Genomic DNA, 72,089 nt, shown 5'->3' on the forward strand with positions numbered 1-72,089 from the left:
AACTGTCATGAAAATATTTTATATAGGGTTTATTTTAGATTTTTTTAAGATTATTTATTCAAGTACCCGGTAAGATTTTTTTTTTAATTTTTAATATATTCAATGTTTAACCTACTGTTGTCAACTTAAATTGGGCACTGTATCCAATGCCCGGACCACGTTTAACTTATTCCAAATTTGCCTTTGATAATTGGCGAAGTACCCAGTGACCTGGAACTGTGCACAATGCTCGATTTCTTACTTTTCACTTAACACAAATACGTAAATAATTGCGGCGTTTTTTTCTTATATATTCAAACAATTGCATGTTATACCTTATATTACACTCAATACATTTTAAGTTTAAGACTTACCTTATGTAATCTAATTATTTACTTTACCTCTTTTTATTATTGACACCTGTAAACTAAATAAATCACGTGCAAAATTAATTATATAACTTATTTATTGAACATGATAATTAATTATTAATTAACTACTTGGATATTATTTAAATTTTAAGTTTAAAAATATTTTCTTAGAGCTTCACTTAAAACCCAAACCCTTAACGTTTAAATATTTTATGCTAAATTGTTATCATAAAATAATAAATTCATTGTAAATGTTCATAATAATTATATATCTGCAGACGTACGTGCAACATTATTATTAATTTTTTCTAGATAGGCTTTTTTTTATAAAGAGTTAGGTGTGTCCAATCGTTCATTTTCTCTAAATCACTAAATAAAAGTTCAAATATCTAAAATTTACATTTAGTTCAATTAAAAATATTTACTTTAATTAAAAATATTATTTAGTAGATACCTACTGTAATTATTTCAAAAATAATATTCATAGTCTCATGGATAATTGATATTCATTTGTTTTGGAATATTAGACCGGCAAAATTACAAACTATTAATATTACACACGAATATACGATTCATTATAATAACCATCATGTTCAATATTTAAACATTAAAAATGAAAAAATATATATTGTAACGTTTTGTCACCTTTCAAACACTGGCTTACAACTATCAAATAAGATGCGGGGAAATTCTTGTAAGGTCACAACGATTAATTTAGAACCCGTTTATCAATCACTATTCAACATTATCATTTCACAGGTGTAGTGTATGTTATCACATCAACGATTGTTGTAAGAAGTATAGAAAAATAATATGGACCCGTCTGTCCGCTAGTGGTGGGAAAACGTACTTGGGCAAACATACCGAACACCACCGTCCGTGCTTTGTCTCGTGTCCTATATAACACTAAGAATACCAAAATTTATTAACTTAACAAATTTTAACTTTTGTAGTACTGTTGTAGTCAGTAAGTTTAATATATTATACGCGTTCGTACGTCGGATATTCCCAAGGACTGTAGAATAATAAATATCTATACTTAATATATAAAACGATAGCGTTTGGTTGTATGTTCGGGATAAACTCCGAAACTATTCAATCTTCGTGCAGTTTTATTTAAATTTTTTAAAGAGGACATCACACTGAAGGTTTTAGGCATAAATTTAGTCCAATAATGTAAATAAATAATTAGTTATTATTAACTAAAAAAAACATAAAAATTGTATACCTAAATGTATTATTATGACGGTCTGCGGGTTTCCAGCTACCTGAAACCTGACCTTTTTCTTCTGTATGTGTTTTATCAGCCAGTAGATATGAATAATTGTTCCGAGACTTAAAATACTTTCTGTACCATGTTACGATTTCAACAATTTTATTATCTTAGGTTTAGTAAGCAAAAACCATTCGATGGGAAAAGTTTTCTGATATATATGTTTCCCTTATACTAAAATGTAAGTATGGAATTAGTTATTTAATTATCAAGTTATATAAGTTATATAAGTTTCATGGGCGGAGCTGAGACGGGTATGCTAGTATAATATAATATTATTATATCATTTGGGAGCTATTTTCGATCGATTGATTGGCAACGTAAATGTAACATCACGACAACACCAATGTTTTTACGTCGTTGTTTGTTTATTTAGCAAAGTATTTTAATTTCGAAAAATTACCGACGATTTTTAATTAATTAAAATAATATGGAATGACGTAGATGATTATGTGATTACTGATTATTTTTGGTTTTATCTTTTCATTTAAAATAAATTGTACAAACCTCAAATGTAATATAAAATTCACATTTACGGAGATCTATCAATTCACCATATTATAATATTATTTTTAAATCAACCACACATCACATATAATTCGTTTTTTGCTTTGGGACACCAGTGGGCAGAGTTTTTATACTATTAATGTCTTGTATTGTATTATATAAGTATTAAATATTAATACTAATAATGTATATCGTGAGTGAAGTATTTAACTAAACAACATGTTTGTAGACGTCTACGCTTATATACCCGATTCTTATAATAATAAAATTATGAAAATAAGTAAAAATGGTTTTGCGGACAAATAAACTTTATAAATGTTTTTGATAAAACTTATTTCTCAGAAATAAACTTAATTTTTATTTTACAATAATAATGTTAATACGGTCAACAGTAATATTAAACAAATTATATTTATCCATACACAAACGTATATACTAATGATAGCATATAACAGAACACTTATTTTATTAATTAAAAACACAGAAAACGTTTAATTTTGTACACAATATTGTGGATTTGTACGATAATGAAATTCACTGCCAGCGACAAGTCGATCTAACAAATTAATAGTAAAGAATTTTGAGGACGTTCGGCGGTATCCAGTCAAAGATTCAGTTCAATTGATCGTACCGGCAGAGAGCTCGGCCATTGACATTAACCTAATATTCAACGGGTTTTTGACGAACAGTATCCATGAAAGATTTGCCTAGTACATGAATCATCACCGCAAACTTCGAAGAGTGGTAAGTAATCTAGATTTTTTGTTTATACTACGGCCATACAAGGGACAGTGGGACCATATGTTTATATAAAAAAACCACCTAAGTACGGTAAAAACCACTTTTTTGAAAAATAATGGTTAGCAAGTTTTCGTGGTGAAGGATTTATTTTTCGACTCTGAAACTTTACACGCATCGTCGGACGGGTCGCTAAAACGGTTTACGCTCAAAAAAACACGAAATATTCGAGAGATTTTTTTATATTACGGCCGCCCACAGCCCCTGTTCATTTTTTGACGTTTTTCACCTAAAAATCTAAATTTACGTATTTTTAAGACGGAAGCGTACACGCGATGACTCTAAAAACGTGGAAACCTGTACAAGGGTCCGTCGGACCTTCCTCTCATATTACAACGTCTAATTGAATTTTTTATACTATCTGCACTTGAAGTTGACACTTGTCGTAGTATACCGTTAATCGAGAACATTATGCACCTGCTCGGTACAAATGGCGCCACTGCAATAAGTAAGTTTATTATACCATTTTAAGTTAACCACGCACTTTATTCGGCCACCTAAAGACTTTAGCAACATGGTGGTGAAAGCGCGGTTTAGTTGCCGCCCGACTAAAGTACGAAATATTACAGTGATAGTAGCATGTTACGAAGGCTGCTAAAATTGCTCACAGGTCAGCGTTGCGGTGGTCAACGGCATTACTACCAATCAAATTACCGATCGGTGAGGCCACAACCACAGTCAGAATGTATATAATAATATAATATATTATATATATTATTTGGATATCGTTCAGTACCGTCGTGCCACCGCAAAAACATGTTATCCATTATTCGTGTGTTTCCGTAATCCCATATTTCACATGATATTTGATTTATTTCTATTTTTTACTTTTACAATATCTCTAGGTGAGACATCTCAGTCCTAAACGATTCAGTACGTTTTTAATATTTTTATCATTGTTGTCCAGCCTTTTCGCCGGTTGTTCGATCGCCGCAAGCAACTTCTCAACAGTTTGTCGTTACATTTGTGCGCGCAATGCAACGTTTCGTCACCATCAAGCAGTCGGTCGCATTACTCCGTAACGATTAATTGTCGAGTTGTCTTAAATCAGTGACGATTGCCATAACTGCTGTAATGGTGTCATCGAGGCAGCATAAAATTTTGGTGAATCACTTATACCAAGTCCACGTAACACCGTTAAGTACCACTAGCTGCTTATAGTGTATATACGTACGGTTTCGATACACCGCCATCCTACAGTATTACGTGACGTCAAGTGAGTTGCAATGTTTTTTTTGTAACTATTAATAGTTGTGTAATGCTTATATGCAAATCAAATGGATACTGTTACCAGCCAATTACCCACTAACAATTTGATTGTGATTGCTGCTGACCAATGTCTTCTACCGTGGTTCTGTATGGTATATAACTTAATAATTTATTTATTTTGCGGAGACAGACACGATGACACGTATATGCACATGGGCACACGGTTCAACACACACTACAGATGTTTGATATTTCAATATTTGCTTCAGGTGGTTTTTTGGTATCGCTAGAGATTACGACAGTATGATAAGCTATAAAGCCTTGTTTAGGTAATAAATTAAAAAATAAAATACCAAATTTACAATATAAAACAGTACGATAATACTAAATCATAGGGAAATAAATAACTACATAAGTATATAGTAAAGCGGCGGAAAGTAAAATATATAATAATATCTAAATTCGGTTTGTGTTTGTGGTAGGCGACGGTGTGTGTGTGTGTGTGTGCTATACCGGTAATCGGTGACGTACACATACAATATACGTATAGTCAGTTATTATCAGTGTATGTGGTGACTGAGATATAGCACCGGCCGGCATCATCCTAAGTGTAAATTATGGTATTTTTTGATAACGGCATAAACAGCGTGTAATTATACAAAGCCGCAATATGTCACTGTCGACGATACAGTAGTTGACGAATCAACGACGTACGTAAAAAATGTGGTTCTCAGTAGAAGACGTCGCATAGGAAGACTGTAGCGATGTGGGAGGGAAGGTAAGAAAAAGAGAAGGCACTATGGAGTTTGGCGATAATTCATCAACGCACGTTCTCCGGCACCCCATCGTGTAACGAGTTTACGGGTGTCGCACGCTCGATGATGGACGCGTTGAATCCCTCTGCACGGTGGACAGCCCAACGACACCCGCCTTTAGGCCGGATGCACACGGAAAGAGCAAAACTGTTCCGAGCTGATCCAAGCAGTTCGGAACAGTTTGGAGGCAATTAGAATATTTAATAAAATGAGTGACGTATGCCACTACAATCGCGCGGGTCGGTGGCGATGGTGACACGGTGGTCAGCGGTACTGTAGTGTATAGCGATGCTGCCTCGATGACACCATTACAGCAGTTATGGCAATCGTTACTGATATACGACAGCCCGACAATTAATCGTTACCGTACAATGCGATCGATTGCTCATGATGGTCATGAAACGTCATAAACAACGGTATAGTAAGAGCGAGACTGTATAGCGCATACATAGGTAACGACAACTGTCGTTTTTTGGCGCTTTTCAACCAAAAAAACTATATTTAGGTGTTTTTAACATGAAATTGTACTTGCGATGCCTCTGAAAACAATGTAGTTTGCAAATGGGACTGTTAGACTTTCTTTCTATATCAAAAAATTGTCGAATATCAAAATATTAAACACCTAAGTACGCTCAAAGAAATATATCTTTTCAAGTGTATTTTTGCAAGTAGTAATATTCTCGATGGTTCTAACTACTAATTTTTGAACCTGGACTATAATCTACCTTCTTTTAAATATCTCTTGTAATATGATTTGAACATTTTATAAGTTTTTATAAGTCTTTAATGTTTAATAATGGATATAATATTCTCATAAATTAAAAATTCAGTAATTCATTGTGTAAACATAATTTTCATTTTATTTATATTTTAATAACAAATCAAGATATATGTTAATGATCTAACAAGTAATAAGAAAGATAATACTTGCCGAACATGAAAAAACTTGCTGTAAGAGCTATTAATTATGTAATACATATTATTATGAAAAAACGGTGTAAATGGTTGAAACAAAAAATTATTTTCAGAAAAAAATTTGCCATATTGACTAACAGTTGGTATAATAATACATTTTATAAATGAAATAAAATTGAAAATTTGAAGAAGGATAATAAGAATAATAACAAAAAAAGGAAAAAAGCATTGACAGGACGACACGAAATTAGGCGGCAGGTGGGATACGAGATGGCTATTCGGTGCAAAAAAGCAATTTGACAGCTTCGGCCGGGGAGTGATGGTTGACGGCGAGCGGCTAGTGCGCAATGTTATGCGCGAGTCAGACGGCGGTACAGAAGACGAGTCTTCGACCATCGACGAAGACCAAAACGACACAGGGCGAGTGATGATAAATCGGCGACCACCGGAAGGACGCGACCCGGCCGGCTTCAGTTCGCCTAGCGACGAAAAGGAGAGGTATGCTCTCACATCGCTACTTGCGTGTACCGTAGTCGGCCGTGTCTGTCATCCGTATTACCCCCACCCACCACTTTACCTGATTTTGTCGCCGTCGTCCCAACGAAGTCTTCGGTGGTATTGGAGGGGTAATGACTGTGGACACCGTCTCAACACACGCAGCAGCAAAAACGTAATGCGGAGCGTTTAATCCACTTAAACCTAACCTAACCTAACGTGCTCGGGTAGTATATTATGAGTACTGCCCGGGAATAGTGCATTAACATTTAATATCTTTAACTTAGAATCAAAATCCTAGAAATCCTTAGAAATCCTGTATCTCTGTAAAATCTAGATAGTACAAAATTATTATAAATATTCTCAAATTTTCCAAATAAAAAAAAAAAAATTAATTACCCATTACGAATATCGGTAAGTTCATTAACATTTTTTGGAAATTTAACTCAAAGGTTAAATATTTCGGGTAGGTTAAATGCAGCCATAACCTCGCTTAGGCAATGGAATACTGTTGGTTTTGATAGAGCCATAAATCGTCTATTACCAATAGGAGACTGGTATGAGCCCGCAGCCAAAATATTCAAAGTTACAAAAATCTAAATAATAAATAAATCGTAATCAATAACAATATATAATAATAAAAAATTAACTGAAATCCGGAAATTTATTACTATTTATACTATTTATGTGAGAACTAATTTATTTTTATTTTTAGTCATTGTTTCCGTAAACTATTTAATTGATATATTATCAATGTTTATTCATTCATTATTATACATATATTATTAAATATTTAATAAAATTATAAGAAATTGTGTTATGACATAATATTATATATATAACTGCACTGCTTATTGAACCCGATTGTAGTTCGATCTAGATAACCTTTAATAACCAAAGTCCAATCAGGCCCGGCTCAAGTGTTTAAACACACCTATCAAACTTAGATTTTGCCACACCTTACATGTAAATAATTCATAAAACCTATAATACAAAAAATACTTGAGTGCAAATCGACCTTATATTGATAATACAAAATTACTAACCTAAACCGTTAAGTATATTATCATATTATTGTAAATTGTTATTGTCATTTAGTTTTGAATAATTTTCATAATTGATTAATCATTATCAATACATTGTATCACGACTAGGTATTATTATTTTGATTTTACTGTCGGAGTTGATTATCTATCCCGCCATTCTCAATACTTTTTTTACTTTGATATACTGTTTATAATATTTTTTATACTCCATATTCTCCTTCCATTCCGTTTTTCATAAAATCTATATGAATTACAGTCCACTATCACCGCACAGCTAGTGCTAGTACTGTTCCAAGACGACCAGCAGTAACCACTAGCCACAATCGATCGGCCGTGAGCAGACAATATTACCTGGTAATATAAACAATTATGCCATCTACCCACCACGGCTTGCCCCTTACACAAATCTGTTGTATCAATATTTATAGATACAATTAAAATAAATTAAATATATTGTTAATATTATTATTACTTTATTTTGGGTTTAATTAAATGTGTACGAATAATAAGTATAATAAGTTTAAAAATGTTAAGACATGTACTCGCATCTGGTACCAAACTCGACTTAGAAAAAATGTCTGAACCATCACTGATTTCAACCACGATGTGACCTATAATTCAGTTAAACGGTGGATCTTTTTCAGTTGAACGTGGACGACGACGGAACGCGACGCAGCTGATACGATGAGAACTGTGAAGATGCTTCCTCGGCAGTGGTCGCGGGTACAGTTGTCGCAGTGTTTCAACTCGTTGAGCTCGAGATGATTTTGTTCGTAATATTTGCGACGATTTCCGTTGAAGCTCATATTGTATATATGTCAATGTCGTCCATCCACGTGATCACTGCCGTCTGTCCTCGATCGACATAGTCGTCACTCATCGGTAAGCACTCCAGCCCATCGCTGTCATTAAATGTCGTCCCTGTCCAATAGGGGGACCGTATGCCTAGACTAGACAACGACAATATTTCGTGTGTTATAGTACATAATAACTGTAGAAAATAATAATACGTTTAATCAAACGATTATAAAAATATTTTATATGTATAGCGTCTATTTTAGGTTTTATTATGATTATTTAAGTACCTTGTAAGATTTTTTATTTAATTTTTAATATAATCAATATTTAACCTACAGTGCTACGATGCTCAAATCAAATTGGTCACTGTATACAATCGGTCGAAGTGCACAACGCCCGACTTTTTGCTTTTTCCGTAAAATAAATACGTAAATAATTGCGGCCCTAGGAAACAGAATATTGATTTTTCTGACCATTTTACATATTCCTGTCCAATCAGTCTCATTGAACTGCTGCGACAGTACTACGCTTTTTAATACCTATATCTAGTTGTATATTTTTTTCATTGGTTTCAAATTGTTTTCGGGTATATTCTTACAAGTAGTGTTCTCCTCGGTAGTTTGAGCTACTAACTATTGAACCTATTTCGCAGCCAATTCTTTTTAAATATCTCTTGCAAATAGCTCAAAATAATTTTTCTTTGTTGACCAACTACACAGTCGCAATCTCCGGTGTTTCCATAATGACGTCTTCTGGTTAGTTCATGACAATTTTTAAGACTTCTACAATTGTAATATCTTCGAACAACGTGTGATGTACGTCGGATCTACTACGGCTTTTGTTCTGCGTGCATAGTGACATCATGCTTTGAATAATGTTCATAACACTTACCAATTGAGTAGATCAACATAGATGATGCTAAAACCGTAATTAATTAAGTCGAATTTTATAAGACAGGTACATTAATATTAATATTAATATGTGGCTTAATGTGGAGAAAAAGTAGTTGATAATATTAAACGTCTAGGACTGTTGAAATGAAAATAAACTCGAAAGAAATTTCTTCCGTCATAGGCACCGAGAATTTCGAACATTTTCCATGCGACAGTTATTGCGATGTTTATAATAATAGCCAGCATATACCTACGATTATCATCGTAATCGGCCAGTATAGGTATAATATTTGTAAAGGACGACTTTGATTTGTACTGTAATTTTAAGTGTTTTATTTTTAATTATAATATTTCACTTCTTTCAATTGAACTATACGTACATTGAAACATTTTAAATCGCATAAGTAGGTACCTAAATTATATAATTGACATAAATACACCTACCTACTAACTAAGCATACACCAGAGCTCACTAATCTTACTCAGGGACCTCTTCAACTTTTTTGAGTTACTATATCATAATTCTCGTAAATCACACAGGTAAGTAATAGCACAATACCAAGTATTTCGATTACTCGCAAGTACACGGTATATTATTTTTGTGACAATGTAACATTTATATGATTATATAACACGTAATATTAAAAAAATAAGCAGATTGTTGATTCAATTTACAATATTATAATATGTTATAACTTAATAAACAGTCGAACAACTGTCAACCAACTACAGTGTGCTTGTGCAAGTCTCGTGATCCTGAATTTTTGTGAATGCCACCGGCAGGTTATTGATCGTTTTCGACACGTCGTACTGATTCTTCATTCGGAGACAACAACGGGTCGAGACGCACACACATGTCATCAGCAATCATGATACACCGGCAATAATTCGTTGGTGGTGACGGTCCGTCGGGTCGAGGCGACGGTCTATAATAATAAGAACCGATCCAAATCTCTCCTGCACATGGTGTACTTCGGTGAATTGACGATCGCTGCGAAAATTGCCCGTCACTAGGCGACTAACGCGGTGGGCTCGCACACCACGACGCTGTATTACGTGACCAACACGACGGCAAGTGATGGCCGTTGACGATCACCGAACCTCACGCGTCCGTTTCGAACCTAACCTTTGATCGTGCACCGCATTGAATCCGGGCAACCGATCTTGTTCGACACCGTCGTCGGTGTGCTTCTACTTTGTAATGCTGAAATCACAAACCATATTTATTTTAATATCGAATTACATATTAAATTTTTTTTGTCTTTTCGACAATAAGTATAGTGATAAGACAAACATTATAAATTAAATACTTTTGATGATTGTATTGATATTATGATTTAATTAAATCTAAGTAACGAGGCTAGGTACTTATGACTAATATATTAACGATTTAAAAATCATATAAATTGTATTCGCCGTCATCTCTAAGTTTTAGAAAATTTGTATAGAATGTCGTACCATGTTTATACTTTATTCTGAATATTAATTCTAATAATAATGTTTTATTATGCGATCGTTCTTTCGATATTATACAACACTAAGTTTATAAAATATATCCTCATGACTTATGTATTTTGGTAGTATCCGGAGTCGAGACATTGCTTAACTTGCTATTACATTGAGTCGTTTGTTTTACCATTCTTTACTTACGGTACTCTCCGAGTGCTTTATCTTATTAAATACATATACAACAAATTATGACTAACGAAAATTAGATATAACTGAAACTACGAATTATTTATGGCATAACATAGTGTACGCGGACGGGACAAGGTTAAAAAGAATATTTAGTATATGGCATAGTCACCTCGAAATATAATATTCTCTAAAGTCTTGGCCGGTCGGAGGTGGAAGAATATTGCGAACGTTTTTTTTTTTTTTTTACTGTGCGTAACGATTGTAACAGACGGCAAACAGATGCGGTGTGTGATGTTATTGTGCGCGATGACAGTGGTGATTAACATGCGATTAAAGTGCTGCGGATTCGGTTATCACCGGCGACATAACTCGGACATCGATATCCGATGACAGAAAATACGAGGCAGCAAGTACAGCATCGCACAGGTTCTGGTAATAGATTATAATTATTGCCTCGTCAGTTATGTTAACGGTTAAATATATGTCTTTAATATATGTCTATAATATAATGTCTGCATCCGGTCGCCGTCGATGTCCACGCATCAACATCGTAACCGGATATTCTTAATCGGCACAGCTGAAAGTTATATTCCAACCAAATCACTCGAACGCGCATCTAATATTAATCTTTTACCGCTGTCCGCTGTCTGACTCGCCAGTACTACTGTCCGCTGTCCATTTCACCATTGCCGTTATCCTCACTGTCACGATATGTTATATAATTGGTTGCTTTCGGTGATTAACAATCTGCATATGTACATAAATTATTATTATTTTCGTTAGTGTTGCGTGTACTGGTTATAATATTGCATTTTAATATAATATCTATATACAGTATAATCCGCTTAATTGGGACATATTTGGCATATTAACCGAATAACTAACAAACCGATACATGTCCGGACTAGGCCAATCTTTCCCTTTTATGTGGTGTCCCAAATAAGTGGATACTATAGTATATATACATAGATAATTTGAATACGACAACGAGTCTGTATTTAATGTAACTGTTTTGATAATGCATGTATTATGTAACTACCTCAAAATATAATATTAAAATCAAGTAACCGAGATAACGTGTTTTCATTTGTCTGTGTTTAGTCGACCAACTATTTTTTTACGTATTTTAATAAGTGGCAATGTTTGTGTGTAAGAAATCAATTTAAAATAATAAGTATTAATATATATAATAATTAACATATTATATCATTAGAATTATATTAAAATCACAAGCCTGTAATATTAGTAATTAAAGTCTCATATACTTAAATAATAGAATTAATGACATTTAATTTATTCTTTGACTTTATTTATGTGCAGTGTTAATTTGTATTAATTTTAATAATATTAAAGCTCGTCAATTTTTTTCTGAATCACTTCATGTTAGGTATAAGGTTAAATTAGTAACGGCACAGAAAACTTTTCTAAACCGAGTTTGGTATTAGCCCGTAAGGGTCATATATATGTAATAAATGATACGTAGGTGTGAAAAAGCACAAATTGAATTCGCGTTTATACCGTTTACGGTATTCTTTTGTTTCTTAGCTCCGTTAAAATATATCTGCAGTGTCTATATCCCTTGAACTAAAGTTATGCCTAAATTTAAATTCGGAGCTGAGTGATGATTTCATAGGCACACTTGGCTATACCCTTGCCACGCCACTGGCTATATACCTATTAATTAATTTGTAGTACTTTGGTGTTTAGTAATTAGTATTATTTCTAATATTTTTATGTTGGCTATGGACATAACATAAAACGAAAAATATTTATTAATTTTTATGTTATAATTTATAATAAATGCTTATAAAATAATACGCTAACTAAATAATGTTTGTTATTTGTTATCTTTAAATAAATATTATGAACTTATAAACTGCATAACTATTAAACTGATTATTTCTTATTATTATTAATAATAAACAATATATCAGTTTTAATTATAATTATTATTGTACTTAATTTAATTGAGTTTTAAAACCGTTCTGTAAAATGTTTACAAATATTAAAAACCGTAATTTTAGAACCGTCCATTGAATGCTTTTCACAAAAAGTTTTAAATTATTTTGTAAAATCTTAAGTTTATTATTAAACAAATATTTCGATGAACTCATTTTTAAATGAAAAAAAAAGATTTATTTTTGTTCCTAATACTTATAAGTTATAACACTTAATCAATATTTGAACTTAGCATTGTATGTAAAAGCAAAAATTATCTACTCATATAAAATATGTTGCATTGAAAAACTATTTATAAAATACCTTTAATTCTGAAATAGGTAATTCATTATACAATGATAACTATATAAAAATTAATACATAATCAGTCAAATACAATAATTAAATTTTCATCACTTATTACAAAAATATGTGGTAAACTGTATATCTTTCTCATGTAATCATATAAGGTATGAATTAATTGAATTAGTTAATTAATTAAGTATTGTAGTTCAATACGTTTTTATATTTACATAAGTTTCTGCAATGGTTCGACATCTATGACGATGTTTGAATGTTGTTGCATATTCTCATATAAATTATTCATCTACAAGTAATTATTTTAGTATTAAGAATAGAGAATAGAAAATAGAGACTTAGATACCAACTCAACTAGGCACTAGAGCCAATTATATGCTTAAAAATATTAAAATTGAATATTTTTATGTTATTATAATAATATTATAAATTAAAATTATAATAAAATATTAGTATATTCCACAAATTAACAATAGAGAGATAACTATGTTACCGGAAATAATTGTTTTTATTAAGTTTATGTAAACACCGTGCTATATTTTAATATATATTTTATAAATATGTATAGATGTCTAGTATTTGTTTTAAGTAACTCTTGTTTTTTTGAATTAAAAAATATTTATAACTTTTTATTCGTAAAAAAAAGTCTAAATTTGTTTATATTTAAACATTTCAAACTATACCTATATGTTTAAATCATATTTAATATTATTATTATTCTTATTACCTATTATATAATACCTTGCTATTGATAATCATTATTTATAAATTTTTATTTTTATTATTATAATTTTAATTGCATGACATACTATTGTTATTATATTTCTTTTTAAATTAATGTATAATTTGCATACCTATTATTATATTATTAAATTTTTATATCGTTATCGGCGATTGTGCTTTGCGGTTCCGTCACGAGTATAAAAGGCCGTACGACCCACCACAGGTCAACAGTCTTTCACCTGATCTTGCTACAGCAAGACCCACCCGGGCAGACTTGCACATTTAAGGTGAAAGACATCCCTAAAAACTTATCGAACGGTATTAGTATCAGACAATAGTGCATAGTTAGAGTATTCCTGCATTGTACTGATTGATACCTCCGGCGCAGTCAATGGGGCAATATTCGGAGTATTCTGACATTGCACCGACTGTCATCTCGACGTGTTTTTTTGTATAAGTATACGTACATATAATATTTTAGCTATGTAAAACATTCTTTCTCTTATAATTTACTCCAATAATATACTAACTACTTTTCTTTTTTTTTCTCTTGTAGAAATATTATTGAAATATTTCCACACTTAATCTCTGCTACTTCATAATCTGCTTGATTTACGAATATGGGAATTCAACAAAAGTACGTAACCACGAACCAATAAACGTGAATTTTATTTCTAACATTATTCGATTATGAACAATATTTTTTGGTAGTCCATTCTAGAACTGTACTAAGGTATTCGAGTTACAATTGAAAATAAATACATAACATATAAATCAATAACAATTATTATTAGTTAATCAGTGATGTACTATTCACAAGTACCTAATTATTGAAATTATTGCAAAAAAACTTAATCTTCCGAAAATTTGCGAATTGTTCGAGAGGAAAATACACCAGTAGGTATACTTCCATCAAAAATACCTGTAACCTATAAAGGCTTATTTCAACATTCATCCCCTGGGGCATTAAAGAATTTTCTTCTGCTAATGCACACATGTTTCTCAAGTCCAACACATTTTTACGCTCTTACAAATACATAAAATTAGTTTTTTTTTCAAACTGCCAACAGGTGTCCATGAAAATGAATAATTAATACATAATTTATATTGTTTAGTAAGTATCATTAGCTAATAAAACTTATATTTAAAGCTAAAATGACCGAATAAATATATATATATAATAGTTATACATTATGACGTGTATCACATTACTCGTCTTGTACGGCGCATTGTACAGACAATTTGATTACATTTATGCGTAGAGCAACATATTAATGATAGTATAAAACCTATTATAATACCTAATATAAATTTTATAGTATCTTCAAAAAGACATATTTTTCATTATTAAACATTTCAAAAAATGTGTATGAATTTGGTTTTTTTCTACATACTTTGTGAGAACCTACAACTGAATGATAAATCTAGGAATACGGATGTCAACATATCTTGACACACGAAAACGTTCAACGACGCAGGACACATAGATTTTAACGACCTGGTGCTATTTAGTATAGAGTATCAGAACCACGGTAGGAGACATTGGTCAGCAGCAATTACAATCAAATTGTTAGTGGGTTATTGGCTGGTAACCGGCATCCAGTTGATTTGTATATAAGCACTACACAGCTATAATTAATGTTCCGCCAAAATTTTAAAATAAATCAGAAATCAATTTTATTATTCATTTTCCTTTTTTTTTTGCAAACAAAAATTTACCTATGTTAGTACATAGTATGTCACGAATACGTTATAACATAAACAATATAATATTTAATAAGTATAATATAGTTTTTTACTATTATATTTAAATACAGGTTATAATCAATATAGGAATACGACATATTTCTTTTAACTATTAATATCCTAATTATTATAATTATTATAATAAGAATTTAATTATAGTTATAATTTATTAAGTTTTTCGCAGAGTTAAATTAAACAGCATGGAATTACACAAAGATACAATTTCACTGTTGACGAACCGACGACGTACGTAAAATTATGTTACTCCGGTGAAACCTTCGCGTGTGGTGATTCAGGATCGTGAGTATGAAAAAGAGGATGCACTACGGAGTAGGACGACAAATCACCAGCCTACGTTCTCCGGCACCCTGTCGTGTGACGAGTTCACGGGTGTCGCACGCACCAATAGAAACGCATAAGACCCCCTCTACATGGCGGACAGCCGTACGACACACGCCTTTTACAATCGCGTGGCCCGGTGGCAACAGCGACACGGAGGTCAGTCGTACCGGAGTAGACAGCAATTGTGCCTCGATGACACCATTATAGCAATTATTGCAAACGTTACTGATTTACGACAGCTCAAAAAATAATCGTTACGGAGCAATGCGACCGACTGTAGAGAAGTTACTTGCGGCGATCGAACAACCGCCGAAAAGCAAGACAACAATGATAAAAATAATAAAGACGTACTGAAGCGTTTAGCACCGAATAGGTGGCGGCGATGTGGCGGCACAGTGATGTACAACGTTTTCGCGTTGCAACTCCAGCTGAGTCTGACGAACGGCCGAACGCAATCGGATTTATTTTTCGACTCTGAAACGTTACACGCATTGTCAGACGGGTCCCTAAAACGGTTTACGCGCAAAAAAACACCAAATTGTCGATATTTTTTTTTTATTCTACGGCCGCCCACGGCCCCTGTTCATTTATTAACGTTTTTCAACTAAAAATCTAATTTTACGTATTTTTAAGGCGGAAGCGTACACGCGATGACTCTAAAAACTTGGAAACTGTACAAGGGACCGTCGGACCTTCCTCCTATATCAGAAAATTGCCGAAAATCCAAATTTAAACCACCTAAGTACGGTAAAAACCACTTTTTTGAAAAATAATGTTTTGTAAGTTTTCGTGGTGAAGGATTTATTTTTCGACTCTGAAACTTTACACGCATTGTCAGACGGGTCCCTTAAACGGTTTACGCGCAAAAAAACACCAAATTGTCGATATTTTTTATTTATTCTACGGCCGCCCACGGCACCTGTTCAATTATTGACGTTTTTCACCTAAAAATCTAATTTTACGTATTTTTAAGGCGGAAGCGTACACGCGATGACTCTAAAAACTTGGAAACTGTACAAGGGACCGTCGGACCTTCCTCCTATATCAGAAAATTTCCGAAAATCCAAATTTAAACCACCTAAGTACGGTAAAAACCACTTTTTTGAAAAATAATGTTTTGTAAGTTTTCGTTGTGAAGGATTAATTTTTCGACTCTGAAACGTTACACGCATTGTCAGACAGGTCCCTAAAACGGTTTACGCGCAAAAAAACACAAAATTGTCGATATTTTTTTTTTATTCTACGGCCGCCCACGGCCCCTGTTCATTTATTAACGTTTTTCAACTAAAAATCTAATTTTACGAATTTTTAAGGTGGAAGCGTACACGCGATGACTCTAAAAACTTGGAAACTGTACAAGGGACCGTCGGACCTTCCTCCTATATCAGAAAATTCCCGAAAATCCAAATTTAAACCACCTAAGTACGGTAAAAACCACTTTTTTGAAAAATAATGTTTTGTAAGTTTTCGTTGTGAAGGATTAATTTTTCGACTCTGAAATGTTACACGCATTGTCAGACGGGTCCCTAAAACGGTTTACGCACAAAAAAACACCAAATTGTCGATATTTTTTTTTTATTCTACGGCCGCCCACGGCACCTGTTCAATTATTGACGTTTTTCACCTAAAAATCTAATTTTACGTATTTTTAAGGCGGAAGCGTACACGCGATGACTCTAAAAACTTGGAAACTGTACAAGGGACCGTCGGACCTTCCTCCTATATCAGAAAATTGCCGAAAATCCAAATTTAAACCACCTAAGTACGGTAAAAACCACTTTTTTGAAAAATAATGTTTTGTAAGTTTTCGTTGTGAAGGATTAATTTTTCGACTCTGAAACGTTACACGCATTGTCAGACGGGTCCCTAAAACGGTTTACGCGCAAAAAAACACCAAATTGTCGATATTTTTTTTTTATTCTACGGCCGCCCACGGCCCCTGTTCATTTATTAACGTTTTTCAACTAAAAATCTAATTTTACGTATTTTTAAGGCGGAAGCGTACACGCGATGACTCTAAAAACTTGGAAACTGTACAAGGGACCGTCGGACCTTCCTCCTATATCAGAAAATTGCCGAAAATCCAAATTTAAACCACCTAAGTACGGTAAAAACCACTTTTTTGAAAAATAATGTTTTGTAAGTTTTCGTTGTGAAGGATTAATTTTTCGACTCTGAAACGTTACACGCATTGTCAGACGGGTCCCTAAAACGGTTTACGCGCAAAAAAACACCAAATTGTCGATATTTTTTTTTTATTCTACGGCCGCCCACGGCCCCTGTTCATTTATTAACGTTTTTCAACTAAAAATCTAATTTTACGTATTTTTAAGGCGGAAGCGTACACGCGATGACTCTAAAAACTTGGAAACTGTACAAGGGACCGTCGGACCTTCCTCCTATATCAGAAAATTGCCGAAAATCCAAATTTAAACCACCTAAGTACGGTAAAAACCACTTTTTTGAAAAATAATGTTTTGTAAGTTTTCGTGGTGAAGGATTTATTTTTCGACTCTGAAACTTTACACGCATTGTCAGACGGGTCCCTTAAACGGTTTACGCGCAAAAAAACACCAAATTGTCGATATTTTTTATTTATTCTACGGCCGCCCACGGCACCTGTTCAATTATTGACGTTTTTCACCTAAAAATCTAATTTTACGTATTTTTAAGGCGGAAGCGTACACGCGATGACTCTAAAAACTTGGAAACTGTACAAGGGACCGTCGGACCTTCCTCCTATATCAGAAAATTGCCGAAAATCCAAATTTAAACCACCTAAGTACGGTAAAAACCACTTTTTTGAAAGATAATGTTTTGTAAGTTTTCGTGGTGAAGGATTTATTTTTCGACTCTGAAACTTTACACGCATTGTCAGACGGGTCCCTAAAACGGTTTACGCGCAAAAAAACACCAAATTGTCGATATTTTTTTTTTATTCTACGGCCGCCCACGGCCCCTGTTCATTTATTAACGTTTTTCAACTAAAAATCTAATTTTACGTATTTTTAAGGCGGAAGCGTACACGCGATGACTCTAAAAACTTGGAAACTGTACAAGGGACCGTCGGACCTTCCTCCTATATCAGAAAATTGCCGAAAATCCAAATTTAAACCACCTAAGTACGGTAAAAACCACTTTTTTGAAAGATAATGTTTTGTAAGTTTTCGTTGTGAAGGATTTATTTTTCGACTCTGAAACTTTACACGCATTGTCAGACGGGTCCCTAAAACGGTTTACGCGCAAAAAAACACCAAATTGTCGATATTTTTTTTTTATTCTACGGCCGCCCACGGCCCCTGTTCATTTATTAACGTTTTTCAACTAAAAATCTAATTTTACGTATTTTTAAGGCGGAAGCGTACACGCGATGACTCTAAAAACTTGGAAACTGTACAAGGGACCGTCGGACCTTCCTCCTATATCAGAAAATTGCCGAAAATCCAAATTTAAACCACCTAAGTACGGTAAAAACCACTTTTTTGAAAAATAATGTTTTGTAAGTTTTCGTTGTGAAGGATTAATTTTTCGACTCTGAAACGTTACACGCATTGTCAGACGGGTCCCTAAAACGGTTTACGCGCAAAAAAACACCAAATTGTCGATATTTTTTTTTTATTCTACGGCCGCCCACGGCCCCTGTTCATTTATTAACGTTTTTCAACTAAAAATCTAATTTTACGTATTTTTAAGGCGGAAGCGTACACGCGATGACTCTAAAAACTTGGAAACTGTACAAGGGACCGTCGGACCTTCCTCCTATATCAGAAAATTGCCGAAAATCCAAATTTAAACCACCTAAGTACGGTAAAAACCACTTTTTTGAAAAATAATGTTTTGTAAGTTTTCGTTGTGAAGGATTAATTTTTCGACTCTGAAACGTTACACGCATTGTCAGACGGGTCCCTAAAACGGTTTACGCGCAAAAAAACACCAAATTGTCGATATTTTTTTTTTATTCTACGGCCGCCCACGGCCCCTGTTCATTTATTAACGTTTTTCAACTAATAATCTAATTTTACGTATTTTTAAGGCGGAAGCGTACACGCGATGACTCTAAAAACTTGGAAACTGTACAAGGGACCGTCGGACCTTCCTCCTATATCAGAAAATTGCCGAAAATCCAAATTTAAACCACCTAAGTACGGTAAAAACCACTTTTTTGAAAAATAATGTTTTGTAAGTTTTCGTTGTGAAGGATTAATTTTTCGACTCTGAAACGTTACACGCATTGTCAGACGGGTCCCTAAAACGGTTTACGCGCAAAAAAACACCAAATTGTCGATATTTTTTTTTATTCTACGTGCCGCCCACGGCCCCTGTTCATTTATTAACGTTTTTCAACTAAAAATCTAATTTTACGTATTTTTAAGGCGGAAGCGTACACGCGATGACTCTAAAAACTTGGAAACTGTACAAGGGACCGTCGGACCTTCCTCCTATATCAGAAAATTGCCGAAAATCCAAATTTAAACCACCTAAGTACGGTAAAAACCACTTTTTTGAAAAATAATGTTTTGTAAGTTTTCGTTGTGAAGGATTAATTTTTCGACTCTGAAACGTTACACGCATTGTCAGACGGGTCCCTAAAACGGTTTACGCGCAAAAAAACACCAAATTGTCGATATTTTTTTTTATTCTACGGCCGCCCACGGCCCCTGTTCATTTATTAACGTTTTTCAACTAAAAATCTAATTTTACGTATTTTTAAGGCGGAAGCGTACACGCGATGACTCTAAAAACTTGGAAACTGTACAAGGGACCGTCGGACCTTCCTCCTATATCAGAAAATTGCCGAAAATCCAAATTTAAACCACCTAAGTACGGTAAAAACCACTTTTTTGAAAAATAATGTTTTGTAAGTTTTCGTGGTGAAGGATTTATTTTTCGACTCTGAAACTTTACACGCATTGTCAGACGGGTCCCTTAAACGGTTTACGCGCAAAAAAACACCAAATTGTCGATATTTTTTTTTTATTCTACGTGCCGCCCACGGCCCCTGTTCATTTATTAACGTTTTTCAACTAAAAATCTAATTTTACGTATTTTTAAGGCGGAAGCGTACACGCGATGACTCTAAAAACTTGGAAACTGTACAAGGGACCGTCGGACCTTCCTCCTATATCAGAAAATTGCCGAAAATCCAAATTTAAACCACCTAAGTACGGTAAAAACCACTTTTTTGAAAAATAATGTTTTGTAAGTTTTCGTTGTGAAGGATTTATTTTTCGACTCTGAAACGTTACACGCATTGTCAGACGGGTCCCTAAAACGGTTTACGCGCAAAAAAACACCAAATTGTCGATATTTTTTTTTTATTCTACGGCCGCCCACGGCCCCTGTTCATTTATTAACGTTTTTCAACTAAAAATCTAATTTTACGTATTTTTAAGGCGGAAGCGTACACGCGATGACTCTAAAAACTTGGAAACTGTACAAGGGACCGTCGGACCTTCCTCCTATATCAGAAAATTGCCGAAAATCCAAATTTAAACCACCTAAGTACGGTAAAAACCACTTTTTTGAAAGATAATGTTTTGTAAGTTTTCGTTGTGAAGGATTAATTTTTCGACTCTGAAACGTTACACGCATTGTCAGACGGGTCCCTAAAACGGTTTACGCGCAAAAAAACACCAAATTGTCGATATTTTTTTTTTATTCTACGGCCGCCCACGGCCCCTGTTCATTTATTAACGTTTTTCAACTAAAAATCTAATTTTACGTATTTTTAAGGCGGAAGCGTACACGCGATGACTCTAAAAACTTGGAAACTGTACAAGGGACCGTCGGACCTTCCTCCTATATCAGAAAATTGCCGAAAATCCAAATTTAAACCACCTAAGTACGGTAAAAACCACTTTTTTGAAAGATAATGTTTTGTAAGTTTTCGTTGTGAAGGATTAATTTTTCGACTCTGAAACGTTACACGCATTGTCAGACGGGTCCCTAAAACGGTTTACGCGCAAAAAAACACCAAATTGTCGATATTTTTTTTTTATTCTACGGCCGCCCACGGCCCCTGTTCATTTATTAACGTTTTTCAACTAAAAATCTAATTTTACGTATTTTTAAGGCGGAAGCGTACACGCGATGACTCTAAAAACTTGGAAACTGTACAAGGGACCGTCGGACCTTCCTCCTATATCAGAAAATTGCCGAAAATCCAAATTTAAACCACCTAAGTACGGTAAAAACCACTTTTTTGAAAGATAATGTTTTGTAAGTTTTCGTTGTGAAGGATTTATTTTTCGACTCTGAAACTTTACACGCATTGTCAGACGGGTCCCTTAAACGGTTTACGCGCAAAAAAACACCAAATTGTCGATATTTTTTTTTTATTCTACGGCCGCCCACGGCCCCTGTTCATTTATTAACGTTTTTCAACTAAAAATCTAATTTTACGTATTTTTAAGGCGGAAGCGTACACGCGATGACTCTAAAAACTTGGAAACTGTACAAGGGACCGTCGGACCTTCCTCCTATATCAGAAAATTGCCGAAAATCCAAATTTAAACCACCTAAGTACGGTAAAAACCACTTTTTTGAAAAATAATGTTTTGTAAGTTTTCGTTGTGAAGGATTAATTTTTCGACTCTGAAACGTTACACGCATTGTCAGACGGGTCCCTAAAACGGTTTACGCGCAAAAAAACACCAAATTGTCGATATTTTTTTTTTATTCTACGGCCGCCCACGGCCCCTGTTCATTTATTAACGTTTTTCAACTAAAAATCTAATTTTACGTATTTTTAAGGCGGAAGCGTACACGCGATGACTCTAAAAACTTGGAAACTGTACAAGGGACCGTCGGACCTTCCTCCTATATCAGAAAATTGCCGAAAATCCAAATTTAAACCACCTAAGTACGGTAAAAACCACTTTTTTGAAAAATAATGTTTTGTAAGTTTTCGTTGTGAAGGATTAATTTTTCGACTCTGAAACGTTACACGCATTGTCAGACGGGTCCCTAAACGGTTTACGCGCAAAAAAACACCAAATTGTCGATATTTTTTTTTTATTCTACGGCCGCCCACGGCCCCTGTTCATTTATTAACGTTTTTCAACTAAAAATCTAATTTTACGTATTTTTAAGGCGGAAGCGTACACGCGATGACTCTAAAAACTTGGAAACTGTACAAGGGACCGTCGGACCTTCCTCCTATATCAGAAAATTGCCGAAAATCCAAATTTAAACCACCTAAGTACGGTAAAAACCACTTTTTTGAAAGATAATGTTTTGTAAGTTTTCGTTGTGAAGGATTTATTTTTCGACTCTGAAACGTTACACGCATTGTCAGACGGGTCCCTAAAACGGTTTACGCGCAAAAAAACACCAAATTGTCGATATTTTTTTTTTATTCTACGGCCGCCCACGGCCCCTGTTCATTTATTAACGTTTTTCAACTAAAAATCTAATTTTACGTATTTTTAAGGCGGAAGCGTACACGCGATGACTCTAAAAACTTGGAAACTGTACAAGGGACCGTCGGACCTTCCTCCTATATCAGAAAATTGCCGAAAATCCAAATTTAAACCACCTAAGTACGGTAAAAACCACTTTTTTGAAAAATAATGTTTTGTAAGTTTTCGTTGTGAAGGATTAATTTTTCGACTCTGAAACGTTACACGCATTGTCAGACGGGTCCCTAAAACGGTTTACGCGCAAAAAAACACCAAATTGTCGATATTTTTTTTTTATTCTACGGCCGCCCACGGCCCCTGTTCATTTATTAACGTTTTTCAACTAAAAATCTAATTTTACGTATTTTTAAGGCGGAAGCGTACACGCGATGACTCTAAAAACTTGGAAACTGTACAAGGGACCGTCGGACCTTCCTCCTATATCAGAAAATTGCCGAAAATCCAAATTTAAACCACCTAAGTACGGTAAAAACCACTTTTTTGAAAGATAATGTTTTGTAAGTTTTCGTTGTGAAGGATTAATTTTTCGACTCTGAAACGTTACACGCATTGTCAGACGGGTCCCTAAAACGGTTTACGCGCAAAAAAACACCAAATTGTCGATATTTTTTTTTTATTCTACGGCCGCCCACGGCCCCTGTTCATTTATTAACGTTTTTCAACTAAAAATCTAATTTTACGTATTTTTAAGGCGGAAGCGTACACGCGATGACTCTAAAAACTTGGAAACTGTACAAGGGACCGTCGGACCTTCCTCCTATATCAGAAAATTGCCGAAAATCCAAATTTAAACCACCTAAGTACGGTAAAAACCACTTTTTTGAAAGATAATGTTTTGTAAGTTTTCGTTGTGAAGGATTAATTTTTCGACTCTGAAACGTTACACGCATTGTCAGACGGGTCCCTAAAACGGTTTACGCGCAAAAAAACACCAAATTGTCGATATTTTTTTTTTATTCTACGGCCGCCCACGGCCCCTGTTCATTTATTAACGTTTTTCAACTAAAAATCTAATTTTACGTATTTTTAAGGCGGAAGCGTACACGCGATGACTCTAAAAACTTGGAAACTGTACAAGGGACCGTCGGACCTTCCTCCTATATCAGAAAATTGCCGAAAATCCAAATTTAAACCACCTAAGTACGGTAAAAACCACTTTTTTGAAAGATAATGTTTTGTAAGTTTTCGTTGTGAAGGATTAATTTTTCGACTCTGAAACGTTACACGCATTGTCAGACGGGTCCCTAAAACGGTTTACGCGCAAAAAAACACCAAATTGTCGATATTTTTTTTTTATTCTACGGCCGCCCACGGCCCCTGTTCATTTATTAACGTTTTTCAACTAAAAATCTAATTTTACGTATTTTTAAGGCGGAAGCGTACACGCGATGACTCTAAAAACTTGGAAACTGTACAAGGGACCGTCGGACCTTCCTCCTATATCAGAAAATTGCCGAAAATCCAAATTTAAACCACCTAAGTACGGTAAAAACCACTTTTTTGAAAGATAATGTTTTGTAAGTTTTCGTTGTGAAGGATTAATTTTTCGACTCTGAAACGTTACACGCATTGTCAGACGGGTCCCTAAACGGTTTACGCGCAAAAAAACACCAAATTGTCGATATTTTTTTTTTATTCTACGGCCGCCCACGGCCCCTGTTCATTTATTAACGTTTTTCAACTAAAAATCTAATTTTACGTATTTTTAAGGCGGAAGCGTACACGCGATGACTCTAAAAACTTGGAAACTGTACAAGGGACCGTCGGACCTTCCTCCTATATCAGAAAATTGCCGAAAATCCAAATTTAAACCACCTAAGTACGGTAAAAACCACTTTTTTGAAAAATAATGTTTTGTAAGTTTTCGTTGTGAAGGATTAATTTTTCGACTCTGAAACGTTACACGCATTGTCAGACGGGTCCCTAAAACGGTTTACGCGCAAAAAAACACCAAATTGTCGATATTTTTTTTTTATTCTACGGCCGCCCACGGCCCCTGTTCATTTATTAACGTTTTTCAACTAAAAATCTAATTTTACGTATTTTTAAGGCGGAAGCGTACACGCGATGACTCTAAAAACTTGGAAACTGTACAAGGGACCGTCGGACCTTCCTCCTATATCAGAAAATTGCCGAAAATCCAAATTTAAACCACCTAAGTACGGTAAAAACCACTTTTTTGAAAAATAATGTTTTGTAAGTTTTCGTGGTGAAGGATTAATTTTTCGACTCTGAAACGTTACACGCATTGTCAGACGGGTCCCTAAAACGGTTTACGCGCAAAAAAACACCAAATTGTCGATATTTTTTTTTTATTCTACGGCCGCCCACGGCCCCTGTTCATTTATTAACGTTTTTCAACTAAAAATCTAATTTTACGTATTTTTAAGGCGGAAGCGTACACGCGATGACTCTAAAAACTTGGAAACTGTACAAGGGACCGTCGGACCTTCCTCCTATATCAGAAAATTGCCGAAAATCCAAATTTAAACCACCTAAGTACGGTAAAAACCACTTTTTTGAAAAATAATGTTTTGTAAGTTTTCGTTGTGAAGGATTAATTTTTCGACTCTGAAACGTTACACGCATTGTCAGACAGGTCCCTAAAACGGTTTACGCGCAAAAAAACACCAAATTGTCGATATTTTTTTTTTATTCTACGGCCGCCCACGGCCCCTGTTCATTTATTAACGTTTTTCAACTAAAAATCTAATTTACGTATTTTTAAGGCGGAAGCGTACACGCGATGACTCTAAAAACTTGGAAACTGTACAAGGGACCGTCGGACCTTCCTCCTATATCAGAAAATTGCCGAAAATCCAAATTTAAACCACCTAAGTACGGTAAAAACCACTTTTTTGAAAAATAATGTTTTGTAAGTTTTCGTGGTGAAGGATTTATTTTTCGACTCTGAAACTTTACACGCATTGTCAGACGGGTCCCTAAAACGGTTTACGCGCAAAAAAACACCAAATTGTCGATATTTTTTTTTTATTCTACGGCCGCCCACGGCCCTGTTCATTTATTAACGTTTTTCAACTAAAAATCTAATTTTACGTATTTTTAAGGCGGAAGCGTACACGCGATGACTCTAAAAACTTGGAAACTGTACAAGGGACCGTCGGACCTTCCTCCTATATCAGAAAATTGCCGAAAATCCAAATTTAAACCACCTAAGTACGGTAAAAACCACTTTTTTGAAAGATAATGTTTTGTAAGTTTTCGTGGTGAAGGATTATTTTTCGACTCTGAAACGTTACACGCATTGTCAGACAGGTCCCTAAAACGGTTTACGCGCAAAAAAACACCAAATTGTCGATATTTTTTTTTTATTCTACGGCCGCCCACGGCCCCCTGTTCATTTATTAACGTTTTTCAACTAAAATATCTAATTTACGTATTTTTAAGGCGGAAGCGTACACGCGATGACTCTAAAACTTGGAAACTGTACAAGGGACCGTCGGACCTCCTCCTATATCAGAAAATTGCCGAAAATCCAAATTTAAACCACCTAAGTACGGTAAAACCACTTTTTTGAAAAATAATGTTTTGGAAGTTTTCGTGGTGAAGGATTTATTTTTCGACTCTGAAACTGTACACGCATTGTCAGACGGGTCCCTAAAACGGTTTACGCGCAAAAAAACACCAAATTGTCGATATTTTTTTTTATTCTACGGCCGCCAACGGCCCTGTTCATTTATTAACGTTTTTCAACTAAAAATCTAATTTTACGTATTTTTAAGGCGGAAGCGTACACGCGATGACTCTAAAAACTTGGAACCTGTACAACGGACCGTCGGACCTTCCTCCCTATATCAGAAAATTTCCGAAAATCCAAATTTAAACCACCTAAGTACGGTAAAAACCACTTTTTTGAAAAATAATGCTTTGTATGTTTTTGTGGTGAAGGATTTATTTTTCGACTCTGAAACTTTATACGCATTGTCAGACAGGTCCCTAAAACGGTTTACGCGCAAAAAAAACCAAATAGTCGATATTTTTTTTTTATATTACGGCCCCCCACTATTTCTGTTCATTTATTGACGTTTTTCACCAAAAAATCTAAATTTACGTATTTTTCAGACGGAAGCGTACACGCGATGACTCTAAAAACTTGAAACCTGTACAACGGACCGTCGGACCTTCCTCCTATATCAGAAAATTTCCGAAAATCCAAATTTAAACCACCTAAGTACGGTAAAAACCACTTTTTTGAAAAATAATGCTTTGTAAGTTTTCGTGGTGAAGGATTTATTTTTCGACTCTAAAACTTTATACGCATTGTCAGACAGGTCCCTAAAACAGGTTTACGCACAAAAAAACGCCAAATAGTCGATATTTTTTTTTTATATTACGGCCCCCCACTATTTCTGTTCATTTATTGACGTTTTTCACCAAAAAATCTAAATTTACGTATTTTTCAGACGGAAGCGAACACGCGATGACTCTAAAAACTTGAAACCTGTACAACGGACCGTCGGACCTTCCTCCTATATCAGAAAATTTCCGAAAATCCAAATTTAAACCACCTAAGTACGGTAAAAACCACTTTTTTGAAAAATAATGCTTTGTAAGTTTTCGTGGTGAAGGATTTATTTTTCGACTCTAAAACTTTATACGCATTGTCAGACAGGTCCCTAAAACAGTTTACGCACAAAAAAACGCCAAATAGTCGATATTTTTTTTTATATTACGGCCCCCCACTATTTCTGTTCATTTATTGACGTTTTTCACCAAAAAATCTAAATTTACGTATTTTTCAGACGGAAGCGAACACGCGATGACTCTAAAAACTTGACACCTGTACAACGGACCGTCGGACCTTCCTCCTATATCAGAAAATTTCCGAAAATCCAAATTTAAACCACCTAAGTACGGTAAAAACCACTTTTTTGAAAAATAATGCTTTGTAAGTTTTCTTGGTGAAGGATTTATTTTTCGACTCTAAAACTTTATACGCATTGTCAGACAGGTCCCTAAAACAGTTTACGCAGCAAAAAAACGCCAAATAGTCGATATTTTTTTTTTATATTACGGCCCCCCACTATTTCTGTTCATTTATTGACGTTTTTCACCAAAAAATCTAAATTTACGTATTTTTCAGACGGAAGCGAACACGCGATGACTCTAAAAACTTGACACCTGTACAACGGACCGTCGGACCTTCCTCCCATATCAGAAAATTTCCGAAAATCCAAATTTAAACCACCTAAGTACGGTAAAAACCACTTTTTTGAAAAATAATGCTTTGTAAGTTTTCTTGGTGAAGGATTTATTTTTCGACTCTAAAACTTTATACGCATTGTCAGACAGGTCCCTAAAACAGTTTACGGCACAAAAAAACGCCAAATAGTCGATATTTTTTTTTTATATTACGGCCCCCCACGATTTCTGTTCATTTATTGACGTTTTTCACCAAAAAATCTAAATTTACGTATTTTTCAGACGGAAGCGAACACGCGATGACTCTAAAAACTTGACACCTGTACAACGGACCGTCGGACCTTCCTCCCATATCAGAAAATTTCCGAAAATCCAAATTTAAACCACCTAAGTACGGTAAAAACCACTTTTTTGAAAAATAATGCTTTGCAAGTTTTCTTGGTGAAGGATTTATTTTTCGACTCTAAAACTTTATACGCATTGTCAGACAGGTCCCTAAAACAGTTTACGCACAAAAAAACGCCAAATAGTCGATATTTTTTTTTATATTACGGCCCCCCACGATTTCTGTTCATTTATTGACGTTTTTCACCAAAAAATCTAAATTTACGTATTTTTCAGACGGAAGCGAACACTCGATGACTCTAAAAACTTGACACCTGTACAACGGACCGTCGGACCTTCCTCCCATATCAGAAAATTTCCGAAAATCCAAATTTAAACCACCTAAGTACGGTAAAAACCACTTTTTTGAAAAATAATGCTTTGCAAGTTTTCTTGGTGAAGGATTTATTTTTCGACTCTAAAACTTTATACGCATTGTCAGACAGGTCCCTAAAACAGTTTACGCAAAAAAAAACGCCAAATAGTCGATATTTTTTTTTTATATTACGGCCCCCCACGATTTCTGTTCATTTATTGACGTTTTTCACCAAAAAATCTAAATTTACGTATTTTTCAGACGGAAGCGAACACTCGATGACTCTAAAAACTTGACACCTGTACAACGGACCGTCGGACCTTCCTCCCATATCAGAAAATTTCCGAAAATCCAAATTTAAACCACCTAAGTACGGCAAAAACCACTTTTTTGAAAAATAATGCTTTGCAAGTTTTCGTGGTGAAGGATTTATTTTTCGACTCTAAAACTTTATACGCATTGTCAGACAGGTCCCTAAAACAGTTTACGCACAAAAAAACGCCAAATAGTCGATATTTTTTTTTATATTACGGCCCCCCACGATTTCTGTTCATTTATTGACGTTTTTCACCAAAAAATCTAAATTTACGTATTTTTCAGACGGAAGCGAACACTCGATGACTCTAAAAACTTGACACCTGTACAACGGACCGTCGGACCTTCCTCCCATATCAGAAAATTTCCGAAAATCCAAATTTAAACCACCTTAGTACGGTAAAAACCACTTTTTTGAAAAATAATGCTCTGCAAGTTTTCTTGGTGAAGGATTTATTTTTCGACTCTAAAACTTTATACGCATTGTCAGACAGGTCCCTAAAACAGTTTACGCACAAAAAAACGCCAAATAGTCGATATTTTTTTTTTATATTACGGCCCCCCACGATTTCTGTTCATTTATTGACGTTTTTCACCAAAAAATCTAAATTTACGTATTTTTCAGACGGAAGCGAACACGCGATGACTCTAAAAACTTGACACCTGTACAACGGACCGTCGGACCTTCCTCCTATATCAGAAAATTTCCGAAAATCCAAATTTAAACCACCTAAGTACGGTAAAAACCACTTTTTTGAAAAATAATGCTTTGCAAGTTTTCGTGGTGAAGGATTTATTTTTCGACTCTAAAACTTTATACGCATTGTCAGACAGGTCCCTAAAACAGTTTACGCGCAAAAAAACGCCAAATAGTCGATATTTTTTTTTTATATTACGGCCCCCCACGATTTCTGTTCATTTATTGACGTTTTTCACCAAAAAATCTAAATTTACGTATTTTTCAGACGGAAGCGAACACGCGATGACTCTAAAAACTTGACACCTGTACAACGGACCGTCGGACCTTCCTCCCATATCAGAAAATTTCCGAAAATCCAAATTTAAACCACCTAAGTACGGTAAAAACCACTTTTTTGAAAAATAATGCTTTGTAAGTTTTCGTGGTGAAGGATTTATTTTTCGACTCTAAAACTTTATACGCATTGTCAGACAGGTCCCTAAAACAGTTTACGCGCAAAAAAACGCCAAATAGTCGATATTTTTTTTTATATTACGGCCCCCCACTATTTCTGTTCATTTATTGACGTTTTTCACCAAAAAATCTAAATTTACGTATTTTTCAGACGGAAGCGAACACGCGATGACTCTAAAAACTTGAAACCTGTACAACGGACCGTCGGACCTTCCTCCTATATCAGAAAATTCCGAAAATCCAAATTTAAACCACCTAAGTACGGTAAAAACCACTTTTTTGAAAAATAATGCTTTGCAAGTTTTCTTGGTGAAGGATTTATTTTTCGACTCTAAAACTTTATACGCATTGTCAGACAGGTCCCTTAAACGGTTTACGCGCAAAAAAACACCAAATTGTCGATATTTTTTTTTTATTCTACGGCCGCCCACGGCACCTGTTCATTTATTGACGTTTTTCACCAAAAAATCTAAATTTACGTATTTTTCAGACGGAAGCGAACACGCGATGACTCTAAAAACTTGACACCTGTACAACGGACCGTCGGACCTTCCTCCCTATATCAGAAAATTTCCGAAAATCCAAATTTAAACCACCTAAGTACGGTAAAAACCACTTTTTTGAAAAATAATGCTTTGCAAGTTTTCTTGGTGAAGGATTTATTTTTCGACTCTAAAACTTTATACGCATTGTCAGACAGGTCCCTAAAACGGTTCACGCGCAAAAAAACACCAAATAGTCGATATTTTTTTTTTATATTACGGCCCCCCACTATTTCTGTTCATTTATTGACGTTTTTCACCAAAAAATCTAAATTTACGTATTTTTCAGACGGAAGCGAACACGCGATGACTCTAAGAACTTGACACCTGTACAACGGACCGTCGGACCTTCCTCCCATATCAGAAAATTTCCGAAAATCCAAATTTAAACCACCTAAGTACGGTAAAAACCACTTTTTTGAAAAATAATGCTTTGTAAGTTTTCTTGGTGAAGGATTTATTTTTCGACTCTAAAACTTTATACGCATTGTCAGACAGGTCCCTAAAACGGTTCACGCGCAAAAAAACACCAAATAGTCGATATTTTTTTTTATATTTACGGCCCCCCACTATTTCTGTTCATTTATTGACGTTTTTCACCAAAAAATCTAAATTTACGTATTTTTCAGACGGAAGCGAACACGCGATGACTCTAAGAACTTGACACCTGTACAACGGACCGTCGGACCTTCCTCCCATATCAGAAAATTTCCGAAAATCCAAATTTAAACCACCTAAGTACGGTAAAAACCACTTTTTTGAAAAATAATGCTTTGTAAGTTTTCTTGGTGAAGGATTTATTTTTCGACTCTAAAACTTTATACGCATTGTCAGACAGGTCCCTAAAACAGTTTACGCGCAAAAAAACGCCAAATAGTCGATATTTTTTTTTTATATTACGGCCCCCCACGATTTCTGTTCATTTATTGACGTTTTTCACCAAAAAATCTAAATTTACGTATTTTTCAGACGGAAGCGAACACGCGATGACTCTAAAAACTTGACACCTGTACAACGGACCGTCGGACCTTCCTCCCATATCAGAAAATTTCCGAAAATCCAAATTTAAACCACCTAAGTACGGTAAAAACCACTTTTTTGAAAAATAATGCTTTGCAAGTTTTCGTGGTGAAGGATTTATTTTTCGACTCTAAAACTTTATACGCATTGTCAGACAGGTCCCTAAAACAGTTTACGCACAAAAAAACGCCAAATAGTCGATATTTTTTTTTTATATTACGGCCCCCCACGATTTCTGTTCATTTATTGACGTTTTTCACCAAAAAATCTAAATTTACGTATTTTTCAGACGGAAGCGAACACTCGATGACTCTAAAAACTTGACACCTGTACAACGGACCGTCGGACCTTCCTCCCATATCAGAAAATTTCCGAAAATCCAAATTTAAACCACCTAAGTACGGTAAAAACCACTTTTTTGAAAAATAATGCTTTGCAAGTTTTCTTGGTGAAGGATTTATTTTTCGACTCTAAAACTTTATACGCATTGTCAGACAGGTCCCTAAAACAGTTTACGCACAAAAAAACGCCAAATAGTCGATATTTTTTTTTTATATTACGGCCCCCCACGATTTCTGTTCATTTATTGACGTTTTTCACCAAAAAATCTAAATTTACGTATTTTTCAGACGGAAGCGAACACGCGATGACTCTAAAAACTTGACACCTGTACAACGGACCGTCGGACCTTCCTCCCATATCAGAAAATTTCCGAAAATCCAAATTTAAACCACCTAAGTACGGTAAAAACCACTTTTTTGAAAAATAATGCTTTGCAAGTTTTCTTGGTGAAGGATTTATTTTTCGACTCTAAAACTTTATACGCATTGTCAGACAGGTCCCTAAAACAGTTTACGCACAAAAAAACGCCAAATAGTCGATATTTTTTTTTTATATTACGGCCCCCCACGATTTCTGTTCATTTATTGACGTTTTTCACCAAAAAATCTAAATTTACGTATTTTTCAGACGGAAGCGAACACGCGATGACTCTAAAAACTTGACACCTGTACAACGGACCGTCGGACCTTCCTCCCATATCAGAAAATTTCCGAAAATCCAAATTTAAACCACCTAAGTACGGTAAAAACCACTTTTTTGAAAAATAATGCTTTGCAAGTTTTCGTGGTGAAGGATTTATTTTTCGACTCTAAAACTTTATACGCATTGTCAGACAGGTCCCTAAAACAGTTTACGCACAAAAAAACGCCAAATAGTCGATATTTTTTTTTTATATTACGGCCCCCCACGATTTCTGTTCATTTATTGACGTTTTTCACCAAAAAATCTAAATTTACGTATTTTTCAGACGGAAGCGAACACTCGATGACTCTAAAAACTTGACACCTGTACAACGGACCGTCGGACCTTCCTCCCATATCAGAAAATTTCCGAAAATCCAAATTTAAACCACCTAAGTACGGTAAAAACCACTTTTTTGAAAAATAATGCTTTGCAAGTTTTCGTGGTGAAGGATTTATTTTTCGACTCTAAAACTTTATACGCATTGTCAGACAGGTCCCTAAAACAGTTTACGCACAAAAAAACGCCAAATAGTCGATATTTTTTTTTTATATTACGGCCCCCCACGATTTCTGTTCATTTATTGACGTTTTTCACCAAAAAATCTAAATTTACGTATTTTTCAGACGGAAGCGAACACGCGATGACTCTAAAAACTTGACACCTGTACAACGGACCGTCGGACCTTCCTCCCATATCAGAAAATTTCCGAAAATCCAAATTTAAACCACCTAAGTACGGTAAAAACCACTTTTTTGAAAAATAATGCTTTGCAAGTTTTCTTGGTGAAGGATTTATTTTTCGACTCTAAAACTTTATACGCATTGTCAGACAGGTCCCTAAAACAGTTTACGCACAAAAAAACGCCAAATAGTCGATATTTTTTTTTTATATTACGGCCCCCCACGATTTCTGTTCATTTATTGACGTTTTTCACCAAAAAATCTAAATTTACGTATTTTTCAGACGGAAGCGAACACGCGATGACTCTAAAAACTTGACACCTGTACAACGGACCGTCGGACCTTCCTCCCATATCAGAAAATTTCCGAAAATCCAAATTTAAACCACCTAAGTACGGTAAAAACCACTTTTTTGAAAAATAATGCTTTGCAAGTTTTCTTGGTGAAGGATTTATTTTTCGACTCTAAAACTTTATACGCATTGTCAGACAGGTCCCTAAAACAGTTTACGCACAAAAAAACGCCAAATAGTCGATATTTTTTTTTTATATTACGGCCCCCCACGATTTCTGTTCATTTATTGACGTTTTTCACCAAAAAATCTAAATTTACGTATTTTTCAGACGGAAGCGAACACGCGATGACTCTAAAAACTTGACACCTGTACAACGGACCGTCGGACCTTCCTCCCATATCAGAAAATTTCCGAAAATCCAAATTTAAACCACCTAAGTACGGCAAAAACCACTTTTTTGAAAAATAATGCTTTGCAAGTTTTCGTGGTGAAGGATTTATTTTTCGACTCTAAAACTTTATACGCATTGTCAGACAGGTCCCTAAAACAGTTTACGCACAAAAAAACGCCAAATAGTCGATATTTTTTTTTTATATTACGGCCCCCCACGATTTCTGTTCATTTATTGACGTTTTTCACCAAAAAATCTAAATTTACGTATTTTTCAGACGGAAGCGAACACTCGATGACTCTAAAAACTTGACACCTGTACAACGGACCGTCGGACCTTCCTCCCATATCAGAAAATTTCCGAAAATCCAAATTTAAACCACCTAAGTACGGTAAAAACCACTTTTTTGAAAAATAATGCTTTGCAAGTTTTCTTGGTGAAGGATTTATTTTTCGACTCTAAAACTTTATACGCATTGTCAGACAGGTCCCTAAAACGGTTTACGCGCAAAAAAACACCAAATAGTCGATATTTTTTTTTTATATTACGGCCCCCCACGATTTCTGTTCATTTATTGACGTTTTTCACCAAAAAATCTAAATTTACGTATTTTTCAGACGGAAGCGAACACGCGATGACTCTAAAAACTTGACACCTGTACAACGGACCGTCGGACCTTCCTCCCATATCAGAAAATTTCCGAAAATCCAAATTTAAACCACCTAAGTACGGTAAAAACCACTTTTTTGAAAAATAATGCTTTGCAAGTTTTCTTGGTGAAGGATTTATTTTTCGACTCTAAAACTTTATACGCATTGTCAGACAGGTCCCTAAAACGGTTCACGCGCAAAAAAACACCAAATAGTCGATATTTTTTTTTTATATTACGGCCCCCCACTATTTCTGTTCATTTATTGACGTTTTTCACCAAAAAATCTAAATTTACGTATTTTTCAGACGGAAGCGAACACGCGATGACTCTAAAAACTTGACACCTGTACAACGGACCGTCGGACCTTCCTCCCATATCAGAAAATTTCCGAAAATCCAAATTTAAACCACCTAAGTACGGTAAAAACCACTTTTTTGAAAAATAATGCTTTGTAAGTTTTCTTGGTGAAGGATTTATTTTTCGACTCTAAAACTTTATACGCATTGTCAGACAGGTCCCTAAAACAGTTTACGCGCAAAAAAACACCAAATAGTCGATATTTTTTTTTATATTACGGCCCCCCACGATTTCTGTTCATTTATTGACGTTTTTCACCAAAAAATCTAAATTTACGTATTTTTCAGACGGAAGCGAACACGCGATGACTCTAAAAACTTGACACCTGTACAACGGACCGTCGGACCTTCCTCCCATATCAGAAAATTTCCGAAAATCCAAATTTAAACCACCTAAGTACGGTAAAAACCACTTTTTTGAAAAATAATGCTTTGCAAGTTTTCTTGGTGAAGGATTTATTTTTCGACTCTAAAACTTTATACGCATTGTCAGACAGGTCCCTAAAACAGTTTACGCGCAAAAAAAACGCCAAATAGTCGATATTTTTTTTTATATTACGGCCCCCCACGATTTCTGTTCATTATTGACGTTTTTCACCAAAAAATCTAAATTTACGTATTTTTCAGACGGAAGCGAACACGCGATGACTCTAAAAACTTGACACCTGTACAACGGACCGTCGGACCTTCCTCCCATATCAGAAAATTTCCGAAAATCCAAATTTAAACCACCTAAGTACGGTAAAAACCACTTTTTTGAAAAATAATGCTTTGCAAGTTTTCGTGGTGAAGGATTTATTTTTCGACTCTAAAACTTTATACGCATTGTCAGACAGGTCCCTAAAACAGTTTACGCACAAAAAAACGCCAAATAGTCGATATTTTTTTTTTATATTACGGCCCCCCACGATTTCTGTTCATTTATTGACGTTTTTCACCAAAAAATCTAAATTTACGTATTTTTCAGACGGAAGCGAACACTCGATGACTCTAAAAACTTGACACCTGTACAACGGACCGTCGGACCTTCCTCCCATATCAGAAAATTTCCGAAAATCCAAATTTAAACCACCTAAGTACGGTAAAAACCACTTTTTGAAAAATAATGCTTTGCAAGTTTTCTTGGTGAAGGATTTATTTTTCGACTCTAAAACTTTATACGCATTGTCAGACAGGTCCCTAAAACAGTTTACGCACAAAAAAACACCAAATAGTCGATATTTTTTTTTTATATTACGGCCCCCCACGATTTCTGTTCATTTATTGACGTTTTTCACCAAAAAATCTAAATTTACGTATTTTTCAGACGGAAGCGAACACGCGATGACTCTAAAAACTTGACACCTGTACAACGGACCGTCGGACCTTCCTCCCATATCAGAAAATTTCCGAAAATCCAAATTTAAACCACCTAAGTACGGTAAAAACCACTTTTTTGAAAAATAATGCTTTGCAAGTTTTCTTGGTGAAGGATTTATTTTTCGACTCTAAAACTTTATACGCATTGTCAGACAGGTCCCTAAAACAGTTTACGCGCAAAAAAACGCCAAATAGTCGATATTTTTTTTTATATTACGGCCCCCCACGATTCTGTTCATTTATTGACGTTTTTCACCAAAAAATCTAAATTTACGTATTTTTCAGACGGAAGCGAACACGCGATGACTCTAAAAACTTGACACCTGTACAACGGACCGTCGGACCTTCCTCCCATATCAGAAAATTTCCGAAAATCCAAATTTAAACCACCTAAGTACGGTAAAAACCACTTTTTTGAAAAATAATGCTTTGCAAGTTTTCGTGGTGAAGGATTTATTTTTCGACTCTAAAACTTTATACGCATTGTCAGACAGGTCCCTAAAACAGGTTACGCACAAAAAACACCAAATAGTCGATATTTTTTTTTATATTACGGCCCCCCACGATTTCTGTTCATTTATTGACGTTTTTCACCAAAAAATCTAAATTTACGTATTTTTCAGACGGAAGCGAACACGCGATGACTCTAAAAACTTGACACCTGTACAACGGACCGTCGGACCTTCCTCCTATATCAGAAAATTTCCGAAAATCCAAATTTAAACCACCTAAGTACGGTAAAAACCACTTTTTTGAAAAATAATGCTTTGTAAGTTTTCGTGGTGAAGGATTTATTTTTCGACTCTAAAACTTTATACGCATTGTCAGACAGGTCCCTAAAACGGTTTACGCGCAAAAAAACACCAAATAGTCGATATTTTTTTTTTATATTACGGCCCCCCACGATTTCTGTTCATTTATTGACGTTTTTCACCAAAAAATCTAAATTTACGTATTTTTCAGACGGAAGCGAACACGCGATGACTCTAAAAACTTGACACCTGTACAACGGACCGTCGGACCTTCCTCCCATATCAGAAAATTTCCGAAAATCCAAATTTAAACCACCTAAGTACGGTAAAAACCACTTTTTTGAAAAATAATGCTTTGCAAGTTTTCTTGGTGAAGGATTTATTTTTCGACTCTAAAACTTTATACGCATTGTCAGACAGGTCCCTAAAACGGTTCACGCGCAAAAAAACACCAAATAGTCGATATTTTTTTTTTATATTACGGCCCCCCACGATTTCTGTTCATTTATTGACGTTTTTCACCAAAAAATCTAAATTTACGTATTTTTCAGACGGAAGCGAACACGCGATGACTCTAAAAACTTGACACCTGTACAACGGACCGTCGGACCTTCCTCCCATATCAGAAAATTTCCGAAAATCCAAATTTAAACCACCTAAGTACGGTAAAAACCACTTTTTTGAAAAATAATGCTTTGTAAGTTTTCTTGGTGAAGGATTTATTTTTCGACTCTAAAACTTTATACGCATTGTCAGACAGGTCCCTAAAACAGTTTACGCGCAAAAAAAACGCCAAATAGTCGATATTTTTTTTTATATTACGGCCCCCCACGATTTCTGTTCATTTATTGACGTTTTTCACCAAAAAATCTAAATTTACGTATTTTTCAGACGGAAGCGTACACGCGATGACTCTAAAAACTTGAAACCTGTACAACGGACCGTCGGACCTTCCTCCTATATCAGAAAATTGCCGAAAATCCAAATTTAAACCACCTAAGTACGGTAAAAACCACTTTTTTGAAAAATAATGCTTTGCAAGTTTTCGTGGTGAAGGATTTATTTTTCGACTTTAAAACTTTATACGCATTGTCAGGCAGGTCCCTAAAACGGTACACGCGCAAAAATACACCAAATAGTCGATATTTTTTTTTATATTACGGCCCCCCACTATTTCTGTTCATTTATTGACGTTTTTCACCAAAAAATCTAAATTTACGTATTTTTCAGACGGAAGCGAACACGCGATGACTCTAAAAACTTGACACCTGTACAACGGACCGTCGGACCTTCCTCCCTATATCAGAAAATTCCGAAAATCCAAATTTAAACCACCTAAGTACGGTAAAAACCACTTTTTTGAAAAATAATGCTTTGTAAGTTTTCGTGGTGAAGGATTTATTTTTCGACTCTGAAAACTTTACACGCATTGTCAGACGGGTCCCTTAAACGGTTTACGCGCAAAAAAACACCAAATTGTCGATATTTTTTTTTTATTCTACGGCCGCCCACGGCACCTGTTCATTTATTGACGTTTTTCACCAAAAAATCTAAATTTACGTATTTTTCAGACGGAAGCGAACACGCGATGACTCTAAGAACTTGACACCTGTACAACGGACCGTCGGACCTTCCTCCCATATCAGAAAATTTCCGAAAATCCAAATTTAAACCACCTAAGTACGGTAAAAACCACTTTTTTGAAAAATAATGCTTTGCAAGTTTTCTTGGTGAAGGATTTATTTTTCGACTCTAAAACTTTATACGCATTGTCAGACAGGTCCCTGAAACGGTTCACGCGCAAAAAAACACCAAATTGTCGATATTTTTTTTTTATTCTACGGCCGCCCACGGCACCTGTTCAATTATTGACGTTTTTCACCTAAAAATCTAATTTTACGTATTTTTAAGGCGGAAGCGTACACGCGATGACTCTAAAAACTTGGAAACTGTACAAGGGACCGTCGGACCTTCCTCCTATATCAGAAAATTGCCGAAAATCCAAATTTAAACCACCTAAGTACGGTAAAAACCACTTTTTTGAAAAATAATGCTTTGTAAGTTTTCGTGGTGAAGGATTTATTTTTCGACTCTAAAACTTTATACGCATTGTCAGACAGGTCCCTAAAACGGTTCACGCGCAAAAAATACACCAAATTGTCGATATTTTTTTTTTATATTACGGCCCCCCACTATTTCTGTTCATTATTGACGTTTTTCACCAAAAAATCTAAATTTACGTATTTTTCAGACGGAAGCGTACACGCGATGACTCTAAAAACTTGAAACCTGTACAACGGACCGTCGGACCTTCCTCCTATATCAGAAAATTCCGAAAATCCAAATTTAAACCACCTAAGTACGGTAAAAACCACTTTTTTGAAAGATAATGATTTGTAAGTTTTCGTGGTGAAGGATTTATTTTTCGACTCTGAAACTTTACACGCATTGTCAGAGGGGTCCCTTAAACGGTTTACGCGCAAAAAAACACCAAATTGTCGATATTTTTTTTTTATTCTACGGCCGCTCACGGCACCTGTACATTTATTGACGTTTTTCACCAAAAAATCTAAATTTACGTATTTTTCAGACGGAAGCGAACACGCGATGACTCTAAGAACTTGACACCTGTACAACGGACCGTCGGACCTTCCTCCCATATCAGAAAATTTCCGAAAATCCAAATTTAAACCACCTAAGAACGGTAAAAACCACTTTTTTGAAAAATAATGCTTTGCAAGTTTTCTTGGTGAAGGATTTATTTTTCGACTCTAAAACTTTATACGCATTGTCAGACAGGTCCCTGAAACGGTTCACGCGCAAAAAAACACCAAATTGTCGATATTTTTTTTTTATTCTACGGCCGCCCACGGCACCTGTTCAATTATTGACGTTTTTCACCTAAAAATCTAATTTTACGTATTTTTAAGGCGGAAGCGTACACGCGATGACTCTAAAAACTTGGAAACTGTACAAGGACCGTCGGACCTTCCTCCTATATCAGAAAATTGCCGAAAATCCAAATTTAAACCACCTAAGTACGGTAAAAACCACTTTTTTGAAAAATAATGTTTTGTAAGTTTTCGTGGTGAAGGATTTATTTTTCGACTCTTGAAACTTTATACGCATTGTCAGGCAGGTCCCTAAAACGGTACACGCGCAAAAATACACCAAATAGTCGATATTTTTTTTTTATATTACGGCCCCCCCACTATTTCTGTTCATTTATTGACGTTTTTCACCAAAAAATCTAAATTTACGTATTTTTCAGACGGAAGCGTACACGCGATGACTCTAAAAACTTGAAACCTGTACAACAGACCGTCGGACCTTCCTCCTATATCAGAAAATTCCTGAAAATCCAAATTTAAACCACCTAAGTACGGTAAAAACCACTTTTTTGAAAGATAATGTTTTGTAAGTTTTCGTGGTGAAGGATTTATTTTTCGACTCTGAAACTTTACACGCATTGTCAGACGGGTCCCTTAAACGGTTTACGCGCAAAAAAACACCAAATTGTCGATATTTTTTTTTTATTCTACGGCCGCTCACGGCACCTGTACATTTATTGACGTTTTTCACCAAAAAATCTAAATTTACGTATTTTTCAGACGGAAGCGAACACGCGATGACTCTAAGAACTTGACACCTGTACAACGGACCGTCGGACCTTCCTCCCATATCAGAAAATTTCCGAAAATCCAAATTTAAACCACCTAAGTACGGTAAAAACCACTTTTTTGAAAAATAATGCTTTGCAAGTTTTCTTGGTGAAGGATTTATTTTTCGACTCTAAAACTTTATACGCATTGTCAGACAGGTCCCTGAAACGGTTCACGCGCAAAAAAACACCAAATTGTCGATATTTTTTTTTTATTCTACGGCCGCCCACGGCACCTGTTCAATTATTGACGTTTTTCACCTAAAAATCTAATTTTACGTATTTTTAAGGCGGAAGCGTACACGCGATGACTCTAAAAACTTGGAAACTGTACAAGGGACCGTCGGACCTTCCTCCTATATCAGAAAATTGCCGAAAATCCAAATTTAAACCACCTAAGTACGGTAAAAACCACTTTTTTGAAAAATAATGTTTTGTAAGTTTTCGTGGTGAAGGATTTATTTTTCGACTTTGAAACTTTATACGCATTGTCAGGCAGGTCCCTAAAACGGTTACACGCGCAAAAATACACCAAATAGTCGATATTTTTTTTTATATTACGGCCCCCCACTATTTCTGTTCATTTATTGACGTTTTTCACCAAAAAATCTAAATTTACGTATTTTTCAGACGGAAGCGAACACGCGATGACTCTAAGAACTTGACACCTGTACAACGGACCGTCGGACCTTCCTCCCATATCAGAAAATTTCCGAAAATCCAAATTTAAACCACCTAAGTACGGTAAAAACCACTTTTTTGAAAAATAATGCTTTGCAAGTTTTCTTGGTGAAGGATTTATTTTTCGACTCTAAAACTTTATACGCATTGTCAGACAGGTCCCTGAAACGGTTCACGCGCAAAAAAACACCAAATTGTCGATATTTTTTTTTTATTCTACGGCCGCCCACGGCACCTGTTCAATTATTGACGTTTTTCACCTAAAAATCTAATTTTACGTATTTTTAAGGCGGAAGCGTACACGCGATGACTCTAAAAACTTGGAAACTGTACAAGGGACCGTCGGACCTTCCTCCTATATCAGAAAATTGCCGAAAATCCAAATTTAAACCACCTAAGTACGGTAAAAACCACTTTTTTGAAAAATAATGTTTTGTAAGTTTTCGTGGTGAAGGATTTATTTTTCGACTTTGAAACTTTATACGCATTGTCAGGCAGGTCCCTAAAACGGTACACGCGCAAAAATACACCAAATAGTCGATATTTTTTTTTTATATTACGGCCCCCCACTATTTCTGTTCATTTATTGACGTTTTTCACCAAAAAATCTAAATTTACGTATTTTTCAGACGGAAGCGAACACGCGATGACTCTAAGAACTTGACACCTGTACAACGGACCGTCGGACCTTCCTCCCATATCAGAAAATTTCCGAAAATCCAAATTTAAACCACCTAAGTACGGTAAAAACCACTTTTTTGAAAAATAATGCTTTGCAAGTTTTCTTGGTGAAGGATTTATTTTTCGACTCTGAAACTTTACACACAACGTCGGACGGGTTCCTAAAACGGTTTACGCGCAAAAAAACGCCAAATAGTCGATATTTTTTTTTTATATTACGGCCCCCCACGGCCCTTGTTCATTTATTGACGTTTTTCACCTAAAAATCTAATTTTACCTATTTTTAAGGCGGAAGTGTACACTCAATGTCTCTAAAAACTTGGATACCTGAACAAGGGACCGTCGGAGGTGCGTGCGTTGAGACGGCGACGAAATTAGTTAAGGAGGGAATACGAGACGGAGCATGGATGGTGCGCGGTGGTATGTTACCTGACCTCGTTTTCCGACCACTCGTGGACAGTCGGGTGTCGCGAGTTCAGTCGTCGATGTGGTCGATCACTACGACGGAGGTGGCAGAGAGATTTTGGCACAAGGTGAGTGACGACATATTGTTTTGAGCCAGGAACACGGACGTTAGCGGTGCTTGAACCGTGGAAACTGTGCGTTTCACCGGGCCCGTGGCACGTTACTCAGGCTGCCACCTTGGATGACAGACGTGGCCGACTAAGGGACACGTCAGTGGCGAGGGGGAGAGCATATAATTTTTTTTTGTCATCGCGAGGCGAACGGGAATTTGCCGGGTCGCGTGCAACTGGTTAATGCCGATTACGCAGGCCAAATCGTCTTCAATCGCAACGTACCGTTTTAGTCTCTGTCGTTCCCACTGCCGAAGCTGTCATGCCTCGGCTCGCCGTCTAGTGATGGTCGTATCGTGCGGCCGAGCGAAACGATTTCGTGACACTCGTCTGTTCGTGGGCTGTTTGGAAAACGTTGCGGAGGCATTGCTTTTTCGCACCGAATCGCCATCTCGTATCCTCCCCCCTCGCCTATTTTCGTGTGTTTCCACCGATGTATTTGTTTTTTTGCTTTCCTTTTTTACTAGCATTGTTTTCTTCTTATGATTGTTGTTCAAAATATCGTTTGTTTTTCATTTATATACATTGTTTTATTTATAAAAACGTATTTTACCTACTCACGTTAGCCCATATGGCAAGATTTTTTTCGGTTTTTTTTTTATCTCATTCGTTTAACTTTGCTACTAATCAAAATTGTTTACACCATTTTTTAGCCTGTTTTTTTTTTTATCAAAATGCATTATATCTACTGTTACCTCATATGGCAAATTTTTTTCTGAATATAATTATTTGTATTCTAAATTTACACCGTTTTTTATAATCAAAATATAATGTTGTTAGCCTTTTAGGTAACCTAAATAGGTTTGATGATAATTGATTTATTTTTTTTATTTTTATTACAGTAATCTTTCGTTATCCGCGGAGTTTACGTTCCAGCAAACTTGCGTGGATAAGAAAACCGCGGATAACCAGACCATAAATCAACGTAAAAAGGGAGGTTAGGTTTTTTTTTTTTAATTTTAAAAATCAATTAATAATTGTTTAATTCATACAATTAAAGCATTTATAGTGGTGGGTTAAATTTCGTCAAGTGATTCATTGATGTTACAAGACATTCAGCGATATTATAATTTTTTCATCCTTGTGTGACAGTGAGAAGTAAGTAGTAACTACGTATAATATATATGTGTTATACCTATTTAATAACGCTGAAACGTTATCGCAATCGCAAGGTTAGGTCATACGCAATAATATGTTTTCGTGGACCCAACCGCGGATAAAGAAAACGCGGAAAACGAGGGATATTACTGTAATTATATTATATACTTTGATTTGTTATTAAAATACGAATCAATTGAAAATCATACTTACACAATGAATTACTGTTTTATTATTTTATTTTTGAGTTATTAAATCTATTATTAAAAATTAACGACTTATAATATAGTCTACAAGAAAAATATGCAACCGCCAATTAGATATAGGTTTTTAAGAGTATAGCAGCAGTAGAATAGGATGGATGGGCAGTAATTTGCAAAATTTTCATATGGATTAAGAATCTCTCTCCCCGAAATGTAAGTGTACAATGGCACTTGCATATGACATTGAACTAAATTGGTATTAAGCCTTTATAATACCAAAGGTTTATAAATACACTGTATTCAACTGCAATCAATATAAAAGATATTGTTTTTCATTAGTTCGTTAGCGAAATATAGCTTTTTATAGTTGGGCGGTTTTCGGTTTTTGTAATACTTAATATGACATATTAATACAATTATGTCTATGATTATTTTTTTATCATTATTAATTTTCTTTACATATAATTTATTAGTAGTCACAGTTTTCCCTGGGAACATATAGTTTGACAGTCTCGATTAATTTACACATCATTTTAAATTAACTAGATTATATCTGTGATATATCACAATGTACTAACTATACCTTTAATCGCGTGTGTAAATAAATTATTTTCATTTTTTCATGTTGCATAGGAGGTAATTTTATACTATAATATTGTAATTAGCGATAGGCGTATCATACAATATCTTGTCTAATCAAATTTAAAATATAATAAAAAGTATAACATCATAAAATAGTGAACAATTTGTATAACTATACAATATAATATACACACCCCTGTAAAGCTAGAGTCTGTGTCGTCAACATTGATGTTAAAGATGTATTCTGCCAGCTGACTAGTAAAGACGGTACAAAATTCACTCAAACTGGTCCATTCGAAATAAAAAAATATATATATATATCATTTGTATGATAAAAATAATATTATAGATCGAAACGAAAATGTGTGACCCTAACTTGTTAATACTTATCTATTTTTTAGTAATATTATTGGAGATTTTAATAATATAATGACATACCTCGCGAATTGGCAAATTTGTATATCATCTATGAACAAGTTAAATAAAAGCAGTGAATTACGTGATCTCTGGGGATATTAGAAGTCAAATGAAAAGGTTTGAATAAAAATATATATATTTAACATATTATTTCCTATTTTAAATAAAAGTGACTAACCCCGAATGCATTGGGTTACGAAAATCTATACGATATATATTTTAAATAAACATACTTAGGTATTATTATTAATAACTGTTGGATCTTGGATACACATTTAATATTTTAATTTGGTGCGGCGACAAGTCTACGTCGTAACGTTTGCAACCCTGTTGATGTACAGCAGACTACACTCCATGTAAACTTTGTCCTTCCGGAGGGACCGTGGGAGGGGGCTAGCCGATGACCGCTGATGCCCACCGCCGCCGCCGCCCCGTCTCTTATCTTTTACCGTTCGTCTAGCGTAGCAGTCCCTTTTTCTTGGTTCGTCGTCGTAAAACCGTTGCGTCATCACCGTATTCCGCCTTTGATTTACGGGCATCCGAGCCTCGCGCTCATCGTCGTGCCGCACAAGTCCCGTGTCTACGATCTATTGTTTTCGGACTTTTGCGTCAAACAAAAAGCCTTTTTCGCTTCGTGCCATCGCCCGTCCGAATTCTCGCAGTGCGACCAAAGCCGTTCGCGACCAAACGCTTTTCGTTTGTCCAACGAAGCGCGAACACGATCGTTTGTTGTTTTCGTTCCATTACACATTTTAACGTCGGAATCCAATCAATCGCATTCAACTGTTTTAATCATGTTTCCGTGATACAAGGTTTTTGCTGTATAAAACTCCCGTACGTATACGCGGTCGTTGACCCGTGTTGGACAACCGACGTTCGGTGGATTGTCGCCGTCTGGTCGGTCCATGCTCGGATTTCCAGCGATGTGCCGGGATAACGGAAACAACAGCCACCGTCATCACCAACGCTTGCCATCAGTGCCATCAGTTGTTATCAGGTCGTACATAAATGTTTTTGTTTGTCATTTGTTTTTATTATAATTATTCTGTTTCGTCACCTGTGTGGTACGGCATATATTTTTATTTTATATTTATGTAATCTAGCCGTTCGGGTTGTGATTGTGCTATGTTATTGACTAACATTAGTTATAAGATATTTTATTAACTGTGGAACATCAATAAATTATATATAAATTCAATAAATATATAAAATATAATAATAAATTAATAGCCAAGTTAGTACGGTCTAGTAGTATTATATACTACTGCACCGTATTTAGTCTGCATCGTTCGGAACTTCATCAGAATAATCCCGAGGTAAGATATCTAGAGTTTCCAAATCGTAATATAATATCCACTACCGATTCAACGCATTCGTTATTACTAAGGTAGCACGATAATGTACCATCGTCAGCATTGCTGACATCTGAGCCACTCCACCCACATAATCAATTGCATTGACTTAAATAAGGTCAGAAATATTTTTATTAAGTAAAACTAAATAAATAGTCAGTATGTTTAATAGGGCCAGTGAATTTTCTTATGCCGTAATATTTAAATGAGCAGTGCTCGTACGTGAGTCCACGCGATTTCAATAGACCACACTAACTTAGAATACATACAATTATAGATTATAAGAAGAATGATGACAGATTATGTGTAACAATATTTGCATTATACATTGTGTATCTATTACTGTACTATGTCTGTGTAGTATTACTTTGCAAATAAATATAAACCTTGTTTTCACTAGAATATATACTAAAAAAACACGAAGCAGATTAAATTAAAAGTTTATTTAGGCATAAGGCATAACAATATTAAATCGTATGTTGGATATAGTCAAAATAAAATATAATGTTGTTTGTGTATTTAGCAAAATATATAAATTTCGAAAAATTACTGACGATTTTTAATTTCTTAACCTAAAATTTAATGACGTAGATGATTATGTAATTTTAGACGTCTACAAGTGTATACCCGATTCGTATAATGATTTTGAAAGAATATAATTGTGAAGGAAAGCATTCTATCTGCATTTTATATGTACCTATACGAATATATACTTAATCTACAGTAATATGATTACGACCATAAAATCGTCGAACATAACAGGATAAACCTCTGCACGGCCCGACTGTGTGTACAATTTTAAATTCATTATAAAACCTTACTGTTTTTAACATATGTCTTATTATTTAATAAAACATAACAATGTCATCATTGACGTTTGGAGTGGCTATTCTCTTTATACCCACTTATAATTTGTAGGTACGACAAGTTTGTTGGATTTGTATGTTTCTAATCAGTACAAAATATTTTGGAAGTATAAAAATAGTTGAAAAATTAATCCTGTTTTATTTATTAAAACCATAATTTGATTTTAATTTTCACATATCTTTGTCAAAGTTGTAGAAATTCATACGGTATACCCACATAATGGCTTAAACATTTTTCGTAAAAATAAAATATCTTTTCTATAATTAACGTTTAGTCAACAATAATTAATTAAAGAAACGAAATAAATGTTTATAATCATATTTATCTTTATTTTGGTTAACATGAAACGAGTTAACCGTGGTCCGTGAAGATGGCTGGATGATTTGAAGAAAAGTACAACGGAAAACATTATAAGAATTGCTTATTGAATTTAATTTAATCATCACAAATGGCGTTATAAAAGTGATAACTTCGTGATGAGGATTGAAATAATACTTATATAATATTCATATTTATTCCATTATAATAATTGTGCGTTGTTGTACATAGCAGTTTAGAAATGATCACTTTAATCTTTTCGTTAATATATAACGAATATTAATATAGTTGATTATTTAAAATTAATAAGCTAATATAAACACTTCAAAATCGTAGTAGTTTTATTTATAAATTCATTGATGAACTATTATATATTAAATTAAATATAGATCAATCACCGCTTAACGTTGCAATACATAATATGTTGAATGTAAGGAAATTAAGCATTACTATTTTGTCGTTTCATAGTTTAATTTTTAATAATAAATTATATAATATCTAACAAAATTTATTTATTAAACTTTTTGTAAAAACCATTAACGATTGATTTAATTACTGGATAGGTTCACTCCCCGTGTACATTTTATATCATTGTTGTATTTTCATCCATCTTGTGTATGTATATCATTTGTTTATTATGCCTTGACGTATACATTTTAAATATTTATTTTAATAATCATAATAATAATGATAATAAAAAGTCTATCTTTTAGTAGATATTTAAAAACACATAAATGTTATGGATAAATCCATTTAAAAAAATGCTTTACTAGGTTTATTTTACTTTTATGTTCAAACAATTTCATGTTATGCCTAATATTACACTTAATCCATTTTAAGTTTAATACTTACATCATATTCTAATCTAATTATTTACTTTATAAAACCTGTAAAACAGTAAATAGTATAAACAAATCACGTGCAAAATTAATTTTACACCGTAACTTTCACGATAATAATAATATAATAATATTGTAGCTTGAATATAGAATATTATTTCAATTTTAAATTTAAAAGTCTTTTCTTATATAAAAATCTACGAACCTTAAAACGTTTTTATATTTTATTGATATGCTAAATTTTAATCATAAAATAACGAATTCATTGTAAATGTTCATAATTATTAATAACTTTATAAACCTGCAGACGTACATTATTATTATTTATCAATTCCAGACAGGTTTTTTTAGAAAGAGTTATGTCCAGTCACTCAATATTATAATATGCGCATAAGCATAAAAATAAAAAGAGGTTAATTATTATTATTATTTATTTATTTATTTTTTTTTTTTTTTTATTAAGTTATATAACTTAATAATCTTCTTCATATTATCTCTATATCACTAAAAAAAGTTCAAAAATCTACAATTTAAATTTAGTTCAATTAAAAATATTATTAAATAGATACTGTAATTATTTAAAAAATAATATTCATAGATAATTGATATTCAATCGTTTAAGAATATTAAGCAGGCAAAAGTAAAAACTATTAATATTACACACGAATACAGGATTAGCAAAATAATAACAATGTTCAACATTTTAGCAGACATTAAAAATGAGAAATAGATGTAACGTTTTCTAAAGAGACTAGTCCAGCTATTTATCCCAATATAAATTAATATATAGTTAAATATACCTTCCAAACGTTGGCATACGACAATCAAACAAGCTTTATAAGCATTGAAAAAATAAATCTATCATAAACATAACAAAAATTAGTTAGTGTTGATTGAGTTACGAGTGTATTGGTAAGCTTAAAATCATATATCGTTTTGGTGCGTAAATTACGTAGCCGCCCAACAATTTACCATTCATCTTTGTATTTTATTTGCAATATTAGCATTACTATCACATATATACTGGTGGTCTGTGCATCGACCTAGTTTGTTATCGTCGGACAGGTCGACTGTGACATTGAGAAAATGCTGCAATAAGTCAGTGGCGTCATTTAAATTTTTTTTATTACGCATGGCGTATAAACCAGGTCACTTTAAGCGCAAATTACTATCAATTTTTCAAGCCAATCAATTTATGAAGTGGGCCTAATTACTACAATATGGGATTTTAAATAAGTAAATGTATACCCAGCACGGTACAAATAACGCCACTGCAATAGTAAGGTTATTATGTGGGTATAAGTCAACTACGTACTTTATTCAGCCACCCAAAGACTTTGGTGGCATGGTGGTTAGCTGTAAAAGCGCCGCGGTTACAGACGCCACCAGACTAGAGTACCAAATATTACAGTGATAGTGGCACGTTACGACGGCGGCGAAAATTGTTAACAGGCCGGTGGTCAATGGCAATCCCAATCAAATTACAAGCCGTGGCCTCATCGGCTATACAGTCAGTATATATATATTTATATTGATATCGTTGAGTACCGACACTGCAGCACTCAAAAGCCTGCTGACCTTTGGTTATGAGTTTCCATAATCCCATATCACATGATATTTGATTTATTTCTATTTTTATTTTTATTTTTACAATATATTTTGGTGAAACGTTTCTTATGTCCTACTACGACATGGTATTTTTGTACGATCACAAAATACCTTTTTGTCCTTAAATAGCTTCTTTATCGGTCGTTGTATTATTTTTATGCGTCTCCGATTGCGTGAGGCCGTTCGTCAGCCTCCGCTCACGTTGTAAATGCCGTACACCACGTGGCCGTTTTTATATTGTGCGTCCGAGTGTGTCACCACTTCGCGACAACCAACTCGGTGTTAAACGCTTCAGTACGTTTTTAATATTTTTATCATTGTTGTCTTTTTCGCCGGATGTTCCATCGCCGCACGCCAACTTCTCAACCGCTTGAGCTGTTGTAAATCAGTAACGATTGCCATAACTGCTGTGTTGATGTCATCGAGACAGCATCGCTGTCCACTCCGGTACCGCTGGCCACCGTGTCGCCTTCGCCACCGGGCCGCGCGATTGTAAAAGGCGGGTGTCGTTCGGCTGTCCGCCATGCAGAGTGGGTCCAACGCATTTATATACCAACGTGCGACACCCTATTGAACTCGTCACACGACGGGGTACCGGAAAACGTATGCTGGTGATCTGTCGCCAAACTCTGTAGTGCCTCCTCCTTTTCGTACTCCCGATCCTGCATCGCTGCAGTCACCGTGTGCGGAGGTTTCACCTGACTACCACAATTTTACGTACGTCGCTTGTCCTCGATTCGTCAATAAAAGCACTGTAATTACACGCTGTTTACGTCAACGCTGCCAAGACGGTAATGTTTTACACTTCAGATGATGGCCGATGCTATATCAGTCATCATATATACGTAATATATATATTATACAAAGTAGTTATTGAATGAATATTGAAGAAAATTGGTAGTATAAAAATTTAAAAATTATAATAAAATTTTATAATCATATTAATTGTTAAAAAAAATATGTCGTGTACATAATTATTTTAACGAGTACATACTATTACATACTATTATATTAATATTTATTTGATTATTTTAGCTTTAAATACAAGTGTTATTAGCTATAGATAGTTACTAAACAATATCAATTATTTATTAATTATTCATTACCATGGATACCTGTTGGCGGTTTGAAAAAAAAACTAATTTTATGTATTTTTAAGAGAGTAAAAATGTGTTAGTCTTGTGGAACATGTTGGTAATAGCAGTAGAAAATTCTTTAGTGCCCCTGGGAAACTTGAAAAAAGCGCTTTTTACCAATTAAAAAAATTGACAAATGTCCGTAATGTACGCGTTAATAACAATAATTAATGAAACACTGATGTCCTAGTTAGGAATTTTCATAACTCCATTATTAAATTCACACATAGTGTACTAATATGTATAAATAAAAAACATTTAAAAATGCATGTATAATGACAAAATTGTCGTTTTGATATTAAAATAAAAATACTACTTTTGTAGGCTCATTTCTCAATACCGTTACTATGCCTCCGGCTATATACCTATTTAATACTTATAGTGCTTTAATAGTCAGTATTATTAATTTTTTTGTTTGTTGGCTATAGATATAATTGTAAACTATATTTATTCATGTTTTATATTATAATTTATAGTATAAAACATAAATATAAATATAGAAATAAAATAATATTTTGCTGGCTAAATTACCCACACAACAGTTATCAATCAATACGATTGTATAAATATTTAAAATCGATTGCAGTTCAAATATTTAAAATAAAATATGTGTACATCATTGAATAAATATATATATTTTTTAATTATAATCGAAATATTTAATACTGATTAATAAACATTTAAATAAAAATATTTGTTTTTCATTAATTCAAAAATGTTTAACTTCAAGTAAAAATATATTTAAATAATTAATATTAATTTTAAAAGCGTTGGCAAGTGATATGGGTCATCACTCTGCAGTGTGACTACATTCTATACTATACTGTATTAGATATACATCTAGAGGTGTCACTTAGGAGATACAATGGGGATCAATGTGGGCAATTGGTATCAAATTATATATTATTTGTTTTTTTTTTTTGTTAAATGTATGCTCTTATAATTACCCCATAAATTGCCCCTCTCCCCGTTTAGGACCTCTATTTCCGCCCTTGATTGTCACTGTAATGGATATTTTAAATTTGAATTAAATTATATGATATAAAACCAATCATCGTAAATGAGTATAGTAAAAAAAAAATCTAACCAAAGGCGGAGTCTATCGTTTATCAACCTATTATTATTATATAATAGGTGTAGGTATTATTAAATAATTTAATTTACTATTTTAGACATTATTATATATGTATGTAACATACATAGTACCTATCTAATAATAAAAATACATATATTATATAGTAGGTTGGATTAATTTTTGATAAAATATTGCATTTTAAAATGTCATTGTATGCATAATAATATACGAGTAGGTACTTGTAAAGTTTCAAGTACCTACCCGTACTAATTTTTAAATTACTACAAAATAAACAGTGGATACTTTATTATTTTAATAATTTTATTTTAATAAATTATTGCTATAATGCTATGTATACCTAGTATAATAGTATATTATGGTAATATCAGGTAAATGGTTGCTGTAATTGTAATAGCAAATAGCGTAATAGGTATTCACTATACATAATTTCTTTACATAGGTAAATATATTATATAATAATAATAATTAATATGTATAAATGTATTTTATTTTGTTTATAATGTGTTACCATATTATATTATATACTTCCACCTCGAAGAATGTGTTATTGGTCCACACACCTGAACTGTGTATGTGTGTAGACTAGATGTACTACTGTAGAGTCTACAGTCGCTATAGACTCAATCAAGACGAGATTAACAGGTTTAAATGGTTTAATCATAATTCATAACAGAAGATTGATCATACAAGTAAAAAATATGTCTATCTATATTATCATTAACTGTAAAAGTGGGTAAATAGGTAATTTTGAAGTTTGCTACTTGAGTTTTAACAACTCAAACAGCCACCGTTGTAAACTACACTAGGTAGGTCGTGCATAGTTAATAACAAAAATAGTATGTACGTAAATATGTAATTAATAATAATTATCATATTATTCGTATCGTATCATAATTCATGAATATATGTTATAAGTTAAAAAATAATTATGAATAAAATTCTATTGAGTCTTAAGCGACCCATTCACAATATAATTAATCATACGACATATTGTACAACTTTGTTTGATAGTTTGATACGATTATCGTAACGTGTATGATAGTGTATTGTTGAACAATGTGTAGTACGATGAGATGAAGTTTGAACTTCTGTAAAATCAATCGTATGACAAGTACGCCATACGACAAATCGTACCATGCGTATTAAATTTTAATAAAATATATAAAAATAAAACAATGAAATATTTATTAATCACCAACATTTTTCAAAATATATTTATTGTACTTAAAACATAATCTTAGTAGTAAGTATAATCTTCGATTATTGTTCTTATTTATAACTTCTAAAGGTTTTCCATGACTTTTTTTAACATTAAAAATTGTAAATTAACAACGGTTCCTATTTTTCAAAACACAGACCCGAAATAGTTTTATGGCCTCGTGATACACTTCAACAATTTCGCGTACACAATACATCTGTCACCACCAAGAAGTTTGCAAATACACAATAAAAATGGAGTCCATATGATTAACTAACGATTACTATAAAGTATGACACAAATCGACCTTACCCTTAATATTGATATAATATAATCACTAACCTAACCTTTTAAATATATTATCATAATATTGTAAATTGTTATTATCATTAAGTTTTGAATATTTTTCATTATTCATTATCATTACATCGTATCACGACTACTTATTAATATTTTGTTTTTACTGTCGGAATTGTTTGTATTCTCGATACAATTCTTATTTCGGTATACTATTTATAATATTTTCTGTACTCCATATTCTCCTTCCATTCCGTGTCTCATAAAAACTATATGAATTACAGTCCACTATCACCGCACAGCTAATGCCAAAACTGATTCAAGAAGAGCAGTAACCACTATAGCCACAATCGATCGACTGTCAGCCGACAATATTACCTGGTGACATATACTATTACCGCATCGACCCAATACAGCTCATCACACCGGGTTTCCCCTCACACAAATCTATTTTAGCGATATTTATAGATAAAATTAAAATAAATTAAATATAATGTTATTATTATTATTATTATTTGTATTTTGTTTTTAATTAATTATAATGTGTACGAATAATAAATTTAAAAATGTTAAGACACGTACACGCAACATTTATTATATGTCTTATAAGCACCTGGTTCCAAACTCGGTGTAGAAACACTGTCCGATTCATTACTGATTTCAACTACGATGTGACCTATAATTCAGTTGTATACGGTGGATGTAAACATACGCTTCCGCGAGAGGAACAGGATCCATCGGTATACATCGACGAGACAGGTCATCGAGTCAATAATATATGTTCGAACTGGACAACGGCGCGTAGAACAGCACAATCGTAATCGCTGCAGTTCCAATCGCCGGCTGTATTCCGGATGGTCTGGTATTTCCGGTGTGAATGTATTTGGTTTCCGCTCTGGAGCCGACTGGTCAACTACGGAGAATCGGATAGATCTTTACCCATTGAGCGTGGACGACGACGGATCGCGACGCAGCCGTTGCGATGAGAACAGTGAAGATGCTTCCTCGGCAATCGTCGTGGCTGCAGTTGTCGCAGTGCTCGAACTCGTTGAGCTGGAAATGAGTTTGTTCATGAATATTTGCAACAGTTTCCGTTGAAGCTCACATTTTATATATGTCATCCATCCACGTGATCACCGCCGTCTGTCCTCGTGCGACATAGTCGTCACTCGTCAGTAAACGATGCGACAGTGAGCTAGGGAACCCATCGCCGTCACCACCCGTTGTCCCTGTCCAATACGGAAAGCGTTTGCCTAGACTAGACAACGGCAATTTCGTGTGTTATAATAGTACATAATGTCTGTAGAATATAATAATCATAATAGTAGTATTTTAACTGTCATGAAAATATTCTATATAGCGTCTATTTTAGATTTTTTTTAATATTATTAAAGTACACTGTAAGATTTTTTACATATTTTTAATATATTCAATACTTAACCTACAGTGCTCAAATCAAAATGGGCACTGTTTACCCGGAAAATGTTAACTTACTCAACCTTGCCCTTGAAAATCGGGCATTTTGTACTTCTAACGCACGCAGCAACACAAGCGTAGAGCGGAGCGTTTGATCCGCTCCTACGTAGACGCGAAACGCCTTCAACGGGTACTCGCCAAAACATGCACCTCCTTACCCAACTCCTCTATCACCACCGGGCGGTCCACGTCATCACTTACTACGACGTATTGAACCAGTGGCAGTTGACCAATTTCTTTGTTGACCAACTTCACTGTGTCAATCTCTGGTGTATTAATAACGACGTCTTCAGGCTGACTCGTGCCATTTTGTAAGACTTCTACAATAATATCTTCGGACGACGTGTGTGTGTCAAATCTACCTCTGTTGTTCTCTACTCGTAGTCGCATCATTTTTTGAATAATATTTATAACATGTACCAATTGAATAGATACATCATCTCCGGGGATGATGCCAAAGCCGTCATAAATTAAAATTTATAAAACAGAGTACTGTGTAAAGAGCCATTTCGTGTATAATATTAAAATGTAACTTTATGGAGAGAAACAAATGATGTAAAACGTCTAGAACTATTGAAATGCAAATGAACCTCGTCGCCGAGAATTTTGAATAATACGACGGTTATTGAGTTGTTTGTATTGCTAGCCAACAAGTACCTACGTTTATCAATCTAATCGGCCAGTATATAGAAATAATGTTTTAAAACGACGATAATAATTGTTGTACTGTACTTTTAGGTGTTTTATTTTGTAATTATAATATTTCATTGCTTTCGATTGAACATGTAAATATTTTAAATGACATTAATAATACCTAAATTGACTTAACAAACTTAAACTTAGGTAGTTATGTAATGTCAGTGAGTTTAATATATTATTCGCGTTCGTACGTCGGTAATTCCCAAGGACTGTACAATAATATTTTATTATTAATATCATTATTTTATATCATCTGTGAGCGATTTCAGATCGATTGATTGGCTACGAAAATATAACATCATGACAATGCGAATGTTTTGATATCGTTGTTGTTTGTTTATTTAGCACAATATTTTAATTTCGAAAAATCACCGACGATTTTGAATTTCTTAACCTAATATGTATATTAGGTTAGGTTATCTAGTTATCATGGGGGTTATCTCCGCACATTGGCTACTTTTATTCTGACTTTCGGAAAACAAATTATTAGACATTAGAGTTGTTACTAGTTATTAAGTCATTGCTATTGATTATTAGTAATAAGTTATTGCTTATAAATTATATTTATTATATTTATATACTTTATGTTCTCTCATTCCTGCCTACGTATTTAATTTTAAAAAGGAACATTTTTTTTAAAACCTATTATTAAAAGGTCGGAAACATGGTTATTGCTGTATTTTTCTATGCAGATATTTATTTAGATATAAGACCTAAATTATTGAGTTTTTTTAATATGTACTAATAACTAGTGTAGTAGAAATAGAATGTACTTTTTGATTGTACAAACATATTTTAGGTACCAAAAGATTTAATTTTAATGAACATAATTTGAAAATATATTTAATTATTAATTTTAATTAAAAAAAGTAATACACACATCAATTTTTTTTTTTTTGAGTTAATTTAATTATAATTAAGAATTTAATGTTTTTTTTTATATGACTTATATTTTTATTTCATTAAATCCGGTATTTTCTTAAAATATATATATCATCCCCACCGAAAATTCCTGGGCACGCCAATGTAACGTAGATGATTTTGTGATTATTTATTTTTTTATCCTTTCATTTAAAAATGCATAGGTATAATATAATGCAACCGTCAAATATAATATAATTATTCAAATTTTTTTTTTTTTTACTTATATGTTCAAAAAATTGCATAGTATACCTTATATTAACTTAATATACACCTATACACCACTTAATACATTTTTAGTATAAAACTTACCTCATCTAATTCAATTATTTACTTTATATCTTTTTACTATTGACACCTGTAAATAGCGGAATATACAAATCACGTGCAAAAAGAATTCTAAAACTTATTTATTGGTAAAAAATATGAAAACATCATACCTACTACTTGGTCATTTCATTACCTCAAAGAGACCAACTATCCGACTTTATCATATTAACGACCATTATATATTATTAATTGTTTACACCTAAGTCAATTTAGTTAGCTTTAACAAAGTATTATTAATTATTCTTAAACAACAATTATGCGTTATTATATTGAAATAAGCCAATATTGTGTAATATATTCCAATATATAATAATATATATATATATATTGTGTAATTGTAAGTCGTATTGTTGAACATAAAAAAATATTTCATGTGCAGAAAGAATTCATTATTCATAAATTTATTACACATTACACACATATAATACACGTAACAACATACAGATCTCTTGAGTTTCGACTCTTGACTATATTCTTGACATCATCCTCAACATTTATAATTGAGATTGTTATAATAAAATTATAAGTAACGTACTCACAAGTCAAAACACGTTTATCAAGATTTTTATTAATAGGTATTAACTATTTATTTCATACACGTTTATAGTTTTATACGAACTACATTATTGCAATTATAATAAAAAATATACGTTACTATATAATGTTATGAATTATTATAAGTTAACTAGAATTGTGATTTTTTCTTTTTTAAAACTAATTTATGTAAATGTTACGGTTTTCTTAAGTTTGCATTGTACATATTGTCTTCTAATTTGATCGTGATAATATCGAATCGTAGGAACACAACAACTGATTTAAATAGCACACATAAATATAGTATATAACAATTGTTTAAAATAATTATTACGGTTTATAGATATTGATTTTACCTGACGGGATAATTCATACGTTGACCACAGTCTTTGGCAAGGCGTAATGTTTGATACCATTTGAGGTAGGTTTATCAAACAAATTCTGTAACTGTTTAAAAATAAGATAACTTGATAAGAATAATCGCGTATAAACTATAAGCTTATTTTATAGTCATAATGGTAAGTATAATTTATTAATTCAATACTAAGCGGATTAGTAGTTATTAATTTATTAAATATATATATAATAATGTATTTATCTACTATTTAGTTATATGCAGGCAAGGTTGATCGTATATTAGTACGTATATTTTGATTTTTTTTCAGTGTTTGTAAACAGAATTTTAATTGGTTATATATTTTGGAAAAAAATATTGAGCATAAGAACAGGAATAAAACTATTATTTTTTTTCAAATTTTATTTTAGAAAATATTCTGCTCCAGAAGTTTTGAGTATAAAATAAAAATGATAATAATAATGTTTTTATTCAAAACAGTAAAAACTTATAAGAAGATGTTAATAAAATAATAAAAGCATAATTTTTGTTGATAAAATATGTGTTTATCTATAAAATAGATTACCCATGTAGATCTCAATTAACAAATATTCATTATACACATACCTATAATTTAGGAGTAGAATGGCTGTTTAATTATTTCAATTAATCGATTAGTGTTATAAAACTGTTTCAACAACCGAATACTGTACTCTTGATAACAATCTTTGATTAATAGACATTTTCAATTATTTCTAAATTGTTAAGAATGAATTACAGATTTCAACAATCGAATAACGAAAAACCCTACTGTTAGTACTATTTAGTATGTATAAAACGCAGAATACTAATTGCAGTCCATGTGAAATATCATAAATGTATAATGGTCATAATTGGTGTAAAAATTTAAATTAAAATTAAAGTCTAATAAATACTCTAGATAACAATATTCTTACCTATAAGATTAATACAAGTTATTAGGTTAAATCAATCTGATTTAATAAATTAACTATTTGAAAAAGTTCGAATAGTATCAGTGTATGTGGTGACTGAGATATAGCACCGGCCGGCATCATCCTAAGTGTAAATTATGGTATTTTTCGATAACGGCGTAAGCTACGTACAGTTGTACAGTTGTACAAAGACGCAATATGTCGCTGTCGACGATACAGTATTTGCCGAACCGACGACCTACGTAAAATTGTGGTTCTCAGTCGAAGACGTCGCATAGGACCACTGTAGCCATGCGGGGTCGGGGGTACGAAAATGAGGAGGCAGTACGGAGTTTGGCGATAAATCACCAACGCACATTCTCCGGCACCACGACGTATAACGGGTTCACGGGTGTCGATTATGGACGCGTTTACAATCGTGTGGACCGACGTCGAGTGGGACCGAAGTGGAAGACGATACTGCCGCAACGACACTAATAGCGCATATGGTTATTGTTACTGATTTACGGCGAGAGCTCGACAATTAATCGTTACGGAAAAATGCGACCGACTGCTTATGATGGTCACGAAACGTCATAAACAATGGTGTAGTAAGAGCGATACTGCATTGCCCATACATAGGTAACGACAAAGGGTACAGAAGTTGGTATGCGGCAATGGAACAACCGGCGAGGAAGCCGGATATTAGGGCGACCGATAAAGAAACCGATCGAAATCGCAAATGGTATGAAGTAAAAAAATATAAATAAATCAAATATCAAGTGATATGGGATTACGGGTACTCACAACCAATGGTCAACATGTTTTTGAGTGTTGCAGTGACGACGTCTAGTTCCGGTGGCATGACGGTACTGAACGAGATCCATGTATATTATATATATATATATATATATCCTAACTGTGGCAGTGACGACGATGTATATATATTTATTATATATCAAAATATCACAGTGACATTAAATTACATCACTGACATCGTTTCACAGAATAAACGAGTGAACCGATCCGAGTTAGCACTGTTATGACGTGTGATTTAGGCTTGAGGCGTCGTCAGGAAAAAGTGCATATTACATGGCGGTATTGACAACGTAAATGATGTGTCACCGGCGGCCTACGCACAACCGATCGATATAATATAGGCGATGATGGAAAAGCAATGGGAACACCAAAACGAATTGTACATCGTCGGGCGGCTATGCATTTATATAAACATAGATATATATACATTTTATACAAGTACTTATATATGCATATATAATTTTAATAATTTAATATTCTAATTTCTTATGTTATATTATAAAATAATATATTATTTACTATAACTTATAACTCACCGGTCCATAAGGGTTTGTAGTAAGTTTACGTGTACGAATTACTTTCGAACACTTTCAACGAATATTTGATTTATTTATTCTTAAAATGTTTTAATCATTACCATATTAAATAATTTAAGATTTAGCTTATTGTAGTTTAGTTTTGGTTCATAGTATACGAGTATTTAGGAGTGCAAATGTTATGCTCTACTGTGTCATCTTATCTTGTAAAATATATTTTCCGGTTTATTCATACTGTACAAAGCGTCCGCGGTATACAACTCTAACAATGGATAGTAAAACGTGTTCGTTTACCGTATTATTATTATGACCACCTATTAGTGGCTGCTGTCTGCAATAATGCAAATCACAATAAAATTGTAATTTCCTAAAATATGGTTTACATGTGACACGATAGTTATTTTTTAAATACTTATTAAACATTAAACGATTTAAATCTTCAAACAAATCATGATTATATAATATTTTTATTCAAAAGACCTTCGACTAGAAATATCCGTTCAGCAAACGTTAAATCAGCTGCAGATAGTATGGTTAGATACTTCGATTAGACATTATATATATATATCATCATTATTGTGTTGCTTTATGTATGATTATTAAATTTATTAAAATTATCTGTACAATCTGCCGAACAAGCCGAGTAATGTTATACACATAATGTATTATTAATATACAGTAGATTCTTATTATATCGAACGTCAATATTTTTCGTTATCTCGAACTACGTTAAAAACTCCTTGAAACTACCATAACACTTAAAAGCAATAACATTATGCCCTCGATAACTCGAAATAAAATTTATCGTTTTTTTGTTTTCATTAACGGTTTTTTTGCGGCAAAATGTATCTATCACTCATCTAACGACACGAGTAAAGTTTCGGAGTTTAAAAACAAATCATTCGCCGCAAAAACTTGCATAAACTAGAGTTGTATTTCAAAAAAGTGGTTTTTAGTGGACTTGAGTGTTAAATTTTTGGAAATTCGTGATTTTATTGATATAATAATAATGTCCGACGATCCTTTATGCACGCTACTACGGTTTTAGCGGCGGAGTACGATTGCGCACGTTTTATCTTTTAGCCTATTAGGTATACGATTGCGCGTGATGCCAGAATAACAAAGCACATGAGTTTGACTATTCAAAGGCGTAAGATTGCGCGTGAAATTGGGTGCGGCGTTGCCAATTTTTTTAGTAAACAAAAATGAAGTTATATCATAGTAGTTATTTTTAATATTTAAATACAGATTCAAATACATTTATGCAGAGACTAAGAACGATATAATATTAAAAAAATGTTATTAATGGTAAATATACTTGGATGTCAGTGGATGCAGTAAAATTATTCCATGCTACTCAATTCTTCCTTCTTCATAAATTGGATCTTCAATAATTAATACTATTGTAAATTCTTTATTGATTTCTTTTTAAATGTTTGTTAAAGCTTCAGTTGAGATTATTTGTCTTTTGTATTTACTATCTGACTTTTTATTGAAATCCAAATCGTACTTTCCATAACCGCAATTATTAATAAAGTTAATGAAATTCATACAAAAAATCATATTATACATAATTAAAGTTATTATATATAAATTTAAACAAAATAAATTGCTTTACACGTAAAACTCAGAAGCAGTAACGACCATTTCAATTTTAATTTTTCCCATATATCTAGCGTTTTTAATAGCTGTTTAAATTAAACGCAAACGTTCTTTGCTGTTAAGAATATTTGGTGCAAACCCACCTTCATTACCAACTAATATAACATCCAATCCATATTTACTATTTAGCCTTGACAACATTTTTAAGATTGTGGTATCGCTCTTTAGTACCTATATCTGGTTGCTTATTTTACTCAGCCTTCCCGGTGTATTCTTACAAGTAGTAATCTTCTCGAAGGTTCTCAATACTAATTGTTGAACCTAGTTCTGATTTCAACAAATTTATTATCTTAGATTTAGTAAGCAAAAACAACTCGATGGGAATCGTTTTCTGATATATATGTTTCCCTTATACTAAAATGTAAGTATGGAATTAGTTATTTAATTATCAAGTTATATAAGTTAAATAAGTTTCTTGGGCGGTGCCGAGACGGGTATGCTAGTAAAATATAATATTATTGTATCATTTGTGAGTTATTTCCGATCGATATTTAATTGAGCTTGTTACTGTCCTCATATCAACAATTCTACAATCTTTTAAATAAAATTTAAAATCTATATAGTTTATACATTCAAAAATTTTTAAACACTTATGACTCACCCATTCAGTTTTCAAAATTCCATTTACGTAGTACATTAGATAAAATTTAAATTCTCATGTTCCAATAACTTATTAAAAATCCTATTATAATTTTTTTTAACTTAAATAATTAGACTTGATATAATATTTATTATATTTAAAAAAAATATGTCGTTTCTCAGTATCTCATAGAGTCATGAGTCATAGACCCCAACAAATGAAATTGTTTAAATTATACACCAGGACAGTTTTCCCATTGCGTTGATCCGTATTAACTACAACGAAAAAATAGTTATTGAATGAATATTGAAGAAAATTGATCGTATAAAAATTTAAAAATATAATAAAAATGATAATTAAATTTTATAATAATAATAATAATATTAATTGTTAAAATAAATATGTCATGTACCTATGTTATTTATTATAACCTTTATTTAAATAAAAAAATAAAAAATAAACTATATGAAACTTATTATATATCATGTTGTTTATATTATTACTTATTAGTAACATACTAACATAGGTAAACTTTTATTTGCAAAAAAATGGTGAATTAATAATACCATTGGTTATAAATACTAATATTTTTTCTGACTGATTTTATAATGTTGACGGAACACTTATTCAAAGTCCACGGAACACCGGTTAAGAACCACTGTTCGTAGTGTATATACGTACGGTTTCGATACCGCCATAATATAGTACAAATATAAAACAAAAATGTAATCAATATGATAAACTAACGATTACCTAACGCGGTTAACAATCGTTATTGACGTTTGGAATGTAACGACGCACGTGTGTGATATGCAGTCGTAATAATCGTTACGATTATTATTTTATTGGTCACACATAAGTACATTAGAAAAACAGTGTCGATGTACACTTGAAGCCGTTTGGATTGCCATGACGCTACACAGTAGCTATCGCATCGTGACGGACCATACAGCGGCTATTGATTAACACGTTCACCACGACTCGGACCCAATAGTGATGACTACGTTAGCAACGACGTATTGATGACAATGATGGTACGGGTTGAGTTACTTGGAATAAAAATGTCAGCAGTGTCGACTCAGCCGCTGTTTCCGGGTGTACGGTGGTGATGGTGCAGGTACGTGACATCGACGGCGACCGGATACGGACAGTATTACCGACAGACAACAGGACGATTGTTACACAGTATTAGAACCTGTGCGGTTGCTGTCTGCAGACTACAGAGTCCTGTCCGCAGTAATTTACACGTACATTCGCCGTCGTCGAAAATTATATACATCAGCTGTTCGCTGTGCCCGAACGTACAGGTCAAAACGCACGTATAATTGAGCGTGCCCGTTGCAATTTACAGCCAAGTAGTAATATATATATATATATATATCGACGTGACCAGTGGCTGTATGATTTGAACAAAATCTAATCGGTATTGCACAATATATCAATGTGCTGTGGCGCTGTAATATTATACATAACATAATGTAAATATAAATTATTATGTAATTTTTGGATTCCCCTATGACAAGATAATATAATATTTTAATAAAAATTACAATTTATTGCTCCCAAAATAAAAAAATAAGCATATAAAGTATACGTGTATTTACATCACAAGTTCATTAGACCCTGCAAGAATGCATTTAAAATAGTGGTCCAAGTACTATAGACTATTTTATAAGTCTATGATTTTAATGGTATATCATTATATAGTGTTTTAATTATACACTCGATAATTCCATTATAATATGAAGGGACCGAGAATTACGAACTTACAACTTGCAATCTTGATAATAGTATAATTTGCATGTTACATATTATTTTAATTTTTTAGTAGAAGGAGTGATGTACAAATCTTAAATTGAGATTGAGAACGACGCAATTCTATATTCGTAAAGAATATAGAATTTCAAACACTCTGTCAACTATAGCCTGATATGAATATAGGAGAACAACACAATGTTATTTGAATTTAATAATATATACGTTGGACGGTAACTACTGACTGAATACAATAATACCCCATAGTAATGATAGAAAAACAAATGTATTATTTTTTCAAAAATGTATAGGATTTTATTTTGTTTATGATGTATACCGAAACAGCTAAATCAAAAGTTAAAACAACCAAAATTATTTGGAATCGTGTTGAACTGTTTCCGAACAAGCGTAGACAAATATGGTAACAAACTAATAAATAACATTTACATATAAATATTAAATGATGAATGTATGGATGCAGATCCACGACCACCTTCACCGAGATAAATCAAATATAGGTTAATATAAGGCGGCAAAACCAGTACCGCGAAGTCAGTTTAAAATATTTAAATGTCGTTATTACATTTATACTTATATGGTTTGCATTCGTATGTTACTTGCTGATCACAAATTATATACAAGTCATTTGCAAAAGTGTTCCTGTAATACTTATACTCTAATAGTTGTTGACTTGTTGTGTACGTATTTTTTGAAAAATATGAATGTAATAGCTCTTACTTGTCAGGATGCTACCTACATACCGACTTTTTTTGAGATAACTGACTACTAATAAGTATATATAATCCCATTAATGATTTGACAATTTAATACAATATTTTATTATCTATATTATAATTGATATAGTAGTATTATATTAGTTCACCATAATAATAAGCATTATACTCGTATTATTATTATTGTTGTGCTACACGGGCTAAACGTTTTAGTAATCTTAATGTATTTATTTATTAATAATTTTCATTGTATAGCAATGTAATAAAAAAGTACTAAATTTTTATATACAATATAGGTATTTAATATTATTAAAAGAATATCAACAATAAGTGCATTAAGACATAATAATCAGACTAGATACATCTCAATTTTTATGGAAATAAAAAATAATAAATACTAGATAATAAATTTATCTTATAAGAAACATCGAGGAATCATAGATATGCTTTTGGGTATAAACCATAAACCGTATACATTTTTTGCCACCAATAGATTTTAAATTAATGTTTAGATCACTGGCAAGAATGATGTATATTTAGTCGCTGTAGTAACAAAATTCAATAAATATTAAATAGCATGACACTTATACACGAAACCAATTACGTGTAATTGATTAAGAAAAATAGTTTTTGTATTCATCCAAAAAACATATCTAAGTAAAATAAAAAAAAACGTTTACTATTTTATTTAAAAAAAACACTCAATCCTTATCCTTAATTTTCTATACTTTCTAAATCTGAAAACAACAAGTTTACAAAATTCAATTGAATTGTGATGTGTGTATTTGTGACAGCATAACAATTGTTCATACTTACCTAATGTTATTTTATGATTTGCGTATTTATGACAAAATACTGTTGGACTTTCCCAATCTTCTTCTAAAAATAAAAATAACAGTTTATTAATTTAGATTTAATACAGTGATATTGATTAAAAGTACATATTATTTTATACGTATAGAATAAATTTTATATTATTTTTCCGATATATGTAATATAAATTATAACACCAATAACTTATAAGACATTCCAATAGTTTTCGCATTCCTTATAAAGCTTCTTAATGGATCTGTAAACATAGTTACATAGTTAAAAAAAGTCATAAATAGATATTTATAGTAACTGCTTTACATTGTAAATATTTTATTGATCAAAAAATAATATTACAATTACAAATAATGATGGTTATAGAAGATTGAAGTTAATAACTTAACACCAAAATGGTTTTGATCTAAAATTAATTAAGTAATATAATATAAATAAAATAAATAAATATCAATTTACGTTGAATTAGTTCTTCGTTTACTGATACAAAACTATAGTATTATACTAGTAGCATTGTAAAAATTGAACTTTAGTCAAAATATGCTACCAAAAGTACGGTTGACCGATCTGGAATACTTTAATCTGGCCACTTTATATACCAAAGATTTAACTATGTTGATAATGAATACAAGTCCAAAAATCTAAATACTAATAAAAAACACTTGCGCCCATTGTCTATTAACAAATTTACACATTTATTCGAGAGTAATAATATGATATATTTTTATTGTATGGCTAGTAAAAAATTCTTTTATTTGTTTAATTAAATCATCAATAAATGAATTTTTTTTGGCAGTAAGAAAATATTTTTCAAGGAAATTAGTGAATACTAATCAAAATTCTAAATTAAAATGTATATAAAAAGTTGTGCCTATGAATTATCAATATTTGTATACCGATATAATCTTCGCTTCACAATATTCATGACAACATATTGAAAAAAAAAGTATAAATAATAATTTATATATTATACTTAGGTACTTAATTTACATTCCAACAATATTTTCCCAATTTGCTTTATCCTAAAGTCTGAGGAGAATGCTCTAAAAAATGTAAAATGTATAAAAAAAGTATATAATAATTATTTAAAGCTCAGTTAAAATTTTTTTTATTTCATTATAATTAACACTAGTCACTAACTGTGTACCTACTTGTAAAATTATCATTAAAAAATAAAAGCAATCATTTAAATTAGTTATGGAATTTTAACTTTAATTAAAAAAAAAAATAATAATCAATATAATTAATTTGCAAAGGCGAATTCGGTTTTAAATCTTATATAGTCAATAAAACCTTTGCGACGACCGGTTTTAAGTATATTACTTATAAATATATAATTGACACCAAATCTAATTCATTGCTATTAAATAAACTTTCTTCACAACATCTAATATTTTTAATAATAATTAAAAACATAATTATTTTAGATGTTAAAAGCAAGGTAATTAAAATAAAATTTCTTATAAAATCAATAAGTAAACAAACCGAACTATTTTAAGTACCTAACCTAACTCTAGCATCTTAATATTCTTTTAATCTAATCAAATTGAACACTTATATTTATTATTATAATTAAACTCATTAAATTTATATGTATTTATATATGTTCCATCCCTCACAGCCTCTCAGTTCTGACTGGTTTCGCTCCGCCACCGCGAGTCTCGCCGCCATATGTTGTTAATGTGTTATGCTCAAGCTTTGCCAACCATTTTCGGTTGTATTAGCCGTAATCTTACTTGATGAAAGTGTCTGTGACTTATAACCGTGGGCACTTATTCGTACTGACTACGCACCCACTTTCCTCAACTCGTGATAGTAAAAAGTGCTGTTTCACGTGTTTTCGGGGCCATTTCCCCTCGAAAATCCATCTGCCATCAGCTATCTACAGTTCTACATCAAATCTATTTCTGTTTCTGCCCATGGTCGAGCCATGAGCCTGAGCTCCGCGTTAAAGATAAGTCATTTTTGTTGATTAATTACCACTCGTTATATCGTTATGTATTGTCGTTTTTGGTCGTTACCACTCTATTACATAATGTTATACTTTATACTAGCTTTTTTCTTGTTTGGCTGATTAGCGTTTTTATAGTATTAGGGATAGACGAATTGCACTTTTTACCTAAATAAAACGGTGGAATTGCACTTGGGTAAAAATATGTAAAATGATGGAATTGCAATTGGGTTAAAAGCAATTGTCCAAAAAATAATGTTAATTTAAACTTTGTAAAACACTATTATTTTGCATTCCGCTTAAAATAAAATCATTAGCATACTAATTTGTATTTTTAATATTTTTTAATTTTCTATAATATAATGTACGTTACAAGTTTATATTATTTAATAAAATTATAAGAAACTGTGTTATGATATAATATTATATAGAACTGCACTGTATTTGAACTCAAGTGTAGATCGATCTTTACTTTTTTTTAAAAATGAGTCTAGTTCTGGGATTGGTAAATTGGGTTCCAAATGACCTTATCTCGGTAAAATGGGCCCGGGAAAAAATATATAACTAAAGTATATGTGGTTTTAATATCATGTTCTAAATAAATAATAATGGTATAAATATTCAAAAAAATGTGTCCTGGTAAAAAATGTTAACAATATTAGTATGCTGAATAATAATATATAATATGTCGAATTGTACAATATGTGGTATAAATAATAATAATCAAAAAATTGTTAATATTAAAAGTAAAAACTTAAATGATACAAATTTAACAAATTTTAAACAAATAATTATACAACGAGAATTAATTGGTGTCCGGGCGGTGTACCATTATAATATGCAATATGACGTAATATTGTAAATTGTAACAGAATTATTAACAAATATTAAAGTTTTAAGTTTTTAACATTTTAGACTTATTTGCACCAATGGTTTGCTGTACATTTTTGTACCCATAATATTGATATAAGATAATTACTAACCTAACCTTTTAAGTATATTATCATATTATTGTACATTTTTATTATCATTTAGTTTTGAATAATTTTCATTATTCATTATCATTACATCGTATCACGACTACTTATTATTATTTTGATTAAACTATCGGGATTGTTAATCAATCCCGCTATTCTCGATACATTTTTTTTATTTCGGTTTATTGTTTATAATATTTTCTATATTCCATATTCACCTTCCATTCTGTGTCTCATAAAAACTATATGAATTACAGTCCATTTTCACCGCACAGCTAGTTCCAGTACTGTTCCAAGCCAAGTAATCACTAGTCACAATCGATCGGCCGTGATCGGACAATATTACATAGTGACAAAATATTACGCCATCAACACATCGGGTTGCCCTTCACACAAATCTGTTTTATCGATATTAAAAGATAAAATTAAAATAAATTAAATATATTGTTATTATATTATTATTATTATATTGTTTTTAATTAATTATAATGTGTTCGAAGAATAAATTTAAAAATGTTAAGACACGTACGTGCATCATTTATTGCATGTTTTATAAGTACCTGGTACCAAACTCGGTGTAGAAAACCGAAACCGTCACTGACCTATAATTCAGTTATACGGTAAATTTAAACAAATTCTGTCGCGGGAGGAACGGAATCCAGACGGTAAACGGTATACATCGACGAGACAGGTCATCGAGCTAAAAAAAATTAAGAACTGGACAAAGGCGCGTAGAACAGCGCAATCGTAGTCGCTGCTATTCTAATCGCTGTCTGTATTACGGATGGTCTGGTATTTCCGGCACAAATATATTTGGTTTCCGCTCTGAAGCCAGCTTGTCGACTACGAAGAAGCTGACAGATCTTTACCCGTTGAGCTTGGACGATAACGGAACGCGACGCAGCCGTTACGATGAGAACAGTGAAGATGTTTCTTCGGAAATGGTCGTGGCTGCAGTTGTCGCAGTGCTCGAACTCGTTGAGCTGGAAATGAGTTTGTTCGTGAATATTTGCGACAGTTTCCGTTGATGCCCACATTGTATATATGTCATCCATCCACTTGATCACCGCCGTCTGTCCTCGATCGACATAGTCGTCACTCGTCAGTAGACGATTCGACAGTAAGCGCTTGAGCTCATCGCATTACCACCCGTCGTTCCTGTCCAATACGAGGAGCATAGACTAGATAACGAAAATTTCGTATATTATAGTACATATTAATTGTAGAATATAATAATCACAATAGTTTTAATAAAACTGTCATGAAAATATTTTATATAGGGTTTATTTTAGATTTTTTTAAGATTATTTATTCAAGTACCCGGTAAGATTTTTTTTTAATTTTTAATATATTCAATGTTTAACCTACTGTTGTCAACTTAAATTGGGCACTGTATCCAATGCCCGGACCACGTTTAACTTATTCCAAATTTGCCTTTGATAATTGGCGAAGTACCCAGTGACCTGGAACTGTGCACAATGCTCGATTTCTTACTTTTCACTTAACACAAATACGTAAATAATTGCGGCGTTTTTTTCTTATATATTCAAACAATTGCATGTTATACCTTATATTACACTCAATACATTTTAAGTTTAAGACTTACCTTATGTAATCTAATTATTTACTTTACCTCTTTTATTATTGACACCTGTAAACTAAATAAATCACGTGCAAAATTAATTATATAACTTATTTATTGAACATGATAATTAATTATTAATTAACTACTTGGATATTATTTAAATTTTAAGTTTAAAAATATTTTCTTAGAGCTTCACTTAAAACCCAAACCCTTAACGTTTAAATATTTTATGCTAAATTGTTATCATAAAATAATAAATTCATTGTAAATGTTCATAATAATTATATATCTGCAGACGTACGTGCAACATTATTATTAATTTTTTCTAGATAGGCTTTTTTTATAAAGAGTTAGGTGTGTCCAATCGTTCATTTTCTCTAAATCACTAAATAAAAGTTCAAATATCTAAAATTTACATTTAGTTCAATTAAAATATTTACTTTAATTAAAAATATTATTTAGTAGATACCTACTGTAATTATTTCAAAAATAATATTCATAGTCTCATGGATAATTGATATTCATTTGTTTTGGAATATTAGACCGGCAAAATTACAAACTATTAATATTACACACGAATATACGATTCATTATAATAACCATCATGTTCAATATTTAAACATTAAAAATGAAAAAATATATATTGTAACGTTTTGTCACCTTTCAAACACTGGCTTACAACTATCAAATAAGATGCGGGGAAATTCTTGTAAGGTCACAACGATTAATTTAGAACCCGTTTATCAATCACTATTCAACATTATCATTTCACAGGTGTAGTGTATGTTATCACATCAACGATTGTTGTAAGAAGTATAGAAAAATAATATGGACCCGTCTGTCCGCTAGTGGTGGGAAAACGTACTTGGGCAAACATACCGAACACCACCGTCCGTGCTTGTCTCGTGTCCTATAACACTAAGAATACCAAAATTTATTAACTTAACAAATTTAACTTTTGTAGTACTGTTGTAGTCAGTAAGTTTAATATATTATACGCGTTCGTACGTCGGATATTCCCAAGGACTGTAGAATAATAAATATCTATACTTAATATATAAAACGATAGCGTTTGGTTGTATGTTCGGGATAAACTCCGAAACTATTCAATCTTCGTGCAGTTTTATTTAAATTTTTTAAAGAGGACATCACACTGAAGGTTTTAGGCATAAATTTAGTCCAATAATGTAAATAAATAATT

This window comes from Rhopalosiphum maidis, chromosome 1 (genome assembly GCF_003676215.2).
Source record: "Rhopalosiphum maidis isolate BTI-1 chromosome 1, ASM367621v3, whole genome shotgun sequence".
Classification (NCBI taxonomy): Eukaryota; Metazoa; Arthropoda; class Insecta; order Hemiptera; family Aphididae; genus Rhopalosiphum; species Rhopalosiphum maidis.